General features: G+C 34.5%; 1 protein-coding gene and 4 pseudogenes across 1 annotated transcript; 3 read left to right on the top strand and 2 right to left on the bottom strand.

Moving 5' to 3' along the window:
* The first annotated feature begins 2,759 nt into the window (after positions 1-2,759).
* Positions 2,760-6,046, top strand: LOC109081626 (annotated as a pseudogene).
* Positions 6,047-9,161: 3,115 nt separating this feature from the next.
* Positions 9,162-12,476, top strand: LOC122135228 (annotated as a pseudogene).
* An 11,869-nt stretch (positions 12,477-24,345) lies between these two features.
* LOC122135227 lies at positions 24,346-26,044 on the bottom strand (annotated as a pseudogene).
* A 2,507-nt stretch (positions 26,045-28,551) lies between these two features.
* Positions 28,552-31,107, bottom strand: LOC122135226 (annotated as a pseudogene).
* Positions 31,108-34,733: 3,626 nt separating this feature from the next.
* Positions 34,734-43,714, top strand: LOC109081624 (trypsin-like). The gene is made up of 5 exons (XM_042713580.1): positions 34,734-35,099; positions 37,144-37,303; positions 38,540-38,706; positions 39,513-39,766; positions 43,322-43,714. Exons 1-5 carry the CDS (start codon positions 35,045-35,047, stop codon positions 43,490-43,492), a joined length of 807 nt encoding a protein of 268 aa, XP_042569514.1. The 5' UTR covers positions 34,734-35,044; the 3' UTR covers positions 43,493-43,714.
* The last annotated feature ends 19,724 nt before the right edge of the window (positions 43,715-63,438 follow it).

Below are 63,438 nucleotides of genomic sequence, written 5' to 3'. Positions count from 1 at the left end.
GATTTGCAGAAAAAGATACCCACTGAGCTCATCAAATGGTGAGTGTCCTTTAAGTAAAGAGGCTAGAGCAGTGGAACATTCCCATTTCCATCCATCAGGGCAATAAGTAAGACGTTTCCAACCAACAAAAAATGTTACAATCTGCCTGAAACGAGGATGTGTAGCTTATCGTCCTAATGTTGCGGTGGAGGAGTTTAAGTGGCTAAAGACTCTCCAAGTGTCGACTCTCCAATGAGTAGAAAATAGTTGAGTCTCGGGATCAGAAAACCTTAAAAAAATTGTCAAACAGAACCTACATCAACACATGTGTTGGGAGGGTTACAGACAAATTCTCCTAGCTCATTCAAAAACAAACTAAAGCAATAATATTCAGTTATCAGCCATGACTGGAACTTTAAATGGGAATGCCTTCTATGATCAGATGAAACTAAAAAATGAGCTTTTTAGCAGTAAACACTCATATTCATGGGTTGGTGAACACAGAGAAAAAAGTACCCATGTTGTATAATGAAATATGCTGCTGTATTTTGATGTTGTGGGCCTATAATTTCTGCTGAGGTCCTGGACATCATTTTTTAGATACACTGGCAACATGGATTCCTATCAAATACCAACAGATAAAAAATCACAAAAGTGACTGACTCTATTAGAAATCTATAATGGGCCATGTTTGGATCGTCATAACTGTACAATAAACCAAACACAAACTCAAAAAAAACAAAACAGAAATGGGTCACTGAGCCTCAAAACCAAGCTTCTGCTCTAGCCATTCAGTCCTCTGACCTGAAACCCTCCCCCGGGAAAATGAGAGGATGTGAACTGAAGAGAAGAAGCACCAACATGGAGCTGGGAATCTAAAGGGTCTGGAGTGATTCTGGATGAAGGAATGGTCTCTGACTCTCTTGTCAGGGGTTCTCTAACCTCATCAGGCATTAGAGGAGAAAATTTAGAGCTGTTAAACTGACAAATGGAGGTTTCAAAAAGTATTGCATAAAAGGGGGCTATTAATTGTGGCCAATGTGTATTAGAGAAAAAAAATTTTATTTCATAATGATATTCTCCCATGTTAAAATTCTTATTATCCAATGAAAGGATACATTTGTGTGAATTTTTTAAATAAAAGACCAAAAGGATTAACAATGCAGATGAATTTTCACAGCCTTTTTTGATCATATTTACCAAGGGGGCCAATATTTTTGGCCTCGACTGTATTGTTAATTTTTTTTTTAAATGTTTTATTTTTCTTTAAAATGCATTTTTTGTGTTTATTGTTTTTTTTTTTGTTTTATTTTTTCATTCTATTATTTTTGATCATCATTTGATTGATCACTATATTCCTTACCTCTGGAGCTGAAGCATGTGCTCCAGCGTGTCATGACTGAGGTGATATATCTGAACATGACTCAAGACTCTGATTTGGCAGATGAAGTGGCCAGAGACATGCCCTTCTACCCTGAAAAAAGGAAAATATATGTTGTTAAAGGCTTGTTAAAGATTAAAGACTTCTTGTCCACTTTTTTACACTGTTGCTGGTTTAACTCTTTAATGCATATAGTTGAACAGCAATGAAGAATGACTTGACCTTTTGCCTTTGTTTTTGCTAATTAATATTTTAGTGTTAATTTTGTGCCTTGCATTGTCTGAATTTAATACTCTGCTTTTCAAGTTAACCCTATGAATTAAAAGTTTTTGTGTCTTTTTTGTATGGTATAGTAGAGGGGTGTTTTAATATTTTTTGTTTTTGGGGCTGTGTTTGGTTACAAAACAGGGATGCATTGTTGTTGTTTTTTTCTAATTACTACTGTTTAAAAAAAAAAAAAAAAAAAAAAAAAAAATTGGCCTGTTCATTTCCCTCAATTAGCCACTAGGGGCAAAAGTTATAGGACTTCATGAGAAGTTGGTTGATACTTGACACACAATACATGACAGGAGAATGTGGAAGAACGTGGCTTCATAATGCCTCACCCTATCTTGACGTATAAAGATGTGACTGTCAAACTTTATTTTTGGAAAGCCTTATGAAATTATATTGTGCCATGCCACTTTTTCTTCACTGTAAAACACCATATAAGGCTAGACAACTAAGGAAGAGTTGAATGACAAAATCAGCATATAAAGAATACACAAAATTTTCCAAAAACAGTTAATACACAATGTGGACTCAATGTTGTGATGATCCGGTGTGCTATGCCAAGCCCCAGTATTTGGAAGCTGGATGATTCCATAAGGGGTTTCATCACACACACCTGGCTTCTCTATTGTCGCATCCTTTAAAAAGAGCCCTTCTATTACTCTTTGGGCAGCCCTTTTATTTAATTTTTTTTTTGCGTTTGTCATTCTTATCTTTCCCTTTGATACATTTGCACCTGGGCCACAGTACATTACATATCATGTATACATGTTACATTACACCACTGACTTTACTAATGGTCATTGTTTACATTAGCACTCGTTTGTTTCATTTCCTATTTTATTAATAAATCTTGAGTTTCTTTCAATATCAGCTTGTGCCCCTTTCTTTGTTTTGGCCTTTTGGAGCAACAGGTCATAACAAAATGAGGGCTCATCCATAACACATTTTTATATAATTTATTTATTTGTTTTTGTATTTTGTTTTATCATGTAGTTAAATATTGTTATCTCATAGATAATATATTGTTAATGGCATTGTGTAAGTTGTTAATGTTGAAAATAATGTAGTGGTGATGGTTGTGTTTCTTTCATGTCGTCAGTAAATACGTAGGCTAAGGGCTATAGATACAAGCTGTAGAGAGAAAAGCATTTGTACAGATTGTTTTTACTCATCCTCGAAACCAAGACTGAAATATACCTGTATGATTTGCTTTCACAATGAAAGCGCGGCATTTTGTAATAGTTTTATTGCTGGTATCTAATATAACATTATCTTCAGGTATTCTGGATGTGTTTGTGGCTGCTGCATCTGTGGTTTACACATATTTTGAACGGGATGATTTGCTGCCTTTTGACTCTAAACGTGAGTAAAACTGCAAAATACGTGTTTTGATGCTAAATTTATGAGTTGTTTTTGGTTCAAATGTCACATTTTTTAGATTGTCGAATAACTTCCCAACAAGCACAACTACATTGTATTTTTAATTTTGTAATTTTACTTATTTAATTGTAAAAGGGATAACGATAATGTATAAAAGGGTAAAATGCAATATTTTCCCCCAAACTATAGCTATGATGTTGACAGCACATTTCCACATGATTATAATTTGTATAATTATAATTTGTAACATAATCTATTGGATTACACAAATTAGTTAATGTGTTCTAACTACTTTTTGATTACTTTTAGATTACTTTTGACCTAAAATATATTTCATTAATATCACGAAGTGTTACTGCAGAGCTTTGTGAGTTGATTAAAAGCTGGAAGACTCTAAATGTACAGTATAAAAGCAGTAGAATTTTAGAAAGGAAAATCTAAAAAAAGACAGAAAAAAGATGATTTGGGGCAAATCAGTTGTGTGAATAATATATAGATTATAGTTTAAAATGTAATATAATCTAATTACAAGATTACTCAGCACTGGATATGTATGTTGTCAAATAGTTCTACAACATAAAGTGTTTAACAGCATTAATGAAAAAAGGGAGAGGGATAGAAATTAAATGAAATTCCAGACTTCATAATGAGACTTCAAAATAATTCCCTTTCTTAATTACAGAAATTATTGTTAATGTATTTATTTGTAATTGTATTGTAGTAAAAGTGTCTGAATTGGCTGGTTTGACTTTTTTTTCAGCCTGCTACAATCTGCTTAAACATAACAACATTGTTATTTGTCGACTTCACATTTCTTCACATCTTTCAGGTTTGGAGGAAGATTTAGGAGAAAACTTCTTTGGACAGCACATTGCGTCTAATGTATGTTATACTAAGTGCTGTGTCATTATTTATGACTGACAGCAACCCAAACAAACCGCTGGTCCTCTCTTTCCATGGGACTTCAGGAACTGGAAAAAATCATGCTGCTAAAATCATCGCAAGAAATGTGTATGAAAAAGGGGAAGACAGCAAGCATGTTCACACATATATATAGCTATGAATCATTTCCCACCACAAAGAAATGGCAGACTTGTACAGTGTGTGGTAGTGTTTTAGTCTTGGCCTAAGACTCTAGCCATCACATTTATTGCTTCTTTACCATGGTCAGGCTCTAGATTTAAAATGTAAGATGGCCCACAGATAGTTGGGCATTTGAATCATTACAGTTTCAGTATTTTATACAGTAATGATGCTGCTGTTAAACTGACAGCATTTTTCGACAGTATTCATTTATTAAAAATAACATTTTTGTAAAATGAGGGACCTGAGGGAGTGTTGCACATATCAGAAGTAATTTCTTCAAATGGGATTTGCATGTTCTGCATATTCAGGCACAGCTAAAGCAGCAGATTCATGAAGGTGTGTCACGTTTTCCCCGCTCCATGTTTATATTTGATCAAATGGACCTGATGCATCCACAGCTGATCGATGCCATAAAACCTTTTCTAGACTACAATGCCCGTGTAGATGGAGTGTCATTCCGCAAGGCAATCTTCATATTTCTCAGGTGATGCCCTCAAATCAGGGGTTTGTTTTATGGTTTTCCTCAAATGCAGCTATAGATAACATATTAGCTACATAAAATTCAAACACAGTGGTAATTAAATGGCCTTCATTCTTCGTAAAATGGATGCCACAACTGATGATAAGCTTGTTTGTTTATAGTAACAAGGCTGGGAATGTAATTACTGGAATGACTCTGGATTTCTGGAGAAAAGGCATTATTCGGGAGAACTTATGGATGGACAGCAAGGAACTGGAGATTAAAATCTCTGAAAACATCTTCAATGATAAGAAAAGTGTGTAGGCTATTAAAAGAGCATTGAAATGATTTATATATATTTTAAAATAAACAAAAGATAGATTTTAAAATATATTTACAATAATGCATTTTAATACATTTTATCAACTTATATTTCCTCATATATTATTTGCCCATTTTATATACTTTCAAAATATATTTTGTGCCTGATCAGCATGTTTTTCAGTGGTTGTTTCCTAAATGAATACATTTGATTTTGCCCAAACCTGAATATATGTTTGCATTTACTCCATAAATAACTTTTTTTAATGTTAATGTCTCTTCTGCAGGTGGATTTCTGTACTCTAGTATCATAAATGAGCATCTGGTTGATCATTATATTCCTTTCCTACCTCTGGAGCTGAAGCATGTGCGTCAGTGTGTCCTGGTTGAGATGGCCCACCTGAACATCACCCAAGACTCTTGATCTGGCAGATGTGAAGTGGCCAGAGCGGAAACTTACTTCCCTAAAGAAGAGAAAATCTTTTCTCTTAAAGGCTGCAAGAGTGTCAGACAAAAGTTGGCGCTGTATATTGATTCACAGCGGCTCAAGTTGTCCAGTTAGATACACAGCTGAACAGCAATGACCTTACACTACTCATTTATTTTTACTTATTAACCTTTCAGTCTTGATGAGTTACACTGATATCTGGAGTCTGGACTATTCTGCTTTTTGATACTGCTTGTCTCAGTATTAAACGTTTTAATCTAGGCCTATGTGTAACACCTGTTTAATTTTTGGATCCACATTCTTTAGTCCTACCAGATTTTGGAAGTACCTTGGACTTTTGCATCTGATACATCACTATGGTAGTGTTTTCTGAAGGCCAAAAAACACCTTTACAAGTTTTGTTAGTGTAACAAAATGCCATTAAATAGTTTACACATACAGAGAGAGAGAGAGAGATACTTTTGACTTTTACAAACCCTTTATTCTACACAAAAATTAAAAACTTTAAATACATATAATATCATTTAAAATAAACATCAAACATTACATTGTATATTCCTACTTGTCGGTTATAAAAGACACAATAAGTTGCATTACAATTAAAAACCAAACCACCAAACCCATTCACTATAACCAGAGAGAGAGAGATCAATATTATGAATCTAAAATTTATGAAATTAATGAATCAATAGACCAAAACAATTTCTGGAATCGCTTTAAAAAATTTTTTGAGAGCCAAATATGAGACATTTTTCTAGTGTGGGGCAGAATGTAGGTTTTATTTTATAAATTATTTAATAGACAATTGAACCAGACCTCAACCAGCCCCAAACAAAAACAAAGGGAAAACTAGAAGATTTAAAGAAAACAATAAAAACTGACCAAAACCCATTAGACACGTTTATAACCACATCTGAAATAACAGAGCACATTAAAAATCACAAATTAAAGAAGGCATGTGGACAAGACAAACATCAGCAACAAAATGCTCAAACTCAGCAGCCCTTACATAATTCAAGCTCTAGCAAAATGATTCAGTTTGATCTTATCGTCTGGTGACTTCCCCGAGACCTGGTCTGAAGGACTGATCACACCTATATATAAAAAAGAAGGTAATTACCGTGGCAGTGGTGTGGGCAATAACCTAGCAAAGCTTTTTTGCAATATAATAAATAGCCGCATGTGTCACATTCCTTACAAGACACAAACATCCTAAAATAAATCACAAATTGGCTTTTTACCAAAAACAACGTAAATCCGACCACATCTATATCTCTCCACACTCTTATTAACAAAAATCTAAAGGGCAAACAAAGAAAAATATTTATGTTTTGTTGATTTAAAAAAAGCTTTCGACTCTATTTGGCATGGTTGTTTATAATTACGAATTATTACAAATTGGCATTGGTGGAAAAACATTCGATGCTATACAATATACAGTAAAAACAGTAAATGTGCGGTCCGGTCAGATTTGGGAATCTCAGGACTGTGTTGTTCCAGCAGGGCCGTGGGGTGAGGCAGAGATGCAGTGTGAGCCCAGCCCTGTTTAATGTCTACATCAATGAGCTGGCAGAAGCTCTGGATCCAGCATCCCATGGCCTCGATCTGCATGACTCTGAAGTAAAATGCCTGCTGTATGCGGACGACCTGTTTCTGCTCCAGTTAAAACATGGATCCAACTATATCACAAAATCATTAAACCAATTCTACTGTATGGGTGTGAAATTTGAGGACCAGTATTAAAGTTTGAAAATTGGGAGAACACAATTGGAATTTGCAAAAAAACATTCTAAGGGTAAACAGAGGCACTTCTAACAATGCCTGCAGGGCTGAACTGGGCTTAAACGCCTTATACATTTAAATACAAAAAACAGCTGTTCAATTCTGGCATCACTTGAGTCAATCTGACACTGAATCTATTCAGTATAAAGCCCTTCTTGCCAGTGAAACCCTCACACTGTCTCATCCTCTAAATATACTCACGCTTAAACTAATGAATGAAACTCAAGCTGAGTCTGCCGTTCCAACCACAGCCTCAACATTCAGAAAAGGAATGGACACAAAATTCGAAAGGATAATTATGCTGAAAAATTAAAAAATGATTTTGACCTCCAAACCAAACTCCAGTATTATTCGCCCCTAAATTCAAATTACTTATCAATTAAACAATTAATGTTACTTATGGATTATTCTTTTAAAGTATAGAATGATAGTTATGCTGAAAAGAAATAGAGAAAGGAAGACATAAAAAAATCCTGGATTCCTAAAGAACAGTGTGTGACTTGAATCAAATAGAGGACGAGAAACACTTTTCTTTCCACAATTTGCAGCATTGGATTTTTCATTCTTTACTCTAAATTACTCAGGGAATATACTCGGAAAGAATGACATGATGGCAGTCAAACTAGATGCAAAATATGTGTACACCATACACACCATACAAAATGGTTAATCCATTGTATTAATTTACTTTATTTTACATATTCTTCATTGTATATAATTGTCATTATTATAATTAATATTAGAGATACTGTCTGATGTTGTTATTTTTATTTTATTTTATTTTCTCTCATTTATTTCACATGTATTGTCTCCTTTATTACTTTGATGTTGTAATTATATTCTGAATTTTACACATAGGCCTACTTAATGCTTTGGCAATACTATAATACAGATGTCATGCCAATATAAAGAAACCTGGACCCGAGAGAGAGAGAGAGAGAGAGGAGAGAGGAGAGAGAATGAGAGAGATGAGAAGAGAGATTGGAGAGAGAGAGAGAGAATGTGTTTGTACAGCTGTGAATCTTTGCTAATATCAATACGCATGTCTCATGGTTTATGAACGCGTCACTCAGATGGATGGATGAACCTCTGGCACCATTAGTAGCGGTATATTCATAATCCATTCATGTTGTAATGTCTCCTCTCGTTTTGATGTCATTATTCGTGATGCAAGCATTGAGCTAGGTTGGCTAACAGACTAGCTAAGGAATGTTTTCCACATCGAGAATGTATTTTATCTGCATGTGCTGCTTTGTTCTGTTGCCCTCAAAGCACGATCTAATGCTTATTTTCTCTTGTCACCTGAATGCGCTTTATGTCGCGTTTTCTGTAAATAGTCCAAACGCGACTAGCATGAATCTGTTACGAACTTCTGTCCTATGCATGACAGCTTTCAGGCATATGCAATTTGACATATTGATTTAATATCGTTGAACAGTCAGAATTGTTAAGTGTTTTATTTATTGGCATGTGGCGAAGGAAGGAGATAAACAACACTGAAGACCAAACACATGCAATGAAAACCAGACCATGTGTCATTATGAATATTTTTTATTCATAGATATATTCAGTTTTATAATTGAACTATTTATATATTATTATAATTAATACCTTTAATTAACTTTTATTTTTATATTTTTAAATTGTATTTAACTTAAGTTAAGGCAGAGCATTTTTTACGTTTTCATCTAATATTTATATTTGAAGTTTTACTTTTCAAATAACAAAAAAACATAACAATAACTATATTTGACTCCCTCATTATGTACACATTTATCAATTTACCCTTCACATTATTGTGTTTATGGTTTTTGTTTTTTATTTATTAAAAAATTAATGATTATTATATTTTAATATAGATTTCATGTTCAGATTTATGTTATTTAGCTACTTTATCCTTCATATTTTGCTATATTTATTTTCATTTAGAATTAATGTTAGTCCCTTATATATACTTTAGATCTTTTTACATTTATTTTTTTTTATTTATTTTTATTTTTTTATTATTTATTGTTATTGTTTTTACTTTTATTGTGTTAGGGAAGAAAGAAATGGTGGTGATTGGTGTGGTTGTGGTATTGCTCTCTGTGATGATGGGTCTGTGTGCTCCTGATGGATGCTTGGATGCTACGGTGGAAAGCGCTGCAGAATTTGATCCATATAAGGTTCTCGGAGTAACAAGAAGTGCAAGCCAATCAGAAATCAAGAAAGTGTACAAACGCTTGGCCAAAGAATGGTGAGAGTGCCATTTTTGGTGATTGCAATGCTACAGTAATTTCATGATGTCTAAAAAAGAATGGTACTCCATCTTTCATTTCCCCTGTCAGGCATCCTGATAAAAACAAAAATCCTGAAGCAGAAGACATGTTCATCAAGATAACAAAGTCTTATGAGGTACGGCAGCTCATATAGGACTCTGAACAGATCAACATTGTTGCCAGAAGTAATGCTAACATTAGCTTGTTACTCCATAGATCTTAACAAACGAGGAGAAGAAAGCCAGCTTACGATCGTTATGGACAAACAGATAACACTCACCCGGTTGGACGTGGCCATCATGGTTTCCGCCACAACTTCTACTTTGATGAGTCTTTCTTCCACTTTCCCTTCAACAATAAGGGTGGCCAGGACTTTGCTAACAGCAAGGTACACGTTGCATTTCAGCCAGTAAGGTATGTCACTGAAGTTGTGCCTGACAGCTTCAAGACGGCCTTACTTGATAAGAAATCCTCAGACTGGTGCTTCAGCTGCATCCATATCGAGCCAGTCTGGAAAGAAACAGGCAGGAATTGGAAACTCTTAGGTAAGTAAGTTCTATTTTCTAAGAAAAGAAATGCTTACATGTCAGGTTCCAGTTAGTGATAAGACCTTACTTGGGTTGAAATGGGTTTGTGAAGTTGACTTCCTCCGTGTAAAAGAAGTGATTTTTCACATCTCTAGGGATGGAATTGGGTGTGGTATGATGTGGTTACGAGCGGCGTTTAGCAAATCATTTGGGAGCACATCAGACTGCCATCCATTTCTTGGTGTCGTCAACGGAAAAGTGTCTTTCTTCCATTACGCTGTTGTTAAAGGCCACCTGATGCAAGTTCTCATAGAAAGACTTGCTGCCACAGAGACTAGTTAAAAGGTTAGTGAACATCATCATGCACTCTCTAATGTCTATATTTATATCTTTTGGTCTCAGACGTTCTCATTTATGGATGTCTAATAGGTTACAGATAAGAACAACCAAGAGTTTCTGAAGAGCTGTATAAGCTGAACAAGCCACATGTCCTCATTGTTTGACCAAGTGCCTTCGGTTCCTCTGCTCTTTATAAGGTCGGAGAGTAACCTTCCACAATTGCAAATGTTCAGCCAATACACCAATGATGATTGTTTTTTCTGCTTCCAATAGCTTACAAGCATTTGCCTATAAGGACTTCATCATTTGTGCATATTTCAGTTGGATACGTTGATCAAGGTCTTTCTGAAACCGCTGACACTGCTGGAGAAATTCCAACTTGAATACGTTATGCACGCCAACCATGCTTGTCTTCAAAGAGGGACGTGGACGAAGAAGCTGCAGATATTATACAGGTAAACCTGTTCCCTTGACTACTGTATGGCCGTAGTGATTGGATAAAGTCGTGTTTCTTCTGGGCACAAAACCAACAGTATAGTTGATGGTTCACCTATTTATAATCAGATTAAGTTGTGCTCTTGTGTAGTAGGATATTTGATTCATTTTGTATCCAACTTTTCTCTTTGTTATGTTTAATTTGAAAGTTTATATATGAAAGTGTTACAGTTGGTTTCATTTGGATTTTTATTTAATTTTTCTCAATAATTACAAAACATTTTCAGGGGGTTAAGTCATTGTTTTAAAAAAAAATTTTTTTTTTGTTAATACGGCGGGTCCTGGATCCTGGTCTTAGCAGGTCCTGCAACAACATCCCTATATGTCCGAAACACCACCAACCAATCAGGTGGGGGCTTCAGTGACATCCGCTTTAAAGGTTAATATTGTTTTTAATAGCATGTTGACAGGCAATGTTGTTCAGGCCAACAAATGATGGAAACATCTTGCCTGGAAAACCATGGTCATGATGATTTGTTTGAGAAGATATAAAATGTTTATTTTTTGACTTTCATTAACCATTTGCTCCTCAGGCAAAGGGATAAGAAGCATATAAATATTCATCCCCCAAAAAAATTTCTCCGGGCTCCTCGTGGGGAAAACCAAAAGCTTTGAGAGTTTTGCCCTGTCAAACTTTTCCTCGTCGCGGGGAAGTAAATGGCTGTGTAAAACAGTAGATTAAATCTAGAAACATTTTTAAAAGGGTCTTTTCCAAAATCGCGTTCTTTTCCACAGATTTGTTTCTACTCTTACTGGGGGGGAAGTCCTTTGCCAGGGGGAAGAAGCCTTCCCTCGCTACCCTACAAACAATGACGTGTTTTGGGTTTTTGCTTATCACCACGACTCGCACCCCAGTGATGTTCCTTAAAAAACAAGATAGCACACTACCACAGTAGGTTTTCTTCTCAATCTTTTTGTTTCACTTTTTCACACTAACGTAATAAATAGAAAAAGGTTTTGCGATTTGGTGCTTCTAGGGAGCTCTGGTTGGAATTTTGCCACCCGTGGGGTTTGTTTATTTTTTGTTTAATGAAATTTCATATCAAATATAAAGTGTCGATTTTGTTTTTTAAAAGTATCAGCAACCATTTCCGGACAATGAAAAAATTTTTATTGGCCTTTTTCCCACGATTTCAAATTGGCAAAATCCACTATTTGGACCCTTTAGATTTTTAACCCTTAGATTTTTGTGTTATTGACAGGGGTGTTTTCGGAGAGCGTAAGGGAGCGGGTAAATTCTGTAAAACCATTTTGGGGGTGGATGGAACGGCATAAGGGAAAGATAAACAAGCCCTGGAAACTCGAAAGCTGGAAAGGGACCCCCCATCCAAAAACTGTGACGCCTTCCCCCAGAGCTCAAAAATTTTACCCCTCGGTGAGTTTCCGGGGTTTGTTTTTTCTGGGGTTTTTAATTTGGGAAATTAGCGCTGGCGAATGCCTTTTTCATAGAGCCGGGATTTTTTTTTCATGGCCAATAGTAAAAACATTTTGTACTTTTTTTGCTTTGGGTTTTTTTTAAAAAGTGGAACACAGCTTTGACCTTTCTGAATTATCGCTGACTCTTCACAAAAATGGTTGTTAAAAAGGAAATTGACCCAACTCTCCCCTCTTTTTACTGTTGCAAATTTCAGGTAAAACTTTAAAAATACTCTTAGGGGCAAAGGCAGATTTGTTAAGTGGGTTGGTCCCCTTTTTTTGATTTTTAAAATGCTCTATTAAGATATTTTTCTTTCATTTTTAGGCGTGAGATACCCCTACTGTCTTTGATATCCTCACTTTTTTTTTGGCACGGAGTATTCAGCTTTTGTAATTTTATTGCATTTATAATTCTGATTGTTAAAGAAAATGCAGAGCCCTTAAACATTGCTGTTTTTCCCAAATTTCAGTGACTCAATTAGGAAAACAGCCCAAAAAAAAGCCAAAAAGGCACCAAGCAGAGAATGGTTCCCACACACCCTCCAGCACACTGGTCTTTCATATATTACGTAATAAATCGTATTTCTAATTTTTTTTTTTAATATCACAAAGTATCAGTACCATTTTTTTTATTGGGTTTAGTGTTTTAAAAAATACTGGATTTTTGGTCATGCTCATTTTAATTTGAAATTTTTTTAATTATTTTTAAAAATAATATTTAAATTTTAATTTTAATAATATCTCCTTTTGTTACCACTTAAAAAAAGCGAAAAAAAATAAAAAAAAAAATAAATAATTTTTTTTATTATCATCCCCCTTTTATTATCAAATGCTTCCCCTTTAAAAGTAAATTTTTTTTTTTTCCCGCATTCGCCCACCAAGAAAAACTTGTGGAGGTGCAAGTTAACCGACATAACATACCTTAACCTATGAAGCGAGCCGGGGCACTCAAAGTTTTCGGTACTTACTGATTCCACAAAAAACTCCTGCTTAGCAATTTTGCCCAAAGGAGTTTTTTCGTTCCGGTGAGCCCTCATTGCATGCGTACCCGCAGTCGATTCTAAAAAGATAATAATATATAATATATAATATAATGTTTTCCTCTTCCTCGGAGTTTGACGTTTACTTCTCCTTCCTAAAAGGGATAAAAACCCTGAATGGATGGGGGCCGTGTTGGAATACGCTCAGGACGCGTGCAATCACCGATGAGAAAATGTACAGCGCAAAGAGCTACACCAGTTTTACCCTTAATGGCCAAAAGAAATATCTGTTCTTTTCAACCGTCTACACAGGGGAAAACTTGGGAAACAACCGGAAGAAAAAGGAGGAGGTTTCCCGGTCCAAAGGGCATGACACCTCTCGATCCACAAATCTTCAATCCCTCACAAACTGGGCGACTCGGACCTGGGGGGAGCGACTGATGGAAGGGGCCGCCCAGGTACACGTCCACCTGGCCCCGGGCGGACAAGATCACTGTCCTAAATGAAGCCCTGGAAACTAAACCCGCTTTTTTCTAGACTAATAAACCCCTGATTAGAAGCACGAAGGCCTTAGCGAAAACCCGGCTTTATGCTTGCTCAAGCCAACCTCCAAATTTTTTTAGGTTTTTCATTTTGGAGGAAAGGAAAGTTTTTTGAAGGTTTTTCACACTGATGCTGACTTCTTGGAAAAGTTTCTCGGTTCTCTAATCGAGGGCTTTTCAGTCGTTTGGGTCTTCTGTTTTATTTTAAAAGACCCAAAAAGAGCCTAAATCAATTAGGGCCAAAAAAGAGCCAAAATATCTACCCACCAGCTTTCGATTTTAAACATTTCCAACATGCCTAGTTGAAAATAGCTAACAAAGTAGCATCAACAAATGATCACTGTAGACGTTTTGTCCTAGTTACTTATGACAAAGCGGAATTTTTTTTTTTTTTTTTTCAATTCTAAAGACACTTTTCCCTTTTAATTTAAACCCTCTTGATCTAGAAAGTGCAATAATAAAAAAAATTTTGGCAAACACTTTACAGTAAGGTATATATTAATTTGTGAATGCGTAATTAACAACAATAACAATGCTTTCGATTTTTTTAAAATCATTGGATAATGTACATTTCTACAGACAATACTACCACATTTTTTATTATTTCAAATTGTGATTTTTTGTTAAACAAATCTGAACTAATGTTAAGAAATGAACCATTTATAATATGTTTTACTTGCAATTCCAACCAAAAATACATTCTAAATTGTTAAAAAATAAATAAAATAAAACTTTATTAAAATACTTAGTATTAGTAAATACTTACTTCTTTGTTAGAATTCAAATTGGGCCCTCTTTAACAACTCAAAAAAATTAGCAAACGTATCATTTGTAATTATTTTAAATAACTTGAACATAAACATTTTTTTTTTTTTCAAAAACAATGGTGAAAATATGGGCTTAGCTGTATATCTTTGTTCACTTAAACTTTCAACAATTAAGGACTGTACTTTATCAATTGAGTATCAAAAGGAAACTGTTTAGATTTAGTCACTTTTTGTGCATCGCTCTTACTCGTGTACAAACTTTAACACCAACTGGCACAACTTTACAGAAATACCCATCAAACACAACTGCGCTTCAGTCCCAAGGTGTAAAAGTTACATAATATTAAATGTAATGTAAAAATATAATATGGGGTTGTGTCTCTAAAATATAGGAAAGATTCCAGATGTTCTTATCAAATTAATGTGTAAGTAAAGGGTGTAACAGCTCTTTATTGACCTTTACAGTCAAGTTCAGCTATATAGTGCAGCTATTAAATGAGCAGGTAAAGCCTTAAAGAATGACAAAAAGTGCCAGAGACCTTTATCCCTTTCCATTTGTTTTCTATCAGTAAATTGTGCTATGGCATGCAAAAAATTCTCAACAAAAAGTACAAAGAGAAGAAAAAATTGATTCTAATATTTTGTACTATGCATTTCATGTTTGCTGTAAAAACCGTTTGTCTCCTTTTTATTGGGGGTTTCATTTTATTTGTTAGCAGGGGTTAGTGGTTATGCATTATTTGATTAACTATTGCATATGCACACAAAAGGTGTGGGTGAGTTAAAACCACTCCTATATGAAGTCTTCCATTGCTGGCGCATTTTGAGTGATAATCATATACTTTATTCATATGGTGTTCAGTGAACTTCATATACTTTATAACTGATGATGCGTATTTGTGGCATTGTACTATATTAGCTTTTATTTGTGGTTTGCAATGCACGGAATATCTTAATTTAAGATAGCATTAATCATGCAAATTTCATGGCTTATTAACTCTCTATGACTAAATGTATTTATGTCTGTGGTGCAAAATATTAACACTGGATCATGTTATTATGTAAGCTTGTTTATTTATTAACCTGTTCAAAAACGAAATTATCAAATACATATGAAATGTTTTATTTGCATAATTATGATTTTTTATTTTTTCAATATCCACATTAATTTTCCAGGAGCCCCTCCTCCACACAGCGCATGAAAGGGGTCCGATGACCAATTTTCTCACCCAGAATCATGTCACTAGTGTCTGCATGGACATCCACATGTATTAGGCCCACCGGCCCATGTCTGAACAGCAGAAAAAGCAATTTTTTCATACTAAATGTGAGTAGTTTCGCAAAATAAAGGGGGAGGCCTCTTGTGTTTGCACTAACCTCTCACAAGTGCTTGTAAATTGGGTATGCAATTGATGATCACCTCCTGGGAACCAAGCAATGGGAGAAGTAACATATTAAAAATAAATTCAAAACCGATCCATGTATTCCTGCATATAGAAATGTTTTTTTTCACCAAGTGTAAGTGGGATGCAGCCATGGCCACAATTGTCACGGTAAGCCTTGTGTATTTTTTTGCAGGTGTCCTCAGGTGAAAGAGGTTGACGTTACATCACCACATATCTGCCACCTTTAGTGATTCGTATGGGGCCGCTCTTGTCACCATGTACAACCTATCATAGTGGATTCGCCTGATGGTGCCTCGGACCGAATCTATATTGAGTACAAGGGCTCTGCAAGTCATTTTTGTGTCAGGAACATTTCAACCACATCAAAAATGATGTATTGTTGTTGTAGCATTCTGTGCTGGAAATGACTTTTAAAGATTTTACAGCTTGACTGGAAATTACTAAAATTTAAATTTCTATTATTAATTTAAACTTTATCAAAAAATTTTTAAAAAAGGACTATATAAATAATATTATATATACAGAATACTACTTCTTAAAAAAACTGAGTTACTTTATTACTTTTACTACTTTGTTTTTAATATTTTAATTACTTTTTAAAATCATTTTTTTAAAAATTTAAAATAACAAATATATACAATTAAAATGTTTTATTATAAGCATGCTAAATACAAATTTATAAAATTTTTTAAAAATTTTATTACTATTCTTTTTACATTTCTTTATTTTTAAAATACGTTTCTTTTTTTGAAAGTATTTACTTAAAAATTTTTTTTTTAAAAACGAAAGTAAAATGTAATTTTTTTAAAAAAGGGAATTTTAGCTATAAAATGTTTTTTAAATAAAATTTATCCCAAAATTTAAAAAATATTTTAAAAAAATTAGTTACAAAAAACAAAAAATTCAGAAAAAAAACTCTTATTTATTAGAGTAGAGTATTTTTTTTAATTACAAAAATAAATGAGTTTGCAATTTACTCCGACACAATAAACACACCTGAAACCAGCTAACCAAACTCTTAGGGGGTATACAAAAACATATTTACATGATAATATCTGCGGAAAATTTTAATTCATCAAAAAACTTTTTATTGTCTTTGCAAAAGAAAAGAACCATTTTCAATACTACTCTTTTTTATTATTTTGGGCTTTTTCGTAATTTTCCACCAAAAACAAAAGGGCCATGTTCAAAAGTCACCCTGTTTTCCTTTTAATGCAATGCCAATGCTGGTCTTACTAATAATTCATCTAACTTTTTCCCAAAAGACTGTCTAGTGAACTCCCAAAAAACACTTGCCTATCCTGAATTGACATCAGAAACCCCAAATTACTTTTTCAGCCCCCACCAAACTCTTTCGGGTAACACCTTTTGATGCAAGGGTTACCAAAGTTAAAAAAAATTTGTATTAAATATCCGTAAAAAAAACACAACGTATATTTTTCTGCTTGATTTGCCCCCTTTTTTTTAAGCAATATTAAAAACGTGATAACTGTGTATTAAATGCTTAAAATTTAGCTAAATTTGTACTTGGTTTAAAAACTGTTATCCAAAGATCCTAACAGCATAATATTCTTAATTTAAAAGTGAAAAGTGAAAAGCCATACTATAAAAATTTTCTATAGATAAAGTGTTTCCCAAAGGTCTACTAAAATAATTGGTACTGGGCTTTTTGTTTCCCAGTAAACCTCACTCACCACATTCACACACACTAGGGCTCTTATTGTCTACGGGATTTCCACTGCCAGCCCAAACTGAAAAAGCGACCGCAGTGGGGGAGATCCCCGGGTCTATTTGGCGAGGAAGCATCTCGGGGTTTTCCCCACGGGGGCCCCCCGGGACCCCGACCTTCACACACCACACACCTGACACGCAGCCATCAGCAGCTATCCTTTCGGGCCCGATCCAACGGCCAACACCCCTTTTTCCCCCACAGGCTGATGGCCATGTTAGCAGCCCACTGCACGGGGCGCTGAAAATCACAGGAATTATAAAATGTCAACTTTTTTTATACTGTACTTTTATGATTTTTTTTTCCCATCACATCGAAATAATTTTTGTGTTTTAAAAAAAAAAAACTTACAACAATAAAACAAAATAAATAAATAAAATAATAACTTTTTAAAAAAAACTATTCAAATGGGTTTTTGTTTGAATAAAGGGTCAATTTCATTTAAAAAAAAAAAAAAACTTTTTAGCCAAAATTTTTAAATCTTGACGGTGCTAAATCCAATTATATTATATATATAAATATATATATATATATATATATATATTATATTTTAAAATAAATATAATAATATATAAAAAATAATTTTTTTGGCTTTTGTTTCGACCTAAATTTTTTTTGTGAAATGTTTCCAGTTTTGAAAATTTTTTTGGAAAAAAAAAAAAAAAAACTTTGAAAAGTAATCTTTAAAGAAAAAAAAAAAAAAAAAAAAAAAAACATTTTTTTTTTTTTTTTTTTTTTTTTTTTTTTTTTTCCCTTTTTTTTTTTTTTTTTTTTTTTCTTTTTCTTTTTTTTTCTTTTCCTTGTTCTTTTGTTGGGGGTAGAAAAATAAAAATAATCCCTTTTGGATGCCCTTCACAAATATTTTTCAATTACCTTGTTCTGATAAAATATAATAAAAAAAAAAAAAAAAAAAAAAAAAAAAAACATTTTTAACCCCAAATTATAAAATTTATTTAAATATATATATATTTATATATAATATTTATAATATAATTGGGGTTAAATTATGTAATTTTTTTTAAAATCGTAAACTTTTTTTGTGATTTAGTCATGTTTGAAATTTTTAAACAAAAAAAAAAAAAAACTTTTAAAAATCTAAAGCAATTTTAATGACATGAAAAAAAAAAAATATCGTGAACCCTTTCTTTTCCATATTTTTCTGGTGAATTTTAAACCCTTTGCAATTTTTCTGCATAGAGCACTTCACTACTACTGTACCTCATTTCCCGCCGGAAGTGGAGGAAGCTTTTTTTTCCTGATAAGTGCGCCCTCCACCCCTGGACTTAAAAGGGGGTTCGGCTGAGGGGAAGACTCAAGCGAGGCCCCACCCCAGCATCTGCTTTACGTAACGATCTCACCCCGGGCCTGGAACTGTGTGGCCACCTAGATGTCAAAAAGCATAAAAATCCCCTTATTTGAATAATATAAAATGTTCATTAAACCCTTTTTTTAGCCAAAAGGTAAGCCTTAATTAAACATGTTCAAGGGTTTTTTTACACTTTTATGGCATTCTATGGATTGTCATCATTTTCTGTGGAAAAGACACATAAAAATTTTTAAAAGTTTGAAAAGTTTGGGGACAAATTTTTTTTTTTTATTTTTTTTTTTATTCAGCAAAGGACACATTAACTGAAAAAAAAGAAAAGTAAAGACTTCTGGTTTCTATTTTTAATTCATTTATTAAAGATAAAAAAATCTACATTATTAACAACATCAGGAAGGGGCTCATGTTATACCAGTTTTAAAATAAATAAAGAAAAAAGTTCTCGAGCACAAATCAGCATTTAAATGATTTTTGAAGGGTATTGACACGAAAACGGGGTAAAGATCGAAAAATTTACTTTGATCACAGAAATAAATTAACTTAAAATTTAATTGTAAAAAGTTTAATTGTAATAATTTCACCATTACTGTTTTTACGTATTTTAATCAAATAAAAAGCGTCTTGCTAGCATAAAAGACTTCTTTCAAAAAAATTAAAAAAACTTCGTCCCCCAAATTTTGAATTCTAGTGTACATACATAAAAACTTTCAAAAATTAAAGCAAAAGTGTAAAAAAATTATATATTTTAAAAATATATTTTTCCCTTTTACTTTTAAAATTAACTTTAAAATTTAAGGAAATATAAATTTAAATTAAAGCCAGTAAAAATTTTTTGGGAGGCAGTGAAATTTGAAATTTCTGGCCCGAAAAGACAAGCAAAAAACCTTATATTGAGCCCAACCTTCAAAATTATTTCCCGAAATTTCCACCTCAGGTGCCCCATAACGGGGTTTCCCCCTCTTTTAAACCCACCGGCTGCAAAAGGGGATTTTAGGCCCAAAATTTCTGCCAGACAAAACCCCAAGTCAGTGATCACCATTGGGACCCCGGGTTTAAAATAAAAACACTTACTCGTGTTACAATTAAAGTGATTATACCAATTCCTATGCTGGCATAATGTCAATCTACATTTTCCTATGCGCGCACCGCTAGGGACCCCTTTCCTCTTCAAAACCCAAACACTTTTCGATTTGAGTCCTTAGCAATGCCCTTTTGCACAGTGATCCACCCCTTCCAGCGCTGAGCACATTAAACGCCTGCCCCTCCGGGTTTGGGCCCCACCCTCCAGGGACGCCGCAGGGTGCATGGGGAAATCGCACAACACATCAATCCCCTACTTTACAGTAAAAAAAAAAAAAACCCCAACACCATTCATGAAATGAGCCTAAAATACAAGTGATTCAAAAAATTTAATTCTTTTTATTTTTATTTATTATTATTTTTTTTTTGCATTAAAGAATAGATATATTTAACAATTCTAAAATTAACAAAAAATCAATAGAAAAAGTTATAACACAAAATTATAAATTTACGTATTTATATCTTTTATAAAAAATTATTTATTTTTAAATTTTTTATTTTTTTTTTTTTTCAAATAAATAAAAATTTTCTTAAAGATTTTTGAAAAATTATTATTAATAATTTATATTTATAATAATAATAATAATTTTATGGGGGGGCAGATGGACTTTGTATCTGTTTCTAAAAAACAGCTTTTCCTTTAAAAAAACAAAATTATTGCCATAAAAAAGTTTGATATCCATCCATTTTTTTTTCCATTTGGCATTGCAAAAACAAAAAAAAAAATAAAGGAAAATATAACTTTAAAAGTAAATTCGTTTCTTTTTTATAAAATATTTATTCAAACCAAAATTAAAAGGTACGACCACAAATTTTTTGCCCTTCACACAGCACGCAAGCACGGTCAAAAATTAGTTTTTACCTCCTTCGCAACGTAACCTCGCGTTTTGCTTAAATGTACCAAAATACTCATTGCCCTCTAGGTCAAAAAAACCCAAAATTTCAAAAATGGCTCCAACAATTAAATTATTCATTTTTTTTTCAACAAAAAATTGTATTATTTTCAAAAAAAATGAAAATTTTTTTTAAAAAAGTTTTTTTCTGTTTTATTTCATTTTTTATTTTTTAAACAAAAACTATTTATATAAATATATTAAAAAATAAAAATTGTTTATTAAAATTTTTATTTTAAATTTTTATTACTCTTTTTTTTTTAGATAGTTTTTATAAAAATACTTTTTTAAAAAATAAATAAAATTATTATTTTTATTTTAAATTTTTTTTTATTTTATTTTATTTTATTTATTTTTTTACTTTTATAACAACTTTTTATAAAAAAATTTACTTTAATAAAATTAAATTTTAAATATTTTTTTTTTTTTTATTATAATATTGTTTTAATACAAATACAAAATATAATTATATTTTTATATTTAAATAATAATTTATATATAAAAAATTTAATTAATAATATTTTTTTTTTTTTTTAAAAAGGTTTTCCCCGTTCCTCACTTCTTCATGCCCAGAACAGTGAAACGTTACTGCCCAACCCTTGGATTGAGTGGGGAAACAGGACACGGGGACTCCCCCTGACTCCGGGCAGCAGCGGGACCTCGAAATAAAGGGCCCGGTACACTGTGACACTTTTGGGGTGGCGGCCCTTTCTTTGGGCATTTTTTTCCAAGTGGCTGAAAAAGTAAGTCCTGCAATGATTCATCCCCATTTAAAGGGCCCTGATGTACACTAAAGTTTTCATATGAACTCACCCTCCAAAACAATTCTCCTGCTCTTTTGTTAGGGGCCCGTGACAGCGAACCAACTCCATGGCTAGAGCGAAAGGATGCATCACTTGAAACCCCCCTATTAAACTATAAATTTCTTAAAAAACTGTTGATGTTCGGAAACTGTACGTGTATGCATTCTACACAAAAACTTTCCGAAATAAATAATGCAAAATGGTTAAATTCTCACCCCAATTTTTTCCCCTCATTTTGATGCTAAAGGGAAAACTGGGTGTAGCAGGGAAAACTAAGCGCCCTGCTTTCTTATTTTCATCATCTGTTTCTTTTCGGTTTGTTCCACCGATACTTTCCCGCTCCCACAGGGGGCCCCGACGGACCGCTGCCTATACCTGCTGCATGCAACCTTTTTCCCATCTGTTTCCCAATCACAAACCTCCCCAAATTGTACCCCGATGTAAAGGGGTTTTAGGGGGTCTGGAACTTCTTTTTCTAAAAACAGCCTACATCGAAAAAATCTTTTTATTTTTTTTTTTTTTTTTATAATACAATGAAATTTCAGCGACAAATTTTAAAGATTTATTTTAAAAATAGATGGAGCATTGTATTTCCCAAAAAAGCATCCTTTTCTGACAAATTTAAATCTTATGGATACATTTTGGAACATATAACTGTAAATTTTTACAATTTATAATACATTTTGCATATTGTCCAAAATTGACTAGGTCTAATAAAATTTAGAAGTAATTAGTAATCTGATGAAAAAGATGCCAATGACATGTAAAAACATGAAATTATTACTATGGTACAGTTCAGTAATTAGACTAGGTTAACTAATAACATGTTCCTTTCTTAATTATGTTTCAATGACATTTATGTGAACAAAATATTGTAATATTACCTGTACTGAGTATTATATATAACAAGTAAAGAATGCAACATTGTAATATTAAATTAATATAACAAAAGTAATATTAAAAGTTAAATTAAAATAATATTTGCATTACCGGTCAAAGTTTGGATTAAATACGTTTTTTAATGTTTTTGAAAGAAGTCTCTTATGCTCACAAAGAATGCGTTTTTTTTTTTTTATGAAAAATACGTAAAAGCCATAATATTGTCAAATATTATTGTAATAAATGTTTTGTATTTTAATGTCACAAAAGGTAACCTATTCCTTGATGGCAAGTCATTTATATTTAACTACTTTTACATTAAGCATTTAGCAGACGATTATCATTTTTCATGCATTATTTGATAATCAACTACGGACCATGCTCTACCGTTTAAGTTACAGGAATGCTCAGTTATTATTATGCTATATCATTATTATAATTAGATACACAACTGTAGTCATTGTTGTGTTCTTGTGATGGTGTTTTTATCACCTGTATCTCCTCCTGACACAGAAAGCAGCGCTTTGTCCCGTCCTCCTCCAGCTGCTGCCACCACCCCCCAAGCCCACCCCAAAAGCCAGGAAAACAGCCCTGCTCTGGTGCACCACCCAGCCACTCTCCTGAAAGCCCTGACTGAGCTGGGCGGCCAGCCCGCTGAGAGACAGGCGGAAGAAGCGGTACCGACCGTGCATAGTTCTTCGGCGGACGGTTCGTTTCGCCGGGGGGAACACGCGCGCCGCTCACCGCGGAACTTCGCAGCCACACGGCCGGCTGGTTTGAAGGCCCCAGCTGGTATAAGCGAACCTCCCCAGCCCAAACCCAGACCCCCGACTGAGAGCATGTTTTCAACTGACATTAATCTTGAGCCGAACGGAGAACTAAATTTTCACTTTGACACTTCTTCACCCTACATTAAGGACAGTGTTTTATGTGAACGCTGATTGGTTCGTGAGACGTCACTTTCGGTTTACAGCTTTCAAAATAAAAGTCACAGGAAAAGTATTTCACAATAAAAGTAAAGATCCCACATCTTTTATTTTAAGTATACAAATCTAAATAAAAAAGTTCAAAGCGGTGAGTCCAATTATTAAGCACACCAACACTTAAGAAATATGGTTATTGTTTATGCGTTTCGTTTAATATTTTTTTTTTTAATATTGGAAAATACTACAACTATACATCCATTCCAATACATTTTAAATCTCGTTTAGCCCTGTACATCTGGTTTGTGAACGTGGCTTATTAGCTTCATTTATATTCGTTTTTCGAATTGGCCAACAGTGTTTTCTGTTGCCCGCAGGTCATGCAGGGTCCAAATGACACAGGGCAGGAGCTCCCTCCACTGTCATCACTTTGTAAGATCCGTCAGATTTTGACAATAAAGCTTTTCCTCAAGCACTGTCGTTACAGTCCAACTGCAAGACAGATGAGCATGGAAAAACAGGTCTTTTGTATGGCAGTATCAGTGGAAGCTGAAACATAAATTTGTCCATTACTCCACATTCTTTTTGTAATTGTTTCTTTGTTTATAAGCAACACCTAAGGCCACACCTAAATTCATAGGCATTTTCGTTGTTTTTCCAAATGCAGTTTGTTCATTGCCCGACTCTTTTGCTCGACTCAGGTACTTGGTACATATCACACTTTAACGGGCACATCTGTGTCTTTCTAAATTAAGTATAAACATTCAATTCAATTTCAAATTCACAAGTTTATTTGTAAGAAGGCGCGTTTTGCATACAGATCAGTGCAAAGCAACTTTACATAAATTATAGTTTTTACAATATTTGTAGTAGCTTAACAATGAAAATTGTCAATGTGTGATTTATTTTTTGAAGAGCTGACCTCTCTCATGAACTGCCTGCAGGCTCCACATGGAGAAATAAAGCGGTCTTCAAGGTCACTGCACAAAATACAATTTACTGTATACCAGGAATTGCTCAACACTACTTACTTATACTTCAATCAATACATACATATAGCTATATACTGAAATACCTTGCAATTGCGATGGGCTTTGAACCTGGTATGTCCCTTCTCCTCGACACAGCTTTAGAGGGAATAGCAGTCCTCTCAGCAACACAGTCCAAGAGGGTAGCTTGCATTCTCTAACATTACAACCTGTTAAGAAAACAGTCCGTATTTGTACCATAAATTAATGCCTCATATTGCCTGTTCTTTTTTGGGATTCATTTTAGTATATGTATTTACTGGGTGATTCATTGGTACCATTCAAAGTTTTGGGGTCGTAAAGGTTTCCTTGTAAATAAATTAATACTTTTTAGTTCAGCAGCCATTTAATGAATCACATGAACCTTCATGAATAATTCAGATTTGCCATCAAGGAATAACTTACCTTTCAAAATATATTAAAAATAGAAAACATTGTTTTAAACTGAAAAATATTTATTTTAAAGTGCAATATTTCTTGTGTGATATCAGTTTTACTGTGGTGTGATCAAATGAACACATTGATGACATAAGAGACTTCTCATAAAGAGAGTCGTTTCAAATGTGTTTAATATTTTTTTTTTTTTTTTACCAACCTAAATTTAGATGTATGTACAGTATAGCACTCAGATAAAAAAAATACACATATATTAAAGCTTAACTCATTAAAATTTTTGTGTCCCCTCACCTGTGAACACAGTTCCATTGCTTGTTAAGACAGCTGCTCCAACTCTGATTGCTGTAGGGACAGTATGCCTGTTTTCTGGCTTCCTGCGATTTCCGAATAACAGTGCTTCTGGGTTATAGCTTTTCATAATGCTGCTGACTGGAGACTCTGTTTAAAGAACCAGGCACTACAGGTCTTTAAGTGCACAAGTTTGGTGTAAGGGTGTGTGTGATGTGGGTGTGGGTGTGTGTGTGCGTAGTGAGTGTGTGTAACTAATGAGGAATTGAGTGATGCAATGACCTCTTTGACACTTAGCATGGAGTAAATTTGATGAAGCAATGGCAAAATTCCCCATTTACCTTTAATATTCACATAGGATGACAAGCGCCAACCTGAAATTCCACGAACAGGATTGTGCATTGCACCTTTCTGACAATCATTAGACAGACCACGCGTCAACATAATGAACAAAAACATTTCACTTACCTAAATGTGGTTTAAACATTTATTCTCATGACTATTAGAAACTAATTTAAATGAGGTATCACTGTTCCGTAATTTTCTTACAGTGTATTTACTGTTATCTCACCCAGTATAATACTACAATTCCCTTTACAGTAAATAACTGTAATTCCCTTTGCAACCAGGGAATTTTTCTTTGACGTCAAACACTACCATACAGAGAGGGTAGGCCAACTATATTTTTTAAAATTACTGTATATTACTGTAGTTGCCGTAACAGGCCTCTTTGGGCGCCATTCCATTTAGGTTTTTTGTTTTTCCACATTTCTTTACATTTGGATTGACAGGATTGTGCCTTACAACGGTGTCTACAACGCCGCTATACAGCTTGACATTGAACATGTTTAAAGTCGGCATTGTAATGACTAGCAATCCATTTTGTTCGTTTTCAGAAACTACTACTGTAAACGTCAGAATACACTGGGCATCAGTTTACTTGTCCGGCAACTCCATTGTAGATATTATCAGTGATTATAATGGGTTCTATTTTGTCTTTTGTCACGTTGTGCGCCGCTCGCCGCTCCTGTTGAGGAAGACACGAAACCAGCACAGCATGCCACGGGTTTTGGCTAAAAAAAAAAAAAGGGGGGGTTTTGAACTCAGCAGGTGGAAGAGCTCTGGAGAACAAAAAGCATTTGATATTTTTTAATAATTGTGTCGTTTGCAATAAGTCAGATTATTAGGATAAAACTAAAATGAATTGTATATATAAAAAAATACAAAATCTAACTGAAATCTATAATTCAAATTAGTGAATTACAGTAGTATACTGCATGACTTTGGATTTTTTTGTTACAGTAGTTTGCACTGTAATTAGCATGATAGTTTACTGTAAAAGTTAAATACAGTTTATTGTAGCAGTACATTTTAATTACAGTACTCACTGTTGCCAGTAAGTTACTGTAAAAACCCTTTGAAATGTCTAGACAGTTCTATGTATGCACAGAATTGCAAGTAACCCTAATGGCATGAGTAATGAATGATCCTGTGTAGTCCAGTTGTCAGATTTTCAGAGACTTATATGAGGTATTATGAAAGCCAATAAAGAGACAAGTCATGAGCTTTGTTGTAAAGCTTTATGTATTTAAAAACGAACTGTGGACAATTCCATCAGTCAGCTAGATTTCTTCCAGTCCTTCTATCAAACAGCTTCATGAGATGCATCCTGGAACTCAATACTGAAGGAGTTTTCTAATATGTTCCAACATCACCAAAGCAATTCATCTGTTGTGCAAAGTTATATTTACCTTCAAAGCTAGGCATTTATTTTCAATATTTCATGCAAATAGCCTACATGACTATATCTATCTATCTACTATCTATGTAATCTATCTATCTATCTATCTATCTATCTATCATCTATATATATTATATAGATATAAATTTGGATTAAATACGCTTGAACATAATAAAAGATAAACTAAAGTTTACTTTAAAGTATTCACTGCTTTTATATGTGCAAAATATGCATTTAATCTATATCCTATGAGACTCTGATGCAATGTGAAAGCATCAGTACTTGAAGTAGGATTTATTGTTAAATTACATAATTCTGATTGAAAGAAAGCCTTCCCTCATTCAGTTAAACTACTCCAGTGAGTAGTTTTCTCACTTTTGTGTAGTCACCAGGCTAGTATGGATGGCACAGTCGAATCCCCATGACCCCCTGAGAGCCCGCGCTGATCGCCCAAGAAAGGGCTGTAAGGAAAACAGCATGTATTTGACATTTTTTATAATGTAATAAATATTTTTTTTACATCACAAATTACATAATCCCCATAGAACGAAAGCAGGATATTTCTACCTTTTATTTACATTATAACTTTTTCGGTGTTCTCAATATGTAAAATAAAAATGGGCTTAAACGTGTTTAAACACTAAAAACATTTTAAACAAATTATTTTTTTTATAAATAGATAGATAGAGAGAAAAAAAAAAACGATCCTACTGCATGTTTTGTTATTTTGTAGTTTCACCACGTTTTACCTGTTTTTTTCCTTATCTGGACACTCTTGTGTGCCTACCAAGCGTTTTATTATTATTTTGTACATAAATCAAGTGTCAATACAGATATCACAACGTTTCTTTGAACTAACATAAAGAGGCTGAGCCATAAAGCCCTGAAAAGGCGTGTGCCCAATCAGAGTATATCTAACAATCTCCGTGAATTGTCCAGCAGTGTACGCGCAACCCTTATTCCCCTAATGCCTTATTCACATGAAACCCTTTGGCAGGACCCTTGGGATGTGTTTTTTTGCCATCATAAATTAGGGAAACCGCCAAATGCTATGACAACGAAGGTGTATTTGAAGGGTCAAACGAACCTCAGCCAGAGCGAAGAACAGGTTGAACAACCCTGCTTATAGTTTTGTATATTAAATAAAGTGTCTCTAAAACAAGAATATGCCAAAAAAAGAGTGTTTATTATTATGGTAGAATTATTTTTTCTCATCAGAAAAGATCAAATACAGTTAATTTAAGTAGTTAATGTATTTATTATTTATTAGTTTTTTTTAAGGGTCCAAATTATGCCTCGTAATGATATTCTGGATAAATAAGTGTGAATGCAGCAGTACTTGAAGTAGGATTTATTGCACCAATTAAAACTGCCAAAATAATTATTGTTTATTATAAATAATTATTTTAAATATTATTTTCCTCAATCAAGTAATATCATTTTATTATCAATATAATATTTTTTATTAAAGTTTGTGATGGGATTCATCTCGTAGCTGGATGGTTTTGTTAAATTTGGTTTTGGTTTTGGTTTTTTACATACTGGTAAAAAAAAAAAAAAATGTATAGCCTGAATGCACTGTAAGTTGCTTTGGATAAAAGCGTCTGCTAAATGCATGAATGTAAATGTAATAAAAAAATACTTCCGAAATGAAGGCCGCTGAAAAAGTGGGTGGTACCTGTTGCGTTCTATCCCATTTGCCGCCACCAGGGCTGGGGAAGTTCTCATATGAATTTAAATCTCTTGATCACCTGGCAGGCGTCTTTTCCACCAAAGCGAGAGCCCACACAGATCATGTTGTCCTTGACTCTGAAGTAGTATTGGCAGGGGCGTTAGACTGGGGCTAAAACTAGTACAGATTACCAGGGCCCCAAAGGAAGAGAGGGCCCTTGAAAAGTCTGGAATATATTTTATTTTACCTGGATATTTTAAAGGGGGGGGGGGGTGCAGTCGCATGGGGCCCATCAGGACGCCATATGCACTAGGGCCCGGATCTTGTGCAACGCCCCTGAGTATTGGCAGAAGCTTGATGATCACCACATCCACCGCGCACCGAATCGATGACAGATAGAGCTGTATAATCGGCTGCGTCACTCCTCATCCTCTAACAGTGCAGCTGGTTCCTCCAGATTAAATCAGGGCTGTCTATGGTTGGAAGTGTGGACAGTTGATATAAGCATTAATCTGGGTGGGAACACTGAGCAAAGGGCAAAAAATAAAACTATGGTCTGTCTTCATGTAAGTGTGTAATTTCTGCCAAAATCACGAAAATAATGACAGTTCCAAACAAGGTTTTCCCCAAACACTCTCCCCGTCTGAACAGATAGTCGCCGCCCAAAAGCGTAACACACATTGGTTGAGCTAGAACTTGTCCCTACACATGTAGTTCCCATCGGGCACTCAAACAAAAAACAAGAATGTTTGATAAACCCATCTTTGTGTTTTGAGTAGAACAAGCTGGATGGGTCTCTTCCTCTTGCTTTAAAATGAATATATGACGGTGGGCGATTTAATGTGCGATTTCTGTAATGGTTGACAAAACAATTTATTTATTTATTTTTATTTTTTAATGCGCACGGAGAATATTCTTGATGTGGAATATTTCACATTTCATATACTATAGATCGGTCATAGGGCCCTGTGGTCTCCCTTCAACCCCTGCCTCCAGCAGCACATTGCTCAAAAAGTTTAACAAAATTCCATATCTCAAGACAATATTTAATTATGAAAGTCTTCAAACTGTACCACAGAATCAGTCATTCTTAGTATTTGCTAATGTGTTTCTTAATGAGCAGGATGTCATTGTTCAAAGTTTTTAGATTTTAGGCAAAATGACTGTAGATTCTGGACATGTTAAATACTTGCTCAAATCCCTCTTCTACAGCAAGACTGTGCTCACTCAGCACTGCCTGAATCATGGTGGCACTGTCCTCATTCAAATACAATATAACATACAGGGCAGGTTTTGAATAAAAATAACTTCCTTTAACTTATATAAAATTTACCAATAAAAATATTTGATAAATAAAAAAAAAAAAAAAAAAGGATAGTAAATGTTGTTTTTTCTTGCAAGCTGCAGTACATATGGTCTCCACCAGTGGCCAGCAGTCAACACCCATTGTGGCTGAATGAGGGCTCCACCACAATAATGCTTCCTCTGAAGAGATGCCTGGTAGAGATGCCTGGTATTTGACAGAGTAAGGTACAACCTCTTGAACCCCGATTATCCTTTGTGGCAATGTAATCTATTTTAAAAAAAAAAAAAAAAAAAAAAACTTGGGACAAAAGGTATTCACATTTTGCTATATGCAGATTTATGCTATATTCATCATTTTAGAAAAATATTTATAGATTTAGCTGATGTTGAAATGAGCCATTTCTGTTAAGCAACCCCTGCTTGCAAGCACCCATACCATGATACCATTGTGTTTAAAAATTCTATTTTTGCTTAATTATAATTCAGTTTGCTTACATATGCGATTATAAATGTGCTATCATTTGAAAAAGAAAAAATCATGACTTTTTGTTGAATGTCATATCCTGACATTTCTAATGTAGAATAGACTTCTAAATGGATCTGAAACCTCCTCATACTAGACAAATGTTAATTCTAAGCTCCTTAAACCAAATAATCGCTTTTAAATGAAGAATTGCATTGCCTACCTCTGACTTTTACAGTGAGCACAAGAAATACACACAATACTGAGCCATAAAATAAGCATCCAAAATATAAGCAACATATTTGTTTGTGAAAGCCTGTAATAAATGAAAACGAGTCTCTCGATGCTAATATTGAACCGCTGAAGTCTTCTGTCTGCTTGAATCTTTCAAAACTGTAAACATAGCAACCCTGATATAGTTCAAGAGTGCAGAAGAATTAACTGATCACAAGATCATGGTCACTTAGGCTTTAGTATTCTACAAGTCGACGACTATTACGAGATGTTTCTAATGGCTTCTACACATGCATGTCAAGAATGAAAGAGGAAACGAAATATGTGAAGACTCACCAGTGATAATTCCTCACCTCCCAAGCCTTGAATCACCTCCAACTGCTGATTTCAGAACTCCTCTCCTTTTATACTGACTCCCTGTCCATGTCCAGTGTTTTTGTAACAAACAGTATAGCAGACACATGACCTAATACCTGACACAGGAGATGAAGTCCCTGAGTGTCACGCATATCTGATTCAGCACTCTTTATTATGACTTATTGTGTGCTGGAGTTTCAGAACAGCATTAAATACAGGTATTGTGGGTGTTGTCTAGTGAACAGCATTTCAAAATATTGCAAGCTTGGGTTACATGATCAGAAATGTTTTTAACAACAAGTTAAGATTATTTTTTTTTTTTGATTGATCGATTGATTGATTGTATGCCACCCTGATATATAATTACCTTTAACAAATAGGGCTTTTCTAAACCATAATCTAAAAATTTTCATAATTACAAATGAGCTTAAGACCTTCACATTGAGACTTTATATAATAAGCTATTTCTCACCAGTTTGCATTTTAATAAACAATGTACTTATGGATGAAATTACAAGTTTATTTGGTGACGCCTAGCTGATTTAAAGTATTTGATTTCAGTGTAATTAAATACTTTGTTAAAAACAGACTAATATCTATCATCTGTGTGGATGCTTTTATGATAGACAATAAATATGGTTCTCAGATTTAGCGCTTTGCGGGACATTTGTAACTCGAACATACTGAAATGATTCAGTTTCCTTTATACATATTAATCAGTGCTTTATTTTCTGATTGGATGAGCACATAATGAACACATTATTTCTCAGATCTGTGTATGCAACTAAGATTTGATTTATTTTACCTTTTCTTTGTTTACTCTCTATGACATGCATTTCCCCACAAACAGCCTCCCACTTCACACCATATTTATGTCTTCAATCTTTCATTCTCCATCTCACACCCACTCAGACTGGGAGTTTTTATCAATAACAAAGGTTGGCGACTTCCAGAACAGCTTTAGAATCACTTGTGGGAAAAGGCTGACATTATAGGATTTGACCGAATATGGAAGATAAATCAGGTTATCCTGGGGGAGTGTCTCAATACTGTCTGATTTCGTTTAATTTTGATACATCATTATAAAAACTTATTAGGAAACTACTTCCTTATGCAGTGTTTTTCATAACAAATATTGTAATTAGTTATTGTGTAATGTGTGATGCTATATATATCTATGTATATATATATTATATATATATTAATATATTATTATATATATATATATATATCTATATATTATTTATTTTTTTTTCTCATTTAACACAAAAGCTGAGGTTGAGTTTTATATCTCTAACGATGTTGTTCATAGAGGCTAACTAAATTTCTCCTAACATTTTAAAAATAAAGAGCAAAAAATTAATAATTAAATTCATTTATATTAGAAGTATTGTAATAATAACTGATATTTTTTTTAAAAAGGAGAATGTAGATCAAATAATTTCAATACAATAGGTCATTATCTTTAGTTGGTTGTTTACGTCCTTCTTACAGTGATACCAAAAATATGTAGGAATTTTTAAATTAAAAAAATAAAATAAAATAAAAATAAAGATAAAATAATTTTTAAATGGTTAAGTAAGTAGTTTGCAAATAAAATAAAACAAAATCATGAACCTGTCATGCGCTGTATTTGTTTGTTAACTCTAATAAATGGCATTTAAACTTATTTCACATAATTGTATAGAATGTAAAATGGTTTTGGAGTGATTTATACAAATAAAAAATAAAAAATAACAAAAAAATAATAATAAATAAATAAAATACATAAATAAACCAAAACAGGTCATCAGCTTTAATCGTTTGTTACCTCCAGTGATTGTCACTTAAAATATTCCATATTACTATGTAGAGTTTTAAAATGGTGAAAAATTGTGAAAAAAGATCAAATAAAATAAAATAAATCCGATTTAGTTTGTAATCTAAAGTTATTCCATATAATTTTATATCCTCTCAAACTGCTATAAAGACTATAAACTTTTATTATATTGTTAACACAAACTACGAGAGTCTATAATTTACAAAGATAAAAAACTGAATTGTTTTTTTGATTCTTTCCAACAATGTAGAATCTCAGCAGTGCTGTGACATCACTGTTGCCCCTAATTACCATGACAACTGTATGGATGGAAGATCCAGTTTTAAGCAGGTCAGTTATTAATAAATACCAAATTGATGATTAATAGTCCACTGACAACAGAATGGCCCTCAAACTCTCTATTAAACTGTGACGGACCGGCCCCCCCCCCCCCCTGCAGTGCTCTGAGCAGTGAATCTAACACAGAAGTCAGAGACATCATGTCACGGATGATGAGGGGAGGTGAGGAAGAGGGCTAATCGCCTCTGTTGTGGGAAGAACCAAGAGAGCAGAACAACAGATCAGGTGTAAAAAACGGCAGCGGTCAGCACCCGGGGGGAACCAGCCATGAAGAGAGAGACGGAGAGATACACAATAAATGAGACGTAGATTGTGCTGTGTCAGGATCATAAGAGGAGATCATTAGCTAACACATGGTCACAGAGATCACACCACGGCCATTTCATCCGCATCTTCATTTTTAATGATCCGTGCTCCAGATCTGGGGCAATCCCACAATTCCTAGCAGCCAGTACTAATAAGGATTTTTTTTTCTGCTGGTCCATTTGCCTCAAGCTGTTCAGATGCATACTTGGACTGTGAATATTTTCATTGCCCTTGAGAATGTTTTATTACAAGAAAAAAAAAGTTATGTTTTCAATAGTCTATATATATGTATTAGATTTTGTAATATAAATATTAATAACCCCCATATAATAAATAATTAAATATCCCCATATTAATATATATATATATATATAATATATATATATATATATATATATATATATATATATATATATATATATATATATATATTACAAAAACCCCATAACTGTTGATAAATTTATAAACACACTTTAATAGTTAATTTATTACAAAACCCCATAACTGTTGATAAATTTATAAACACAGCATTCTCCACAAACTGCAACACAATTTCATCTACAATAGAAATAGATTTATAAATTAAATGAAATTAACAGTTAAAGTTATTGCAAAAATCATTTGATTTCAGATGACACTTTTTTTGACATTTCAATTATTTTGAGCCCCTTTTAACTGAAAACTACCAGAATTTCACAATTAAGGAAAAAAAAAAAACCCTAATCTGCAACCCAGAGAGAAAAGAATAGAGATAAATGAAATAATATAAAGTAAAATAAAATAAAAGTTAAAAGCAGTGTTATTTCCATATAATTGGGATACTATTTTTTTAATTTCTGCTTCATATTAACTTTTAGTTAAAGTTTAGTAATTTTGTTGTGTTTGTTGTGTTGTGTTGTCATTTTTTATTAGTATTTGTCATTTTAAATACGTCAGTATACTTTTTTTTTTAATTAATTTTCATTTCAGTTTTAGTTTTGGTTATTTTAGTACATCAGGTTAAACTAAATGAAAATGAGAAATGTTGCCTGAAATATTTGTTTTATTTTATTGTTTGTTTGTTTTTTTATTCACTTTTTTTTTAGGTAATTGCAAAATTGCTCAGAATATAGTTAGGAAAAATTATCAAAAGATCTACTGATTTCATAAAATTATTATTTTTTAATTTAAAGTATATTTTAAACTTTTAAAGTAATGACATACAGTAAATGTGAATTACTACTTTCTGTAGCCACTAAAAGCATCTACATCAGTAATATGAACCAAAAAGCCTTATTCAAGACAGAATAATAAAAGATACGGTAAATCTGATTGATTCCTTAACTGTAGAATTTAATCTGCGATATGACACTAATAGCATGTGACGTAGGAATTTGTACTGATCTTAAATCAAACCCAAAACAAAAGGTCACAGGTCTGCTTAAGAAAGCTTCAATTATATATTGTTCCTGCTCTCAGACGACATTGTGACCATGGAGACGGAAATAGGAACTAGGAAACCCGAGATTGCAGAGGTGATCCTTCCCCAGGTGAGGAATCAGAGAACCTGAAGCAAAGCTCCTCTCAGTCTGGTCTGCACCTGTGGATGTGTCTGTGTCTGTGTCTGTGTCTGCGTCTCCATCAGTATGAACCTGCCGCTGATTCTGCTCTGTGTTCTCCTGGAGCTCCTCATGGTGAGCTGTAAGTACGGATTTATACTTCAGTCCTACAAAATCCTTTCAGTGCATTAACAAAGTATAGTGGCATTGAGTGCTGTGCTTTGGGGAGCATTCGTATACTGAACCTTGAGCAAAGCAATGAACAGTAAGTGAGGTTTTTACTTCAAAAGACACTGTGGATCTTTTCACAAAAAAGTTTGGGTGACTTACCTTTGAATTTTTATGTAAATAATATCAGGGCAATTTTAATTTTAAAATGCAAACGATAATTTAAGAATAGAATAGAATAGAATAGAATAGAATAGAATAGAAAAAAAATATTGTAATGTTTTAGAATCACAAGAATACAAAAATAGTACAAAAATAAATACATTTTAATATCTTAATTGTTCATTCTATAACACAAAACGAAATGTTTTTCCATGCAAAAACTGCATATTTGTGTGTGCGTGTTAACATATATATATTATATTGAATAAAAAATGTTTTTCTGTGTGAAAACTGTATGTGTGTGTTTCTGTTTACATATATATATATATATATATATATATATATATATATATCTATATAAATGTTTTTCCATGCAAAAACTTGCATATTTGTGTGTGCGTGTTAACATATATATATTATATGGATTTATGTGTGTTTTTGTGTGTGAGAGATGTATGTATGTTTGTTTTTGTGAGATGTTTTTTTTATGTTTTGCTTAAGTCTCCAGTGGAAAATAAAATTGTTGATTTGCCAAAATGACAAATTCTGCAATATAAAGTCAAAAATTTCAATATAAAATCATAGTTTCCCTATAGATTTGCTTCTCCTGAGAAAAAGACCCAAATTCACCCAAGACAGACATTAATTTTTTAAAAATATCATTTTACTGAAGCGCTGATGCTTAATAGAGATATACTGAAATAATAATGGCAAGTTTTCTATGCATGAATAAGCAAGTAATTAAGTAAATAAATACATTTTGTTCTGGGAGAAATTTTTGGATCTGACTTTTAATACAGTAAGGTACAGGTAGTTTATTTTTAAGCAGTTTTTTATGTCTGGCTGAAGTTTTGTCAGCATTATGATTTATTATTGCAGAAATGAAATATGAGGAAAAACTAAAAGTTTAGTTTCATTGATGGATGGGCCCTTCATCCTGACAGCCTGCTCTGAGTGCATCTTCACTGAAGGAAATCCAAAGAAGTCAGAGCAAATCATTTTTCATTTCCAACACACAAACACACACACACACACACACACACACACACAGAGAGAGAGAGAGAGACACACAAAAAAGGCTTGAAAGGCAATTATAAATCTGAGAATGTGCAAAAAATAAAATAAAATAACAATAATAATTAATCTATCAGATGCTATACACACAGAAGATGTTTCAATCCCCAAACGGTGTAATTTAAATCCCTAAACACTGTAGTTCAGCATTGTATACTGTTTTTCGGTACTTCACAACAAATGGCAAACAATAGAAGTACATAACCTCTTCATGTGTTGAGAATTCAACGCTTTGTGCACTTTAACGTTTAGGATTTCCTCACGTTGAGAGCTTCATAAAGCAATCTGATAACGGTCACACTGCTGCCAATCCTCGTGAGGTCTAAGGTCATTCAATCAAGGTAGAATAGGTTCATTCCAGCACGTATGTGTTTCACACAGGCAGAATGAAGGCCTGCTGATATTGTATAGGATTACTTTAACCACAGCACATACAGCTGCCTAATTGTTAAACAGCGATCAATATGCCCAAGGGCAAAATATAGAGAGCAGAGATGACTTTCCAGTCACCAGTCAAAGCAAACGCAGTGTCTATTAGTGATGCACGTGTTAGGAAATTATAGTCTTGTGTGGACAGATTTAGATGGGGAAAAAACCCATATTGTTTGCATTGCATTGTTTGGTATTGACTTACTGTAAGACACATTTAGCAACCTTGAGTTACATTCTCTCCTTCTGAGACAAAGGTTTAGAGCGCACATGTGAAAGGAAAATCTAGACAAATCTTACTGAGATTGAAGATGCTGTCAGTGAATTCACTTGTGTGCTGGTTTGTTACACAGGTCAAGATGTGATACAGGCCCGTATCGTAGGTGGATACGTCCCGGCGCCGTACTCCATCAAGTACATCGTGTCCATTCAGAGCGCTACGGGCCAGCACTTCTGTGGAGGGACCTTGATTAACAAATACTGGATCCTGACCGCAGCACACTGCAATATAGGGTAAGACGAGCATTACTGGACACAGAAACTGTTCGAGAATTTGTACATATATTTGTTTATATATTATATACAAGCATTTCAATGAGATTTAGGATCAGGTTGGTCAGCGTGTGTATTTCCATTTGGGGACACTGACTCACTGAACACATGTTGCATTCATCTGAGGTGGTTACCATAGTAACAGTTTGGCACTTGAGCATTTTATGTATTATTATTGGAAGGTATGATGACAAAATATCATAAAAAATAAATAAAAATAAAATAAAAAATAAAATAAACCAAAATGACAAAATAATATAACAAATGAAATGCAGTTTAAGTAAATGTAATGATAAATTGACAAATTAATGATAAATGAATGTAATAATGATTCAAATTTCTTCATGATTATTTGGGAACAAAAAAAAAATTATCAAAAATGCTACACAAAAAAAATAATATTTATGTAAAAATTTGTGTGTGTGTGTGTGTGTGTGTGTGTGTATCTGAACACCATAGCTTAACCCAGCTATGGTGAGCTTAAAATAGCAAAGACCAGCCACCTATAAAAGTCTGTATTTAGAGCAGAAAACACTAACTTCAGCAGACTGCACTTCAGAAATTACTTAAAAATTATGTTTTTTAAAAATGATATTTTTAATGCTTTTTAGTACTAAAAAACATGCAGCTGGGGTTGCCAGAAATTCACAGTATGAATATGATAACAGTGTTTCAGGCATTATGGGATTACATTTTGGTTCTTATAGGGTATATTTTATAACTCATAACTGTATATTTCAAGTAATATAATGTTCATACACCGTCACTGAGCTACTTGAGTTATCAAAATCTGCATAATACAGGTGGTAAAATAGAACAGAATAGAGTACTAAAAAAGCTCAACTTTGACTAAATAACAGAAAGCATAGAACAAAACTATGCACAACACTAATGTACATTACTGATAAAAAAAATAAGAAATACGAAAAAATATGATTTCTGGAAATGTACTGATTTTCATCGTAAATGAAAATTTAATTAATAGTTTTAAAAACCATAAATGTGTAAGCATATTAGAGTCAAATTGCATATAATGTTTTATACTTTCGTAAAATACATGTAATACAGTTTCTGAATGTGGCAAGGTAACTTACTGTTAACCAGTTAACAGACTGTTACAGTCTTTTTATAGTGTATGTTAAAGAAGTTTTGAACTTCAAGAGTTGGATAAAAAACAGTGCTCTTTTGTGTCTCCAGGGCGGCAAACATGAGGATCGTGGCTGGAGATTTTTCTGTGGGATTATATGAGGGGACGGAGCAGTTCCGCAGGCCTCATGTTTTAATACCTCACCCACAGTATAATAAAGCCACCAATAACGCAGACATCATGCTCATTAAGGTGAGGCAGTGGAATCAATGCTCCTGTGTTATGCTGACCGACTGGGACTTAGTTAGCTGTGAATCATTGATTAGTTTCATGCATATAAAACAAACACAACGATCCAGCATCAAGTCATATTACATGAAGTGATGGACGTGTCTCTCAGTAATCGGTGCTGCCACCCAACTGCATGATTTTTTTACACACTTAATGTTTTAACTGTAAACATAAAATTGTATACTTTTATCTGTTAATAATATTTCTTGGACATGAGCTGCAGCATGAAAAAAGTTGTATTTTTATGAAATAAAACATTAATAAAGATTAATAAATAGTTTAACAAATGTATTGCTCATTGTTAGTTCATGTTAGTTAATGCGTTAATTATTGTTAACAAATGGGACTTGTAAAGCGTAACAGTTTTAGTGTAACAGTATAACATAGATGTTTTTGTGTGCCCCACATTTCCATTTCCATAATTTTGTCCTTAGTAAAATTATATCCGGCATTATGAAACATGATATGAAGAAAATAAAATTAAAATGAAGGTAAATATCACTTGTTATGCATCATTTCCAAACAAGATGTAATTTTGTGAAATTATTCAAAAAGCATTTAATATGTATGAGTGTATATAAATATGAAATTAGCTTTAACGAGAAAAAGGAGTAGGCCATTAAATAGTTTCAAATGTCATTTCCATCAGAGAATGCTGTTAAACAATGCATTATTTGAGATGTGAACTGGTGAAATATGTTAGAGTTTCAGAAAAAGTTATTTAATAACTATTATTTAATATGTGAAATTTTAATTTTTACTTTTTGTTTTTCGTTTATGTGAAGTGTTTAGCTATCTATGTCTACAGTTTTTTTTATCTGGTATCATTGTCTGGGAAGGTTGCCTCGGCAGCTGTGGGTCGCGTGTGCATGGTGTCCGGCTGGGGCTTCACCACTCCAACGGGAGGAATCCCTGCAACCCTGCGCACGGTCAAACTGCCCATCGTGTCCAGCACAGTGTGTAACAGCACAGACTCTTTTAATGGAAACATCACAGAGAATATGATCTGTGCAGGATACAGCGAAGGAGGTAAAGATGCATGTAAGGTGAGACAATCAAATACTGCTTCAGATGCACTTAACTTAATGTGAATGGCACAGGACAATGGACTGGATTTATTATGATGCCGTTGGAAATCTATAATTTGTGGTAAAAACAAGAAAACATTTTATTTTTATTTTTAAATAAACAACTGGGTAAACATTGGCAACTATTAGCACAGATTTAGTGATTTATTGGAGTTTGACTTTGTTGTTAGAGACATGATCATCTTATATTCAGTCATTATATGGATGTCTCATTGTTTTTGCCAATTATCAAACCATTTATAAATTTAATTAGTTGCATTACCGAGTCTAGTTAAACTTAGAAATGTGTGGCCATTTACTTTAGTTATCAGATGCAAATAAATAAAAAGAAAAAAGAAAAATTAAGAAAAAGAAGGAAAAGGAAAAAAAGAAAACTATCGAGTTAAACATTTTAAAAGTTAAGTGGAGCTAATTTCATCAGCAACTCTTTGATTAACTAGCACTGTTAGTCTTGTGAAAATAAAGAAAATATTAAATTAATAAGTGTGTTATAATCAGGTTAGAAATATCTGGTATTAATTAGGGACAAAAATAATTAAATAAAAAGCATTACTGTTCAAAAGCTTAGGGTTTGTAATATTTTTTTTATGTTGTCTCTTATGTGCACCAAGGCTGCATTTCTTTGATAACAAATACAGTAAAACCAGTGAAATTTGTGAAATATTTTTACAATTTAGAAGAAATGTTTTCTATTACAATTAATTTTAAAATGTTATTTTTTTGTTTTTTGAATATATTTTAATTTTTAGTTTATTTATTTGATTATTAGGTGTGTATTTTTAGTTTAGTTTTTTCATTCTAATATACTGATTTGCTGCTAAAGAAACAGAATTCAGTCAGCGAGCGTGTACTGAACAACAAAACTCTGGTGTTTCAGCGATGACTCATCTGAACACCTCTGATTGGTCGCTGCACTCATAAACTCAATAGACTCGTGATTGGTTATAATGTACAACACAGTAAAAACACGTAAAAAGAATTATGGTGCAACATTGAGCAGATCTTAATTTAATGCTGCAGTCAACACTTTTCATTTCATTTCCATTTTATTCGAGACAGCCATAATAGATTTAGTTTAACTATACAGCAGCATTTTCATCCACATGTGTTTCCATAGTTTCTACAAGTGGAAACTGTTGGCATGGCTATAATGTCATTGACTGCATGAAATATATCAGACTGTACAAGTTGTTTATTTGTTTTGGATATTTTAATACGAAATTCGTACATATTGTGCCTTTAACAAAAAGTTGAATAAAAAGAATGTCTCAGTTACGTATGTAACCCTCGTTCCCTGAACGATAGAACAGAAACATTACATCAGTGATTGAAGAATTGGGACTGATGAACATTTTTGTTTAGGAGCCGAAAGAGTGTCCCGGCCTGTGATGACAGGACGTAATGTCTCCTTTCCCACCTTCAGGGATCAAGGGTTTCATACGTAACCAAGACGTTCCCTATCAGTCAGTCACGTTCGACATTAATGCCGGGTTCAGACTACACAATATTTTTGTCGCCCACTATAGTCACTGTGTCAGATTACACGATTTTGACTCCTAAAATCATGTGTCGTGTTGTGGACAAGAAACATATCAGACTACACGTTGCATCCCGACCATTCATTGCATGCCGTCTTTTTAATGATGCACGTGATATATCATCAAGAAGGCGGAACTAGCAACTAACTTTCCGAACAAAAACAAGAGTGTTGCTGAAGTGCTTTCCGCTATAGTTTGCCAGCATTTTTCTTTCTTTGTTCTGTCGTGGTAGTCACTCGATGACACATCATACAGGCAGGAGTACTGTTGCCACAACTCCACAAACCTTTTCTCTATCTCATAATTCCACCAAGCAGTGCCATCATCTCTCTTTCTTTTCACCATTTGAAAACTGTGTATAAAGAGCTTCTGTGCTATTGGTTAACGTCACCAATGTGACGGAACTTGTTGTGGATGACGGAATTTTTTTTTAACATGCTAGTCTTTCTGTCATGATGTCGTGAAGCATCGCAGACGCGGAATCGGTTGTCGTCCACTATAACACACATTTGTGTATACTGGGAATGAGTTAGTTAATGAAGTTTTTTAAAATGTGGGTATGTAATCTAGGACACTGCAGAGGCCACATCATGTGGAGATGCACATATGGACTGACCACTACATATGAAAGTTCTCTGCAGTATACCCTACCTAACCAGGGAGGAGTCAATACTTGGGCTGTCAAAATTGCTGAAAACTAAATTTGAATTTTTTTACTTAAATATTATCAATATTCGAATTATATTCGAATTTAAAAGGCATAATTTCAGTTAAGGGGGAAAAAAGCTTTTGGCTTCTCTCCTGAGGCCACAAGGCGGTGCATCGATTCTGCACCTTTCTTCAAATCATAATAAAATAACATGACTATATTTGAAAAAAGTGCATAATGTTTAAAATAATGTTTATAAACCTTATATAATTAATTAAGTTGCTTAAACAATTAGAAACAAAGCAGCATCATGCATGTACAGTATGTATTTTTTAAAGGGCCGAAAACCAATCACAAAGAGTACTTTCTTCATTTAAAAACTTGAGATGCAGTGGGATGCAGGAAAACCGCCATAAAGTCTTGAGACATGTCTTTTAAAAGTTGAACTTACATTAATTTTACATGGCTTTCTAAACACGCGGCTCTCTTATGCGAGACATGAGTGCAACGGTGATAGATGTCCCTCTAAAAAATGTGATAAATATGCATTCTGTATGAATGGCTTGGTTTTGGTTTTGACGTAAATAACATCTTCCCCGCATTAATGTTCTCTTTTTCTGCAATAGTTTGAATGAACAACGTAGCAGCCCCACATCTAGTGGGTTCAGCTGGATAGGCTAACAAAAGCATTAAAATGCAATGACACTTACATCGTCGTCGCATTTCGTGCACCTCTGATAAGGCTGCCTGATGCACACCTAAAATTGTGGATTTTTATTTTAAATTCGACGAATATTCGAAATTGTAATTTTTTTGACAGCCCTAATACATACAGAGACGGCAGAACTTAACCTGCCAAGGGAAAGTCACAGTCTTGCCAACAGGGAAGCTGTACTGTGGAAATACACATGAGGGGGAACCACAACATATGGGCACCTAACCTAAAATGAGTGTCGACCAGCTGGACATACACACAGGTAATAGGCCTGGTGACAGATACCTCCGCCATATCTGACTACCGAAGGGTTCTGGAGGAACTCCATCCAGGGTTTGCCAGATAGGGAGCTCACCTGGGAAGCAGGATAAGCGCTGGGGAGTAGCGCTGCAAGCGAGACGCCAAGCTGCTAACCCTAACCCTAATCCTAACCTATGACATAGGAAAAAATGCAATTACATTTTTAGCAGTGGCAATATGTGTGAAAGCACATATTCTCATGATGTTGTGAGTTTCTCCTTCTAGTTCTAGTTCTAGTTTGATCACTCATCTTGCACACCATCTGACCTCCCTGTCCAAAATTTTATTAATATGATTGTTTTTTTCTGCAGGGGGATTCTGGAGGGCCGCTGGTGTGTGAGGGCCGCGTCTATGGCATCGTCTCCTGGGGCAATGGCTGTGCTGATGCCCAGTACCCCGGTGTCTACACATCCGTCTCAAGGTTTCGTCAATGGATCGATGGAACTATATTTGGCTTTTATGGAAGGTGCCTCAAGTATTAGACTGCAGTGCTAACCCAGCACTTCCCTAATCAAACTTGAAAAGGCCTCGAAATATGCCAACACGAATACTGTTGCTACTTTCTTCTGTTTGAAAAGTTAGGACTTTTGATGATTTCCAGATGAGTACAACGCTGTTCTGCAACAGCACATCTGTTCCTCAACAGCTGGTAGACCTTTTTTAAACAAGTAGTTTGTACAAACTGTTTCTTAAATGTGCCATATTGCTGCTGCTTCCCTGCAATGTCAGTGAAAACTAACAATAGAAAGCTGAAGAAAAAAAAAAAAAAAAAAAAAAAAAAAACCCCACACAAATGCTTTTATATGGAATGGTATATGTGAGAACGAAATATTCAACATTAAAATAAATCTAATTAAACAGACTTTCATTTTGTAACCAAACCGGTTACACACTTTCAGGTGAATTGGATAGTTCACTCAGAAATGAAATTGTCATAATTTACTCACCGTCATGATTTGTCGATCTGTATAAATTTGCCTTTGTCTTCACAAAATGAATAATTTTTCAAAATGGTATATATATACTTTTTATTTTAGATATGAATGTTTTTATTGAGCAAGGATGCATTCAGTTGATCAAAACATTTATAATGTTACAAAAGATTTCTAATAAATGCTGTTCTTTTTATTCATCAAAGAATCCTGAAAAAAAGTATGGTTTCAACGTTTACATTTTTCAGAAAAATTTTTTTCAGCACTGATGTTTTTAGGAATTGTTTTCTGAGCAGCAAATCAGCATATTAGAATGATTTCTGAAGGATCATGTGACACTGAAAACTGGAGTAATGATGCTGACGATTCACCTTTGCATCACAGGAATAAATTACATTTTAAAATATATTACAACAGAAAAAAAGTTACTTTAAATTGTAATAATATTTCACAATATTGCTGTTTTTACTAAGTTTTTGAGCAAATAAAAGCATCCTTTGTGAGCATAAGAAACTTATTTTAAAAATATTAAAAAAAAATCTTACTTTTGAAAGGTATATATGACAATTGTTTGACATAATTTAAAAGACCTATAAATTAAATGTCCTGCGTATAATTTTTTTTTTACACCACCCTAAACTTGTTTGCCCGTCTTAACTAGTTTTAGAGGGGTTTGTGGCAATAAGAGCATCAAACTCTTATTTTTATTTTTATTTTATTTTTTTAAGCAGGGTGTGGATCATCATTTAGCCTCTAACAAATTTCATGTAAAATAAATAATATTCTCATTTCATTTTTTAATGAATAAATTCATACTGAAATATCTGACTTTTGATGTCAAATCTGAGCAGTTTGAGAAGTTGCTGAGAACTTCTATGAACACATATGAGACAACTGTGGTCAAAAAAAAAAAAAAAAGAGAGGCAGAGTATTTAAACAAAAGTCTCAGTTCAATCTCTGCTGTTGGAGACACACCTGAGATATTCAAGAGATCTCAATTGTCACTTTTTCTATTTAGTTTTCAGTCTGTTCCCCATCACCTGCCCTGTTGTGTTGATATTTACCTCTTGAATGGCTGTATTAAGGCTATTCTTCTAAGCAGGTGTGAACGTGATTCCAGGAAGGAGTGGCTGAAATCTGGACAGATTAAACTACACCCAATAGGTCATCTGAGGCCATATCAGCATCCCACAAATACTGCACGCCCTACTTTGACAATTCTCAAATTACAAAACTAGACAGATGTCCTTCAGCTTAAGGGCGTGTTCTTCATCCAGTGATGGATATGAGGCTCCAGCATTACAGATTACATAAAGAGAAGTCTCTACTGTGAGATCTATAGCTTGAACACGTCAGAGGGGACTTTGAAGACCTATCGCATGACATATTCAGCCATAGTTTTGTTCATGGAGAATCTCAAAGGGAAAACTGACATTTTTGTTGTGCAGATTTCCACATTGTAGGATTTAGCACGGACCAACAATAGCTCTCAGGGGAATCTGGCTTTGTTGTCAAATAGACAACTATTGTCATATAACATTGAGATTCGTCTGAAATTATGCCAGCCTTATCGGTTTTTCCCTGACTGGTCTAGTTTGAGATTAAATTTATGAAGTAGATCTAGTGTGTGATGTTTGGAGTTTGGTATTTTATTCTTTAATTATGTATTAATTAAATTTGATTTGGATATTATAATTATCAAGTGGAATTTGTTTTTATTTTCAATCTCAATGCAGCCCAAAACACATTAAGAAAAATGAATCACAAAATAGGTTTGTTAGGTTTTAAATGATTTAAAAAGACAGATACACGGTTCACTGTTTTTATTTATTTGTTTATTTTTTTACTTTTTGGTGGTCAAATGTTAGTTGACCCTTATTTTAAAAAGAATAATAAATATTTCACTTATCTAATGCAATAACTCTGTATCTACTTTTGTGTACACGGTTCTTGTTTATATGTGTATATGGTAAAAAATTTAAAAATGATATGGCAGGTTTGGAGGTTAGAATGATGGAAAGACTTAGATATCTAGACGATAGATAGAATGATAGATAGAACAATAGAACGATAGATAGAACAGGTCCAGGATAGAACGATAGATAGATAGATAGATAGATAGATAGATAGATAGATAGATAGATAGACAGACAGACAGGACAGACAGACAGATAGACAGATAGGACAGATAGATAGATAGAGTTTAATTTTTTTAGATAGATAGATAGATTGATTTTGTACTGATCTATGAGTGTACTGATCTATGAGGATTTAGGTCTCCAAACCACAAGAGGGCATTTAATCCACATCCATTAGAATAAACTCATCTGGGATCTCCTGTTGTATAAAAATCCATACATTGTGTCTGTCTTTCTTTTCTGCCTTGCATTGGCCAGCTGCCAGTGCTGTCCACCGGCTGATGGGAATCCGCTCTGGACATTGTGTCTGATTCTGACAACAAGCTCAGCGTGACTTTTGAAAATGTGACTGTGGCTCTAGGAGACACTTAGGAACTTGAATGCAGCTTAATTCAGCTTCACTCGGCCATATTCCACTATTTCAAATACTTGGTTCAATTAAACACGTACTTTGCCACTAGAGTGGATTTGACCAGGGCTTCGCAACACACACAATATAACCTTACTAGGAAATGGAAACAGCACTAGGTTGACTTTAAAACCCTCTGGCATTATTGGAGCTATTTTGATTTATGGTGCATGCTCTCAAATGCTCTCTCAAAGAGAGGATGGGTCAAGACGAGTGGCCTAAATATTTTTTTTTTTTTTTTTTTTTTGGGGCATTGCTTGAAATTTTCACATCTGTGTCACAGGAGAGCTCTTCATACATAATGAAAAAGAGTTGGGCTTAATTGTATTGAATTGTAGTGTAGCTCAAATCATAACACGTTTTATTTATTTTAAATATAGTTCCTAAGTAATACACTCTAAAAACTGCTGGGTTTGAAAACAACCCAATTTGGGTTTTTGTAACCAAAAACCCAGCGCTGGGTCAAAAAGGGACAAACCCAGCAAGTTGGGTTATTATGTTTAACCCAAGCATGCTGGGTTGCTTTTTTTATGGTTTAAAATTACTACACATTGCTAGGCTAAAATGAACCCAAATTGAGCTAGGCATTAAACCTACAAAATCTTGTTCTTTTTTAAAATCACTTTTACACACAAAGAATAACTATCAAAAGGTAAATATTTATTAAAAACAAGAGAAAAGTCAAAAAGTAAGATGCATGTAAGAAGAAATGCAGAAAAGTGTGGCATTAACGGCTACAAAGTTGTTCTACATCATCCAGGGCAGCGTCCTCCTTTAAAACCCCTGTTGCATCAGTTTAGAGGAAAGGACATTCTCTTCTTTGACCAGCATTCATCCCAGTAACCGCCTGTTCTTCATCAGTGGCCTAAAAAGAGAAAAACATTTGAAAAAAGAAAACGTTTAATTAAACTATCCATTTTCAGGTAGAGGTGTATTCACATCAGTAAGGATAGGTAAATAATCTGTTTTATAATTTCAACACTTTGTGTGGTTGTTTAATGTCTCTGTCTACCACAGCGCTCTAGAATGCTATAATGGCAGCACTAGTGTGAGGGCATGTAATATTGTTTGAATAAATATATTGCAGTTAGTTCTCCAAAAAATGAAAACGGTCATGAGAAATAATTTACTCTCCCCCATGTTGTTCCAGACCCATACAAACTCTGCTAATTTTTGGATCACAAATAAATATATTTAATATTTGCTTAATTTTTGTCTTCAGTCAATTTTTTCTTCTGAACAGACATGTTCGCTATCATATAATTTAAGATTTATTCATATATATAAGTATCAGAATGGATTACATCTACAATAACTAATTTATGAGGCTTGAAAATACAGATTATCTAGACTCTCAAAGGATTAACAAAAAATTATGAGAAAATTAAAAACATATTCATTTGTATTCTAAAGACAGACAAAAGTATTTTAGGTTTAGAATGACATGAGGACAAGTAAATGATTTTTTTTGTGTGAACTATTTCTTTTAAGAAAGGAAGAACCAAAAAATGAGGACTCTCCAAATCAGACAACTTCAAAGTTGGTTTGAGTTCTGCAATGAAAAACACAGACATCAATGGTTTTCATGAAATATGAGCATGTAATCACACTGTTGTTGCATCAAAAGGTGAAGTTAACAGGCAGGACATAACAGAAAAAAATATTTTCTAAAAATAACTCACATCAGGTCTCAAAAGAATTAAGTTATCTTATGTCTCTGGCTTTCAACCATACACAAAACAATTCTTTTAGGGGCGGGGCGAACACTGCAGGTTTAGATAAAAAAATTACCTTACTTAAATTGATTAATTGCAACATTTTTTTGTAACATGTTTTTCTAAAATATAATTTAAATTGAGATTTGCATTTATGGAATGAAATATGCGCTAAACAAACCATCTCAGGTTTCTCAAATTTCTTGTGAAGTTTTGATTATGTTAGAGTCAAATTTTTACAGAAGGAATTCTGGTTCTCTTTTTTAACTCCATATTCGAAAATACTTGCAGCAGACAACAAGATATTTTATTTTTTTAGAATAAAATGTTGTATATAAGCCAAGAAAAATTTCCCTCTAAAAAACAATAGACGAATCAAATGTGAAGTTTTACCTTGGTGTAATGCCACATGGGGAGATTTATAATCAAGTCTAAAACGGCCGAAGAAAAAATGTTTTGTTACTTGAAATCTATTAGCTTTCCACCACCAGATAAAGTGCTATAAAAGGTAACACTAAACAGCTTTTAAACTGAAAAAAACCACTACATGAAAAGATCTCACCCAAGCCCAAAATCTTATTTACAGGCTTGCATCATCTAAAACTCTGTTTTTTGCCTGCAGTCTTTTAAAACATAAAAAACTCTTTTTTTGATTGAATTGTGTAGTTTTATTGAATTAAAACCATCTTTCCATCTCTTTTTGAAAAAGCCTCCTTACCAAAGCTCTGTGTAACGTTAGTTAACTCCCGGCGCGGGCACAATGAAGACACAAGCTCAAATCTCAAGTCTGAAGTATTACATGCAAAACATTACTTTTAACAATTACCACTTCAACAGTCTCAAAATAATTATGCTAGTCTTTATTACAAACGCAGTTTCCTTTAGGAAACTACATTCAGTTTAACCGTGAAAAATAAGATAAATTAACATGAAAATGTGTTAATAACCGTCTATTAACACCTCAAAAAGTGAAGATTTTGTAAACACTCACGGACGTTATATTAAAAGTACCTCTTCCGTTCAGTAAAAGAGGCCGTTAAGACTTCCGAGGCGAAAACCACGTCCGTGTATTTTTCATTATAAGCTCTTTTATTTCCGCCTTCCATAAAAAAACCTCAAAACACTCCCGGACATAAACACTGAATGATAACTTTAGATTTTTAATCTTTACTTACCATAATGTTCTTTCACTAGTTTCTCGCTTCTTTCACACTGAGAAAATGGCAGCTTTTCCTTCGCACTGGCGTCGTCCGATGTTAAAGTGATGTGCGTGCTCTCTTTCACGTCTGCGTTCCCACCCAGCGGCGCTGGATTATGATCAAGACCAATTTTTCAACCCAAATTGGGTTAAAAACAACCCCAACGTCCAACGTCTACCCAGCGGGTCTCAACCCAGCATTTGGTTTGAAAAAATAACCCAGTGATTTTAGAGTGTATTAAGTGCTTTAAAAAGTCAACTTTGTAATAATGTCAAATTAAAAGTTCTACTGCAGGTTTGAAAAAACAATCCACACCCACCCTGAACACCTCTCCACACAACCATTCACACCATTCACACCTCCTGCAACCCCCCTCTCCCTCACATCTGCAATTCAGATCAGCCAAGATGAGGTGCGCCAGGTCTTCCAGAAGTAGAAAACCAGATTGTGTTACACCAGTCTGTCTGAAATTCTGTGCTGACCAGCTGGCCCCCATTTTCACACAGATCTTCAACAGATCACTGGAGCTGTGCAAAGTCCCTTATTGCTTCAAACTCTTCACCATCATCCCCATCCCAAAGAAATCCAAAATTACAGGACTAAATGACTACAGGCCTCACATCCAGCACACTCCCTCTTTAAACTGTTGCCATCTGGTCTGCGCTACAGAGCTCTGAGCACAAGAACAGCCAGACACAGGAACAGTTTCTTCCCTCAGGCAATCCATCTCATGAACACTTGACAATAACTGTGGAACACACAACACTATTTATACACTCATAAACTTACTTATCTAACACACATACTTAGTTTACACTTCAAATTTTATCTGTTTTATGCAATATTATATGTTACATAAAGGTTAATATATTTTAATGCACTAAATTGCATCTTCATTACAAATGTGCAAATACAAATATACTTAAATATGACATACAAGTTATATAAATTAGTTTTATAAATACAAGTACATAAATGCTCATCACATTTAGCAGCACACTGGAACTATACTTCAAAGACAATAGAATTATGAAATTACATAAATATTAGGGCTGTCAAATCGATTAATTGTGATTAATCGCATCCAAAATATAAGTTTGTGTTTATATATGTGTGTGTGTTGCGTATGTATGTATATATAAACACGCACATACATACACATAAATATTTAAGAAATATTTACACACACACAAACACACACACACACACACATATATATATATATGATTTATATAACATATAAATATATGTATTTATATATACATACACACAGTACACACATTCATTATCTATTATATAAACACTTTTTTTTTTTTTTTTTGGATGAGATTAATCATGATTAATCAATTTGACAGTCCTAATAAATTTTAAATTACATCGTATAGCATAGTACCTAATTCTTACTTAAGTGGGTAAAAAATAAATAAATAAATAAATCATATTATTTAGATTCCGAAAAAATTACATTCAGTTTGCACATTAGGGTATCTCAAATGTGTAAAATGATAATTCACTTAAAAACAAAAAGAATGGATTTGTTTCTTAAAAATACACAGCTTTTCACTTTATACTACATTATTTGATGAACTGGAGTTGTGTGGATTACTTGTGAATTATTGTGGTGTTTTTATCAGCTGTTTTAGACTCTCATTCTGATGCAAGATGGCACCCATTCACTGCAGAGGAACCAATGGTGAGCAAGTGACTTAATGCAAAATTTCTCCAAATCTGTTCCGATGAAGAAAGACACTAATTTTCAAAACATGCAACACTAACAATCTGCAGCAGCTAATGAGTCCCATCAGTCAAAGCTAAGTAAAACAAAGCCTTATTGAATGATGCAATGATTGCTCTAGTTTCAGATGTACACAGCCACTTAGTGTTAGGAACACACATTTGTACATGACGGCATCTATTTTTCATCTTCAGCATGCAGAGAAGTTCAGTTGAGATGAATAGCACTACTGCACAAGCCTGGCACATTTAACAGCTTACCTGAGGATCCTCTGGCATGAATTAAAACCTTCTGACTTCAGCAGAACTGTGAAACACTGGGATAAAACTAAGAGAGGAATTAAATATCCACAGTCATGCAGCCGTATAAGACACTATCACTCAATACAATTGCATTTAGTCACTATGTACATCAACTGTGATGCATATCTAGCAAGCCTTTTAGCTTGTCTGCAGCTTCAAGCAAAATGGATGGAAAAATGTAAGGGAAATAAGATTTTGGCACAGAAATACCCTGATCAAAAGAGCTGAACTCTTTAAGAAACTCCTACAATAGACTTGTTTAATGTTTAAAGGGGTCATATGATGCGATTTCAATTTTTTCTTTATCTTTGGAGTGTTACAAGCTCTTGGTGCATGAAGAAGATCTGTAAAGTTGCAAAGACTAAAGTCTCAAATCCAAAGAGATATTCTTTATCAAAGTTAAGACTCTGCCACACACCCCTAAAATGGCTTGTTTAAACACGCCCCCACATCTCTGCGTCACTATGTGGAAATATTTGCATAATGCCACCCAAATGTTCACACAAAGAAAGAAGGCGTGGTTTCAGTAGCCGCAATTAGTGTTGAAGCAGCCATGTCAGGGAGATGCTGTGTGTATAGGCTGTGTGTACAGTATAGACTTTATTTGGCCTTTTATATATAATAAAATTTAATATGATCACTTTTTATTTTATATAGTCTAATAAGTAACGGTCAGAATAATTATGTTTTTATGTTCTTATTTTTATATAAATATATGTTACACTGAATGACGCTGGAAGATTATTTCACCCATTATTTAATTAATTATTATTATTTTATTTTTTTTGCAAAAGAAATGCAATACACGTGCATAAATTACATTTTAAAATATATTAAAATATAAAACACTTATTTTAAATTGTTATAATATTAGTTTGTAAAATAAATAAATTATATATATATATATATATATATATATACTATAAAAACAAATCTAACCAACCCTAAACGTTTGAACAGCAATATTATGTATATGAAAGAAAAAAGAAAAAGAAAAGAAATGCTAATGAAAAGCACCTCTGAGCTGTATAATGCAAACAAATTCAGCTCAGTAAACATTCAACTGACCAGACGCACCACACTTCAGAGCTGAAATGATGTGTCAGTGGTAACCTACGGTGAAAATTCAGTGAGTGGGCGAAGTAAAACAACGGTGACCTGCATTTCACCAGCTCTCTTTAAAGAATTCTAAGTGCACTTATGTATCTGTCCTCAAGACTTAAACACAGTCAACGATAAATAAGAATCACCATCTCGACCTTTTATTATGAAACACTGAAAATACCGCAGGACGCGAGTCAGGGGGCAGAAAGCAGAATGTTGATTATGAGCCATTAAGTCTTCCACCAGAACACTTCAGCAGTGCATTGCAATGAAACATTATTTCCAACTGATGTCCCATTTTCTCCGTTCACCCACTCAGTTCCTGTCTTATCTTTATGTGCAAGTCTCCTAGGAACTGTAGAAACTAGAGCACTTTAATCAAAAATCCTAACTTAGTGATGCTGTCACAGGAGACAAGGCTCTTTTCTTTCTGACAGGACTTGAAGAAACAGAAAGGATGCTGCCCAACTTCAATATGCTTATGCACAGTATTATTTTGACATTAATCAGAATTTACTGATATTATAATGATAGATGTATCATGTAAATTCATTGCCATAAGCTGATTAAACCACTATTTTGTTATAAGAAATATGAATTAGAAAACTGGCATATACCTGCATTAAATGTAGCTGGTTGTCACGTAAATAACTAAATAAGAATATATCAAAATAAAAAAAATAAAAATATATTTTATTAAGAGCCAATTTTAAGTTTTAGCTGCTGTACAAAAATGCAAGAGATATTTATTTCCAATTTTATAGCTTTATTACAGTGCAGAGCTTAAATAACCATGTCTCCTGTATTTCACCAGAATCCATAAAGGTGCTGTGGCAACCAGGATTTTCTGTTTGCCGTTGTCATTGTTAATTTTTCACTGAGCCGGAGCCCACCACTGCACAGAGCGACAGACCTGAGGATCGCCACGGAGCCAGAGCTGCTGACGACTTCAGTCAAGGTGTGTGAGCCGGCAACAACGCCCATCACGAGGGAGAAAGCCATGGAGGGTGTGAGCGTGGAGAGGAGCTCCACCCCCTGCACCACGGCTGAGGGTGAGCTGGCGCGGTGACTGTGCCACACCAAAGAGGAGAGGGCTCCTGTTCCTAAGTTCATAAATGCCCACCCTCCCACCCGCTTCTTCCTCCTCCTCCTCCTCCTCCAATATCATCTGGTAGCCCCTCTGCTCGCCCTCAGCCCACCATATATGTGGTGCGAGCTCCGCTGGACTGCTATCCTCCAGCATCGCTGTGGCTGGAGTTTCCCATTTCTGTTCTAGTGTTCCCATATTTGGTCTTGTTCCTGTCCTCATTTAGTTTAATTAGTCATCCCATACACCTGTGTCTTCCCAATTATCCTGTGTATTTAGCCCCAGTCTATGCAGTCTTTGTTTGTTGGTTCTAAACGTCATTGTACTATGTGTGACTCCTACCCTGTGTTTCCTCCTGTGGATCATTAAAGACTGTTCTGTGTGAAATCCCTCATTTCCAACCCTGACAGATCCCCTGTTGTCCTATCACCTCAAAATTCACAAACATTTTTGTTTAGAACTGTTTTGGACTGTTTTCATTTGTAAACGAAGTTTGATCTTTGCATATTTCTCTCCTAAATCAGAAAAGATGACTTCTTCGCTGGAGAAAGCAACATTTTAGTGAGACGACTCAATGATATAGTTACAAACATGCAGATTTCCACTTCACAAGATGTTAACTGATGATGAACTGGAGTGGTGTGGATTGCATGTGGATTATTGTGATGTTTTTATCAGCTGTTTGGACTCTCATTCTGATGGCACACATTCACTGCAGAGGATCCATGTGTGCACTGATGAGGGAGACGAGAGACGGCCAGATCGATATCGTCGAAGAGTGATGGATGTGCCAGACACAGGGCTGATGGGAAGCGGGAGGTTATTGTCAGAGTCGTTCCTAAAACAGGGAAGAAATTATCTGTAAACCTGAGGGAGTCTCTGGGGCAGCAGTGCACTGGCTCTCACTCTGATGGTTCTCAGACACTCCAGTATTGGCTGAGAATCTGTAATACTGAGTGAGTAATAAGAGCTCCTCCACATCTCAAGCTGGCAATAAGGAACAGCTGCACAAGTTTGTCAAGACAAAACCACCCCAGTAACCTCTCATGTGTCTCAGTCCCCATCAATAAAAATACGATTCTGAAAACTCTTTCTCTAAATTTTGGCATCTCATCCACATGTAAACAACTTTCTCATCAACTACATTCAGGGACAAAAAAATCAGAGCTGGACACATTTTATAGCTTTAAAGCTTACACGCTGGCAAATTGTGAGCATTTAAGGGGGCGCTTACACAACACCGCTTTCAATTAAAAACTGAAAACTTTTAATGCATTTTTCCTGTTCATTTACATGACGACATTTACAGTTTTGAGGACCTAAAAACACAAACTTTTGAAAACAGGTTTCAAAGTGCAACTTATTGTCTCCATGTCAACTACAAAAATATGAATTTGTGAAAACGGTGACCTCATGCAAAAGTGTATTACATGTTTGTGCTATGCGTCTGTGGGTATGTGCACAGGCGCGTAGCATTTCTTTACAAACTGACATCGCCAACTACTGGCCTGGCATAGATAATACAATGTTTTATTTTTAAATTTTGTGGATCCATGTGAACGGTAATTGTTTTGTATGCTAATCTTTTCAAAAACGGCAAGGAAAAACTTTTCTGTGGTAAAAACGCCTTCACCCCTTTTTGTTAGAATCTAATCTAAATCCTCAGTGTGTGTTGTGGAGTCATACCATTCAAAACCATGTGTAAAATTCATTTAAATTTGGCTCTGGCTAGAGCCCGACCGATATATCGGCCGGCCGATATTATCGGCCGATATGAGCTAATTGCATTTAAATCGGCATCGGCGTTTATAACGGCCGATGAAACATGAGAAACAGAGTCTCATGCTTCACTCATGTTATGAGTGTTGCATAGTTTGCCCACCAGAGGGGAGCCCTGCAACTCCCCAGTTGACAACAGCGCCAGAAATCCACTACAGAATAAAGCTATCAGCCGAGCCACAGAGATGTACTCTTTTGACGGTGAGTCTGTTGTTCGTCATGTGAAATGATTGTAGATTTAGTTCATACACTGTATATAAAAACAGTGTGGTAGTTCTAGCTAACGGTCCTATCATTATCACTTCTAAACCTTTCTGTAACATCACTTTACAGCCGCTAATGCATTGCTATATTAGATTAGCCACAAAGCTAATACCATGTTTATCAGTGGAAGAGCGCGAACGTTTAATAAGAGGTCAAACTATAACATTAGCGTATAACTTATTCTAAATATATCTGCAGTTTTTCCCACATAATGACCGCGTAACTGTGGCAGGGGGGCGCGTGTAGTCAATGACTAGAAGTTATGTACAGTGTGCCTCGAAAAAACAACAACTGTTACGTTATTCTAACGCTAACATTGCTTCCTTTTTAGCAGGCCCCTTAAATGCTTGCTATTAACTTGTTTGAAGGTGGTTCTTCTCAAAATTGACAGCGGTGTGTTCATGACACCAACGTTAACCATTCAACTTCGAATTGATTCCGTAATCTTCCGGTAACCGTAGGCTAACTTTACGTTCGCCAGCGCATGACGATGTTTTGATTCAGACTGCACAAAGAGAAGAGGAGAAGATATACGGGTCCCGTTGTGAATGTGTTTGTGAGAGCAAATATAGTGTAGTTACAGTAACTACAGTAGGTGCGTCAGAAATGATTAAACTAGAGGGGACATGTAAATAAATGTGAGCTGAACAAGCGCTTTTTTTTCTTCTTTTTTACAGATTGTTTCAAAGCAGCTTTACAGACATAACAGGAAAATGTTGTAATAATATAGTTAAATAAATAAAAGTAGGTAAAAGGTAATACCTATTGCTTGACAAATAAAAAAAAATATATATATATATATTTCTCTATATTTCTCATTTTTGCCTATGTAGGAGATCCCTGTTTATTATTATTAAAATTCTAATGATGACATGAGAAATGATACATGGTGATATTATTAATACACATGCTTATTCTTTCTCTGTCTCTCTTTCTGCCCTACAGATGGCTGAAAAAGGTGAACGCTGTAGCAGCAAAGTGTGGGACTCTTTGCTTCCTCTAATGCAGTGTTCTTTTGATCATTAAAAAATATATACTTTTGATGTGCAATTGTTTAGTCATTGAGACTGTAATCTAAGGCTTTTTTTTTAACATAATCCCTTCTGGAACATGGTTTATAAAGCCCACATACATAGAACAGGCATATATTTTGCTATTGAATGTTGTGTAAGTGTAGTTTTTAGGAAATGGGTCTAATATCCAGTTTATTTTCAAAATCAAAATATCGGCTTATAAATCGGCTCTTTTCGAGTTAATATCGGCATCGGCATCGGCCCCCCAAAATCCATATCGGTCGGGCTCTAGTTCTGGCTATACTAAACATGGGCAAACCGGAGTCCTTGAGCCAGATCCGAGAATGAGTACACAACTATTTCAAAGCTTCAGTTGAGACTGAACACAGAATTAAACCCCATATGGCCTTTGTGGCAAAAATGTTTCTTCATTAGACGTTTTAGGACAAACCACAAAACAAAACGTATACTCAAATGAGCCATAACTAAGAACTCCATTAAGTCTCCTGAGCTAAATGATTGTTCAGCAGGGCTCTTGAAAGCCTGTTAGACAGTCTTGACAATGTGGCATCACATAATGATCAACTGAGGGTGTCAACAAACACTGATGAATAAAAGATTAAACAGCTCTTTTGGCCACCGATCCATCTATAATCCTTGAAAGCAGTCCATTCAACCGATTAGAAGAGTTGTGTGCCAATTGTTTAAGATGGGTTTTGATTCTTAGTTATGCTTATACAGTCAATGACAGAATTAATATGATCATTTTAATTAGCTGAAAGTGACACTGTGAATGTTTGAACTTATTTTGTGTTTTGCTGGTTATACTGCATTAAACCCAACCGTGAACTAACAAACTAATGCCACTGCACATACATATATTTATTTCACCCTTCTGTTCTTAGTTCCAGAGTTTGGAAATATGAAAACATCAGTTAGTATCACAAATTAAGTATTAGTATTTTATTGTAAAATGTACTCTAATAATTTTTATTCACAGTCACTCAGAGATGAAAATCCAAACAAATAATCAAATATCAAATACTTACACTTATCTAAGTAAATAGGAGGTTTACTGTGTTACAGCATGTAAATCTTTAACAACTTTATATAAAGACAGGAGGAAGTGAAACTCCTAGCAATCATGTTTGCAGGGGCAAAGCTTGTGTAGCTGACAATTCGGTGTGTAAGATCATCTGTGACAGACAGTTTCCTCAGTTCAGCACCTTAGTGTGTGGGAATAGGGCTGAGTTTCATAAACTGAGGTTTTTGAAATGACACAGTGCTGCAATTTAGACACACCAATTTACTTGTCACATCATTCCGGTAACACCCACCCACTCCCACGGATCATTTCCATTCCTGCAGTCTGCACTTCAGTTAGAATCCAACACAGCTGGAGACTCATTTTCATACGCCGACATGATAGATGTAACAATAATTTGACTGTTTCATCACTGCATGTAAAAGAGACACATTCCTTTGAAAAACAGCGAAACATACTGTGATACAGAATAAAGGAACAGTTCAACCAAAAATACATTTTCAAAAATTAAATCACCTTAATTTTACTTAAATCATATATTTTCTTCATGCTCTTTTTCATACCAAAAAAGTGGATGCTGATTTATGATTTATGAAGAAAAATGCCAAAAATCATAAAAGCACTACAAAAGTGGTCCATACAACTCGTGCACTATTTTTCAAGCTTCCTAAAGTCATACAATACCTTTTTAGGAAACAGACCAAAATTTAAGCTGTTACTCAAATAAAAACCCCGGCGCTAATTTGCAGGTGTTCCAAAGTGGAGGGAAGGTGATTGCCAATGCCATTGGTTCTCAAGTGTCATGTGACCAATCATGACAGTAGAAAGTGATTTAAGTGCAGATACCACATCAGAAAACTGTTGGAAAGGAGTTATGGACAATATTACCCTAAAAAGCAAGTGCAAATGGATGACGTACTCCTAAAATCAGAAATTTCATACACCTTTAGATGCACTATTTTATGATTTAGGATCCACTAAACTTCCTCTAAATACTAAACTAATCTTGCATGCTATAGAATGCTGCAGGGATGACATTGTTGTAGGTCAAACCAGTAAATTGATGTTTTGAGTAGATTTTTAGTTAAAGGTGCAGTAGGAGATCTCGGAAAATGCTAACTTTAGCCTGATAGCACTGAAAGCGAACGTCCCACCCTCCCTGCAATAGCCATCCAAAGCCACACCCCCTGAACGCATATACACTCACAGACCAGAATACTAGAGACAACATTACTACAATAGGCTTCATCACCAGTTCCCAATTCCAGCCCATGTTCCAAAGTGAAGTAAACTTAAAAGTTTTTTGGATTTTCAGTGATGAGGGAGGAGTGAGCAATGTGTAGTGTTTAGGTATATCGTAGATCAGTTCATGAACATAGCTCACTTCTAACAAGCTGGTTATCTGAATCGGGTGTGTTAACTAAGCGAGACATGGAAAATATGCAGAATGGGGAGCACAAGGACTGGGATTGGGAACCGCTGGTCTACATCATGTGTCATTCACCAGTGAGAAAACTTCAAGGGCCCTATCATACACCCGGCGCAATGCGACGCAAGGCGCAGTGCAAGTGTGTTTGCTAGTTTCAGTCCAGCGCCGTTCGCATTTTCCCATCCAGCGCCAATTCGTTTAATTAACAAATGCATTTGCGCCCATTTGTGCGCCCATGGGCATGCTGGTCTAAAAAAGAGGTGTGTTCAGGTGCATTGCTATTTCAAGGAGCTGAAAATAGACTGCGCCATAGACCAACTCAAACCTGGTCTAAAGTCTGGCGCAATGTTTTTTCTTTGTTATTTAAAGAGCGTCTTAGTACAGGCGAGTTCACAACACGCGTACAAGCTGCTTATTAAACACAGGGACGCACAGCAGCACACAAACATGCCAAATATTAAAAATTAAAGGATTGCAATGCATAAGAATTTTTTGTAGGCTAATTAAATATAAAAATGCCTACATGTCATAATGGATAGTCATCGCATGTATCAGAATTAGGCTATCTATTTTCTCACACACGAGCAGCTCTGTTTCATCTCGGAGATGCGTTCTGTCTTTGATTTTGTCAAATTCGGCCGTGTCAATAGCAAATCCGTCATGGCACGAGCGCAACTGGCTCTTAAAGGGAGTGGAAGATGAGACTCTGATTGGTTTATTGCACGTTACACCCAAAAAACACCCATTACTCATTAGAGAATAGGGACAACCCATTTTAGACCATGCGCCCGGGCCGCCAACCATTTTTTCCATCGTTTAAAATAGCAAAAGTGGATTTGGACATGCCCTGACTGCACCTGCGCCGTGCGCTTTACACTTTGCATTTAGATCGTTAGAATAGGGCCCTAAAAGTGCTACATTACCAGGAAGGAAGATCGGGTTGTTATTTGTCTGCCATTCTCGCTCTGTCTGCACAGCGTGCATGAACGCGCTGATGACGTACTGTATCCTGTCTGCGCGAACAGGGTGTGCAGAGGTATGCAGATACATACGTTGAAAGGCAGGTAGGAAAGCAAATTAAAATGTTCGGACCGAGCGTTTTGATTGGACGAACATTTCTTGGTCCTACGCCTTCCACAGAATATATAAATACAGGTAAATACATTTAGATCACTTAACTTAATGATTGCTATCGGGATGTGAAGAGACTTTTAACCAGCATAACAAAAAATGTTTCTGAAGACAATCACCTATTGCACCTTTAAATGACTGAAATAAGGTCTCAAGATATTTTCATGTTCTATTCTTTGACAGTAAATCCCCCTTGTGAATTTTTTTTAAAGCTTTTACTTGTCTTTAAAAAAAGGCAGTTGTTGACAAGTGTCTAAATGGCACTGCAGAGATTGTTTGAGACATTAAATGTCATCACAGTGAACACAACCTCAAAAAAATCATGTTTGTGTAAGAATCACAAACTTTTGTTGGTCACAGAGCTTATTTTCTGCAATAATCCAAAAGCCAATGGACAAATCCTATTGGGAATTTGTCCAAGGAACCAGGACTAACTTATGCTGGCCTACAACATGTATCATCACTGCAGTACTCTATATTGGAGGAATGGATGAATTTAAACTTCTCCAGCACATCTGTTTGTCATTTTTAAAGTAAACTTGACGTAAATTAGCTTGTTCAGGTGTGTTAGAGCACTCGGCACCCTTGCAGAAAACTTGTCTGAATACAGATTTCAGGTGCTTGGCAAAAGCATTTCATTAGATGCTCTAGAATCTACTACTGTAGGTCTTTTGCTGTTATTTTGAATCAGCCCTTGAAAATCGAACATTCAGCATCTATGTCCACCAGAAAAATATGATCACAACCATCCTGCTGAACAACAAGTGGTCAGCAAACCTTTGAATCATCTCTGCCCAGCCAATGACAAGTTGATTTACGCAGTTCCCTGGCAACGGAATCACAGTCTTTCATTTTCTAATCTGGAAGCTGTCGGAGGGTCTCAGCATGGCTGTTTTAATGCCAGACGAAAACTAGCCCCAAGGAACTCAGCTAGTACAGAGTCTGAGACGGAAAGGAGAAAAGAAACTGTGTGAAAGGAAACTGTAAACTGAGAATACTGGGTAATGTGCTTGATTCAAAAGAGATTCAAATGATTCTTGTAGGCTAAGGACTGTTAAATATAGATGAAAAGCATGGATACTATATGGGCAACTATGTCAGCTAGTTGAGATGGTGGTTAGATGCTAAATATCAGCAGGACATTTTTTTAAATCAATAAACTAAAAGGCATTTGCTAGCATTAAAGATTGCAAACAGGCAAACATAATTATGAATGGATCTTGTATTCAGTTTATTTATAAAAAAAAATAAAGCAGAGAAAATGCAGAGTGCATAGAATTTCAAAGTTTCACAGATTTCTGAATGCCTGTAATTAGAAAAGTTAAACAAACTTGTCTGTCTATCTATCTATAGATCTACTACCAGTCAAAAGTTGAAGTTTGTATAATTAGGATTTTTAATGTTTTTTAAAAGAAGTCTCTTTTATTTAATAAAAATACAGTAAAAACTGTAATATTCTAAAACAATAATACCAGTTAAAATAACTGTTTTCTATTTTAATATATTTTAAAATGCTATTTATTTCTGTGATGCAAATCTGAATTTTTGGCATCATTACTCCTCTTGGGTTTCACATGATCCTTCAGAAATCATTCTAATATGCTAATTTGCAGCTCAAGAATCATTTTTATTAATATCAGTGCTGTTCTGCAAAAACAGCTATTTTTTTTTTTTTTAATTACATGCAATGATAAATCATAATGAGACCAGAACTGTGTATTAAGAAGGTAAATAGGGTCAATACTGCAATACTACATTCAATACTACAGTACACTGATTTAAACAAGTAACAGAATTCATTTCTTTAAGCTCTTTGGCTATTTATACTACATTTAGAACCAACAAAACTATGGAGACTGTTTGTGCATGTATTATGCTAATCTCTAGCTGTGGGCACATTCACTTTCATTTAGAATAAACTGTATTTGTCAACATTAGAATGAGTTAACGCACCTGTTTTTGCACATAATTATGAGAGAATGCAACCCATTATATGATAACTAGAAAAATCACCAGAAAGTCAACTACAATATAAAAAAACAACTGCAATGTTACATGTCACTTACAAAAGAAATGACATTCTTCAGTCTAGCACACACTGAATCAGTCCGTTTCTACTAACACAAACTATACATATAATTCTCCATCTCAGAGTGTCCCATTACTGCTTGGCATTCCCAATACAGCACCTCCTCCACATAAACAGAGATTGTTATTTATATGAGGGACTCTTCAATCTTAGAGGCAATCGCTCTGATTGTGTCAAGCTAAGAGATAAAATAGTCTCTGCTGCTGAATCAATGAACTTAAAGGAAATTAATTCAATCACAATGGAAAGATTAAAGCTTTCAAGCTTCAAAAAGAACACAAAAGCATCAAGAAAGTCGTCTATACAACTCATGCAATATATATACATTATCTCCAGCCATACGATAGCTCTGTGTAAGGAATAGACCAATGCTAGAATGGCCAAACAATGCTTTGTTCCTTTTTGCTTGGGCTTGCAGGAAAATGTGACTTATTTTATTTTCTATCCTTGTTGATCCCTCTCTTCTCTCACCTTTATTCCATTCACCCTGTGGGCTGAACAGCTCTATCATGCGGCCTATATTACAAGTTTGCACAATGGAAAGTTGTCTCTGCGCAGATAATGTAACAAAGCACGATTCTGCTCCTTTTCTCCTTTGTAATTGCAGTTTATAAGTACATAAATGCTGTCGACCCAGAAAGCCGATTCCAAAGGCATCTCAAGAACCAAAGGGTTTATGTTGGCACAAAAGCTTTACTTGGCCAACAATCAGGAATCAACACTCAATACTTTCCTTCATAAGAAGCTTTTTATTGACAGACTGATTTTCTGCTCCATTTCAGACAACACGGATTTAAGTGCATTTCAAACTAATCAGAAATGCATTGCGATATTGAACATTGTGGGTTTGTAAACTACCTAATGCAACAAACTGTAATACCACACATTTTACTGGCCAAACTACTTAACCTTGTGCAGCGCTGAGAAGCCTGTATCTAATTTGGTGTTACCGATCAAAAATGACCAGTCTTTTAAAAATGTACATTTCTTGTTGTGCAATATTATTAACAAATTTTGGATTCAATCTTTTTGTCCACTTGCATTCTTTCAGTTAGCA

Source organism: Cyprinus carpio, chromosome A23 (assembly GCF_018340385.1).
Source record: "Cyprinus carpio isolate SPL01 chromosome A23, ASM1834038v1, whole genome shotgun sequence".
In the NCBI taxonomy this organism is placed as follows: Eukaryota; Metazoa; Chordata; class Actinopteri; order Cypriniformes; family Cyprinidae; genus Cyprinus; species Cyprinus carpio.
The sequence above is the reverse complement of the archived record's forward strand: the minus strand, read 5'-3'. Positions and strand labels throughout refer to the sequence as shown.

What these genes read in the sequence shown, in the direction of transcription:
- LOC109081624 (XM_042713580.1), top strand. Translation starts at nt 35,045, where the DNA reads ATGAACCTGCCGCTGATTCTGCTCTGTGTTCTCCTGGAGCTCCTCATG. An exon ending in GCAGCACACTGCAATATAGG is followed by an intron (nt 37,304 to 38,539) that starts GTAAGACGAGCA and finishes TTGTGTCTCCAG; the next exon opens with GGCGGCAAACATGAGGATCG. An exon ending in GCAGTGGAATCAATGCTCCT is followed by an intron (nt 38,707 to 39,512) that starts GTGTTATGCTGA and finishes TGAAGTGTTTAG; the next exon opens with CTATCTATGTCTACAGTTTT.